Raw genomic sequence first — 72,089 nt, forward strand, 5'->3', positions numbered from 1 at the left:
CAGCCCCAGACCTAAACCTAACTCACAGCACGCTCCTCCAGTACTGCAAAGGGTTAATGCAAGCGGTGAGCTCCTTCCATTGGCAGGTGGGAGCAGCTTGGCCGAGGGAACCCACCTCTGCTGCCTGTCACACCCCTGAGCCTGGTGAGTGGGTCTGCCTGCGGCACCACCTTCGGAAGCCCGCCTTGGAACCCCGGTGGGAGGGTCCCTGCCAGGTACTGCTCACCACCCAGACAGCAGTGAAATTATCCGTCATCGCTGCATGGATCCACGCCTCACAGTGTAAGCCAGCGCCACCTCACGGGGACCAAGCACCTCTGCAAGACCACGCCGAACCAGCTTCAACCCCAGAAGACAAAGAGGAACAGCCTGCAACACCTTACAATCTGCGCTCTCGCAAGGGTTGCCAGAAGCAGAGGGTAAGCAGGCAGCAGGACCCAACAAACAAGAAGCAGCAGTGAGCCGAGCGCCTGCTGCCTGGTGGACGTAAAACCATGAGAGCGGTTCCCTCAAAAGGGGTTGTCAGAACCAGAAAGGGTCCTGCTTCCAACATGTGTCCTTTGAGAAGCTTAATCCTCAGCTCCTGTGTCCTGAGGGTCTGGGGAATCCAGAGAGACAGTGACAATTCTTTCATCCAACAACAGGTGCAGATAGCCCAGATCCTGAATATTTCTAATTGCTGGGTCTGCAGCCCATCCCAGCTCACTCACAAGCTAGTATCCCCACCATGGCAATCCCTTTGAATTCCTCAGAGCTCGCTGGAGAACCCTATCCACTTAAAAGGACATGGAAGGAAAATGACACTTGGGGGCTGGGAAAAACATATGTTCCTAAACTTATAAGTGTGGTGAAAGGAAAGGGCCACTGGTGCTGGGTGTGTAATGGGACAGGGCTGAATCTAGGGAGGAGCAGCTGTCTCCAATACATCGTGTCCCATGGTGTGTGGGACTATTCAAACAAGGTTGGAGAATGGCGAACCGGGTATGGAAAGATAAACTTCCTCTCAACCTGGGACCAAACCAAAGATTCAATCTCTTGCTCCCCCTACAGCCTCCCTGAGAAAAACAGCACCATCTACAAATGTCCTGGGAATGCTACCTCTTCTCCCAGTGAAAATCATCCTGTGCCCTTTGGGGGATACTATTCCTCCTTTGTAAATTCTTACATGTCACAGGGTTGCAGTCAAACCTTCCCAGCTTTAATGGGACATCATTGGGTTTGTGGGGAAAATGCTTACGCTGTGTTACCAGCAAATTGGTCAGGTATCTGTTATCCTGCTCAGCTTTTCCCACAATTCTGGGTGCTTCAATCCCTCCCACGAAATCGCCTCCGTAATTTCAGGCGAAAAAGGAGGGACTTGCCAGATGCTAAATGGTATGTGGATAACATAAGCCCCCTAACTTGGGAAGAAGCTGTTGGCATTTCTTTAGTCCCAGTAGGGGGGGTAATCCACCATGCAAAAAGGCTTTTAAGGTTACAAGCGGTGGTTGAGATCATGGCCAATGAAACAGGAGAGAGCTTAAAAGCTCTAGCCAAAGAAGCAGGAGCGGTCCGACAAGTGGCCCTCCAAAACCGTCGGGCATTAGATATAATACTGGCAGCCAAAGGAGGGACCTGTGCTCTAATTGGAACAGAAAGCTGTGTATACATACCTGATAATACTAATGAGGTAATAAATCGTGCTAGCCATCTGGAGCAAATTGCATACCTTCCCACGAAGAACCAAGTTCCTTGTGGAAATGGATAAGTAACTTATTCAATTTCTCTAGTCTGGGAAACTGGTTGTTTCAAGGAATCCTGACTATCCTATTTGGAATTCTAATAATCTTTGTGTGTTTTCAATTGATTTCTTGTTGTATCCAAAACTGCACAAGACATACCATCCATCAGGTTACCCCTAACCAGAGTGCAAATCTAATGTTGTTAAATATCACCAGTGAAAGTAATGAAAAAGAAAGATTGACGTATGGAATCCAGTAAGTCATTGGTCATGGGCGTAGCCTTGACCAAAAGGAGGGATTGTGGAAGTATAACATTGTATAAGTATAACGTTGTATAAGGGGACATGCTGGATACATTGTATATAAGAGGGCATGCCAAAACATGTTACAAAGTATCTGAGGGAGCACACGTAGGGACAGTTAGCTTTTGAATGGAGAAGCAATTAAGATAGAGCCAGCACGTCTAAGAAGCAGGCATCAGAATGGAAGGTGTGAAGGGCAATTAGTTAAGTTAACTGGAAGCTGTTAAAGGAGATTGTTAAGGGTGGCAGGTAATTGAAGATATGTGACTGGTCTCAGGGATCTCGAAGGGTGGTGACTAAAATCTTTTTCTTCTCTTGTCTGTAACTTCTCTGTAACTTGTTCTCCAGCAAGCTGTATAAATTAAGAGACACAAGCCCCACTCGGGGGGCTCACTTCTAAATGTATTAGCAGAGCAGCTTTGCTAATAAAACAGAGTGGTCTGATAAATTGTGAGTCTGAGTCAAACTTTGACAGTAAGAAAAGGTTCCTGATCAGCTGTGGTTATGAGGGAGAAAAGGTCCCATTTTCAGAGGCTGCTCGTTTCTCTGGTCAGGAATGGTGTCTCCTCTGCAGCTGAAGGTTGGATCCAAGAGGATGACTCCAGGTGGTGAGTGGCTTGCCTTGCTCTCATGTTTCTCTGTCTTCTCTCGTGTGTTCGCCAACTCTCTCTCTCTCTCTTCTCTCCTCTTCTCTCCTCGTGCCGTGTCCCTTCACAGGACACAGGTAGGTGTGCATTCCCACAGGTGAGGTCTCGGGAGCCATGGAGAAGTTGGAGCGGAGGAAAATCATGCCGGGCAGTGGGTGCGAGCGTGGAGCGGTGACTGTCGGGGTTAACTCTGTCTCGGTTCATCATGTGGGGCCGATGCGCGGATGAAGGCAAGATTTCCAGCACCAATGGAGCATTGTATAATGATAGCCTACGCGATGTGGCCCACTGAGATGGTAACTTCTTTGTTTTTCCTCCTTGGTCTGGGTTTAGTACAAACAGTTGACTCCCCTCATCGGATGGAAAGCGAGCGAGAGTGGTGAGCCCACGAACGCTGTTGATGCAGCCAGGAGTCGTCCGGTTGGCAGCGGAGCAGTCGCGAATGTCAGTGAGATAAGTGTCTGGTTTGGTTAAGGCTTTGCTTACGGCCGGCCTGGCTCCAGTTAGGGACTCCCCATTAGCTGGGGCTGGGTTTGTAAGAAAAGGTTCCTGACCAGCTGTGGTTAGGAGAGAGACAAGGTCCCCATTTTCAGGGGCTGCTCATTTCTCTGGCCAGGAAATCTGGTGTCTCCTTCGCAGGAGAAGGTGGCATCTAGGAGGATGACTCCAGCTGGTGAGTTGCTTGCCTTCCTCCCATATTCTTCTCTCTTCTCTTGTGTGTTGGCCAACTTTCTCAGTCTCTCTCTCCTCTGCTCTCCTGGTGCCGTTTCCCTTTGTAGGACCCGGGTAGGTGTGCATTCCCACAGGTGAGGTCTCGGGAGCCATGGAAAAGTTGGAGCGGACGAAAATCATGCAGGGCAGTAGAAAGGCTGCTGAAAGTACCTGAAGAGACAAAGGAAATGAGAAGGGGGGAGTCCAGACTAAGACAGGAGTCTAGTCTGTAAAGAGAAACAACGGGAAGTCTAAGCTACAGAAACTCTTCAAGTTGCCAAAAGACATTTAGGATGGGAAATGACTTCTTGAATCCAGTCTCTTTAAGATCTTAGGCTTAGTATGTGTGTGTATTTGTATTTGCTTAGTAATCTGCCTTCTTCTGTTTGCTATCCCTTATAATCACTGAAAATCTACCTTTGATAGTGAAACTATTTTTTGTTTATTATTATTATTATTAAACTCAGTTTGTGCAACGGGTGCTCTGGGAGGAAATGATTTGTGTGTTACTCCAAGGGGCCGCCGGTGTCACTGTTGCTCCATGAGGGAAATGATTTGAGCATGACCTGAATTGGCCACCCACTGTCACTGTTGGGCCAGGAGGGAAATGATTTGTGCATTTCACTGACTGGCCACCTGGTGTCACTGTTGCTCCGTTAGTGAAATTATTTGTGCATTACCCTGAGTGACCACCGAGTGTCACTGTTGCTCCGTGAGGGAAATGCTTTGTGCAGTACCTGGATTAGCCACCCGGTGTCACTGTTGCTCTGTGAGGGAAATGGTTTGTGCATGACCTGAGTTGGCCACACACATCACTGTTGCTCCGGGGCGGGGGGTGAGGGAGGGATTGTTTGTGTGTTACTCCTGAGTGGCCACATTGTGTCACTCTTCCTCCATGAGGGGAATGCTTTGTGCATTACCCTGTGTGGCCACCCAAGACAACACACACATCACACACAAAAGATCACACACACAAAAAACGACAGACGACACTCACAGAGAGAACACGTCACACATACAGAAACACGTCTCTCACACACACACAACACAGGACACCGACACACACAAACAACATGACACACAAATAAAATGACACACAAAACAGCACACAATACGACACACAAAAATCACACACAATACACGACACCGACACATACACACACACAAACGAGGCGAGGCACAAAACGGCAGACAACGTGACACAGAAATCACACACGACCCCGACACCCACACACAATACAACACACTACACCTCACATGACACACAAAACGGCACATGTGACACACACACAACACGATGCACAAAACATCGCACACAAAATATCACACACCCACACACAACACGACACACACACAGACAACACGACACAAGACACACAAAAAGGCACACAACACGAGACACAAAAATCTCACACAACACGACACCGAGACACACCACATGCCCACAAAACGGCACACAAACGACACACATTGTCACATGCACACAACACGGCATACAACATGGCACACACACACTCAACATGGACCACAACACGCACACATAAACACGTCTCACACACACAAAAGGACACACAAGTCACACTCACAACACGTCACACGACACATGCAACACGACACACACAACCCGTCACCCAGCAGAAGGTTTCATCGAGGAGGAGGATGTCCCGGGGTCCCCGGGCGATGCTCTGGGACTGCTCCCCAGGAAGCCAGGCAGGACTCTGGGGAAGTCTCCTCTCGGGGAGCAGCCTGTCTGCAGGACACACAGCTCCCCCGGCTCCACCTTCCTGGCTCTGACCTCGGAGCCGTCAGCCTCCTCTGCCCCTCCCTGCGCTTCCCACAGCCAGTCCGCCCAGGCGGGGTCCTGGGGGGGCAGAGGGTCCTGCCCCCCAACTCCGCAGTCAGACGGGACTCTCAGCCAGCCAGGAAAACAGAGGTTTATTAGACGACAGGGACATGGTCTAACACAGAGCTTGTAGGCGCAGAGAACAGGACCCCTCAGCCGGGTCCATTTTGGGGGGCAGTGAGCCAGACAACCCCGTCTGCCCTTCACTCCATGTCTCCAGCCAGCCCCCAACTGAAACTCCCCCCAGCCCCTCCTCCTCTGGGCTTTGTCCCTGTCCCCGGCCAGGAGGGCACCCCATTCCTTTGTTCCCTTCAGCTCTCACCTCACAGGGTGGAAGGGCCCAGGGCATCAGGTGCCAGGAAAGAGGGTGTCGGCCATTCTCTGTGTCCAGACCCCTCCACACACCTGCCCTCCAGAGCTCTGCAACGATCATACACCCTTACCCCACCCCCTAGATCCTTAAGAACTGCATAGGGGAAACTGAGGCACCCCCACACAATTCAGAGGAAACATGAAGTCCCGCTTCATCACAGATGACTCCAGGAGGTGAGTTGCTTGCTATCCTACCATGTTTTTCTCTGTCTCTCCTCTAGTATGTTGGCCATCACACACACTCTGTCTCTGTCTCTGTCTCTCTCTCCTCTCCTCTCCTCTCCTCTCCTCTCCTGGTGCCAACGATGACCAGGCCCCGGGTGCCTTGGCCCCAGTGCCCCGCCTGTGCTCCATCTCTTCCTGTATCTGCCTCGCCCCTTCTCCCAGCCCACACTGCCCACCGCTGCCTGGATGATTTCCCCCTCTCCTCCATTGCACCCCCCTCTGTGGGGTCCCTGCCACTCACCGTCTGCCTCCTCTCCTCCACCCCCTCCCCCGCTTCCCCACGGGTCACTCTGGGGCCGGTTTTCTTCACCATCTTCGTGCATGATCTGGAGGATGAGATGGATTGCACCCTCAGCAAGTTCGCAGATGACACTAAGCTGGGCGGAGAGGGAGATACGCTGGAGGGTCGGGATAGGGTTCAGAGTGACCCAGACCAATTAGAGGATTGGGCCAAAAGAAATCTGATGAGGTTCAGCAAGGACAAGTGCTGAGCCCTGCACTTAGGAGAGAAGAATCCCATGCACTGCCCCAAGTATGTGAATCCCATGCACCGCCCCGAACCGACCCTCCCGGAGCATCCTCAATTCCATGAAACAGCTGTTCTGGGGTGGGCAGGAAGTGCTGGGAAGGAGGGTGGGGAGTTGCTCAGTGGGGGTGTGTCTCTCTGGGTGGGGTCTGTGTGTGTTTATGCACAAGCTGATTGTGATGTCACGGAGGCCAACAGCAAAGAGTGTTCGGCGTCAGCATTCTTGCCCTGCCGTCAGTCTGCCAACTGGCTTGGTTGACAACGGCTGGTGACCCAAGGAGCTGCTGAGAGACGCGGACCATCCCTCTGTCAGCAACTTCTTGAATCAGCTATTTCCACAGGTGTTTGAGGAACAAAAGGATGAGTTTTTACAGAAGGTAATTCCCAGATTCTTTCCCTGCTCATTAGATCGCACACGACAGGTCGGTGCCTCCTTCTCCTCGGGACGGGTGGGGGCGGGTGTGGCAACAGGCAGGTCTCAGCGTTCCCTTTTGATTTGAAAGTGGCCATCTCTCAGGTCTCCTCCTGCTTCAGCCTGTCAGGTTCTTTGGAGGCAGATTTAGATGATTTTATCTTTCAGCAGACTAGTCGGGGGGAATTTCCAGGGATAGAACCAAAAGGGAAGAAAACAAAACTCGTGTAGAATTTAGATTGAGATCTCCATCAATCGTCTTTCCCTTGGAGTTGCCCCTAATGCACTCCTTGCCTTCAAGTTGGGAATAGAAACCCTTTGTCTCCTGTCATGACTGCCAAAGAAATGTGTATTGAGAGAATATCGATCTCAGAATTTACAGGATTGAAATGCACATAAATGAGCTGAAATAATGCAGAAGAAATTAATCTTAGAAATTGAAAGTGATACAGCTCCACTCCCATCCCCTGGCTGTCATCTTGGTAGTTCTCTCAGAAAGAATCTCATGGCGATAGATCTCAAAACTCTCTACAAATTCTACTCTACCCCCTTGGGCTAGAGAAAAGAGATGTGTCGATCCCCCCCGCCCCGCAATTCCTTTCCAGGAAAGGGGTTTCAATCAACTGTCGCCTACATTTGTCATGGGTCTCGCTGCGATTTCTTTGTCCTTGTTTTGGAGGCCTAACTTCTGACTGGATGTTGGAAATAATATGGGTCATTCTTCATTTCAAGTTGACAGATTCTTTCCCCCATGCTAATACATTCCAAATTTTCAAATAGTTGAGAAGAAGTCAACATATTTGCAGCTGCTAATTCATCCTTCCAGACCCTCAAACCCTCGAGATGACAATCTTTTCTTCCTTTTCCTGGCTTCTCTGGGAACAGAGCTTTCTTGGTTTGCAGCTTGGCCCGATCTGTTCCCAGAGTCCCAACATTCTGTGCACAAAGGAGTGGGGTTAAGAAGGAAGCATTTTTGCAACTAGGCCCAGGCAATGACCAAAGAACATAGAAACTGACCTTTTGCTCTTTCTATCCCTAGCCTCTGTTTGCCAGGTGCCAGGAATGAGCAACAGGAATGGATCGCTTGATGATTCCCTGTTCATTCCTTCTGGGGCACTCAGCACTGGCTACTGTCAGAAGACAGCGTACTGGGCTCAATGGACCTTTGGTTTGACCCAGTCTGGGTGGTCTTGTGTTGCATATCTTCTTGGTTGCAGCAACCAGTCCTGGCTATTAGAGGAGCAGATGGCTTCAAAAGACCACTCTCGTGGATCTGGGAATCCTGGGCAAACTAATTCCCTTCCTTTCGAGAAGGACAGAAAAACCCATTTCCTCCTTCTTTCTATTCCAGGCTTCGTTCCTTTTTCCAAAGACTCACCTCTCGGGAGCACAGAGAGATCCACGTGCACAAAGTGCTCGTCCAACCTGCAGCCATGGAGGCATGCTCTGGCCTCAGCCCCCAAGAACAGGCCTTGCCAGAGAACCCCCAGGGAAGAAAATGCTCATGGACCATCATGAAAAGACTCTGTGTCTGTTGCCAATCCCACAACTCGATGGCAGAGAGCAGTGAGGAGAGAACAGCTTCCTCTCCAAGAAGGTGGACGCACTTGTCCCTGAAGAAGAAAGCAGCGGAGACCCAGGTGGAGGGAGAGGAGGTGAAGCTGCAGGAGACAACACACAAAGTCAAAGCGGATCTTACAGGTGAGATGGTTCAATCCACATGGTTCGCGAGGAGCATGTGAGGAACACTCACACCAGTCACTTGACAAGCCTCGACATCAGGGCCATCTCATGGGACAGTGATGGGTACCTCCAGCTCTGGAATCCATTTAGAGGGTGGCAGAGGTCCATGGCTGAGGTGGGGAGAGCTGACAATGTCAGGTCACCCCCCTCTGGGGATCTGGCACGGTGGGGTGGGGACGACTAACATTGTTCCAGGCTGGAAGGAGAAGAGAGAGGCTGGACGTTGGAGGAAATCCTTTCTTTTCTCCTGGATTGGGTCCCTTTCCTCAAGAAAATGCTCCAGAGGTCTCAGCAGGTCACAGCTGGGAACCGTACCAGAGCTGAGTCATTCCTTCTTGGGGGGTTCAATGCAAAAGGAGGCCAGGTGCCCATCACTGACAGGAAAGGGGTGCAAGGGGAGGGGAAGAGTAGAGGACACCATTGAAAAGAAACTGGCCCCGAGGGAAGAGGAAGCCTCGTGTGGTTAAAGCCTCCAGCTAGGAGTCAGGAGAGCAGAGTTCTCTGCTGAGCTCTGCCAACAACCTTCAGTCTGACCCTGGGCAATTCGCTTCAGGGCTCTGGGCCCAACTTCCATCCTCTGTAAACCGGGGGGAAGACATGGAAAAGCAAAATGTTAAGAATGTTTCTTTCTGCTGCAGGGACGAAGAAGGAGCCGTCTGACACGAAGGGGAAGTGGGAAAAAGGAAGCCTAGAAGAGCAGGAAGAAGAGCGCACTCCCAGCCCCTCATTAACAAGCAGCTCCCATATGACGATGGTAATGGTGCTGTGTGGCCGTGCTCATGGAAAGCATCCCTTGCTGTGTGTAGGAATATCTCCCAGGGGCTGAAAAGAAACACTCGTCAAGGGTGATCAACTCCAGCCAGTCTTTATCTGGGTCGCTTGAACGAGGCCCGCTTTGACAAAGGGGTTTAGACACCTAAAGAAGTCCAGAGGTGCTTTGTGGGATTGGCAGAAGTGCCTGACTCAGGTGCCTGATTCTGATGCACTTTCCATGGCACACAGGCACGGCTGAAAACCAGACCAGGCCCATCCCTGCCCTGGTCGGGGGAACCCACATATGTCCTGGCTGTGGGGTTCTGGCCCATCTCGTGGCACCAGGACCACTTTGAGACACAGAGAAAAGGAGTCTGCTCTAGAGCCTTAGCTAACAGCCTCTTGGCTTTTCGCTCCTGTGGTCGAGGCTCCTGCACTAAGCTCCAGAGGTCCCAGGTTCCCTCCCGCCTGCCAACATCTGGGCTCTGTCCGAGTTACAAAAGCCTCTAGACACCTTTGTAACTCTTCCTCTTCGGGACAGAGCACCCTGCAGCGCATACAAAAGGCTGCAATTCTGGGAGCTTCTGACCCGCCGGGGGTCTGGAGTATGGAGGCGAGTGTGCCACTCCGCCGTGCTCTACTGCATCCTAGAATATCAGGGTTGGAAGGGACCTCAAGAGGTCATCCAGTCCACCCCCTTGCTCAAAGCAGGACCAAACCCCAATTTTTACCCGAGATCTCGAAATGGTCCCCTCAAGGATTGAACTCACAACCCTGGGTTTAGCGAATGCTCACACCACTGAGCTACCCCTCAGCTGTTGGCAACCAGGACAGACGGTGCTAATCCAGCGCCATGCAGGCCAGCTGCAATAATCCCCAGGGGTTGCCCTGAGACCCCAGGGCAAAGGCCTCCAGCACCCCAGGCCCTGGGTTGAGGTGACCCTGGAACCAGGCCCCCTGGAGTAACATTGTGCCCAGTGAGTTCTCACCCCCAGGGCTCTGGCCCCAGAGGCCCAGGCTTTGGGCTTCTCTTCAGCCAGGCAAACTTGCTTCTTCAGTCTCAGTTACTTTCTGTCCTGACGGCGATTCCTGCCTGTTTTCTGGCAGCCCCACAGGCTGCTAGGGGGGGAAGGAAGAGGGCGTTTCCGTTTGGGCCCTATTCTCAGTCCCTTCCTCGCAGACACTGTGGGCTGCCAGAGTTTCTGAGCCAATCTCCTCAGGCGCTCGGGGTGGGATGGGACATGGGGCAGGTTCTCCAGTGACCCCTCGGCGACACTCAAGGAGCAACTCGAATGGGCTTTGCAGGACATTGAGGCTTTCTCAGCAAAAGCGGGGTTTCCTGCGAGGAGGGGCTAGCGAGGGAGGAAATGGGGCGGCCCTTGGGGTCCCAGCACTGCCCGAGAGGCTCCCGTCTCTTCTCAGGAGAGGGGGCCAGAGAGGGGACAAAAGGCTGAGGAAACCTTAGCACCTGGGGAGGCTTTTGAAGAAAAGGGCTCAGCCAGAGTCTCCATGCTCCTTCGGCACTGCCAGCCTCCCCCGGGGACAGACTGTTCCAGGGCAGCTGCCCGAGGGAAATACTCAATCCCAACAGGCTTTGTCCCTGTTCTTTCCAGACCCCCAGGGAGCACCCTTCCTCAGCCCCGCTCCATGCCCTGCTGATGGCAGCCGTGAAGGGTCTGACAACACCCACCCTGCAGAGATTTAGAGCCGCAGAGGAAGAGCTGAGGGCCATCGTAGCTCTCCACGGAGACAAGATGGAGAGAGTAAGAGACTCCCGCAGTGGGGCAGGGGGATGCTGCGCAGAGAGGGGGATGGGAGAAGTTCCTCTCCTCGGAAACCATTCCTGGGACACTGGCATGGGATTGGAAGGTTGGCTCAGCCCCTTGCCATTCATCGCTTGGCCACGGGGATAGGCGACATTCAAGCCCTTCTCCAAAGACCGCCTGCACGTGGCGCGGAAGTGCAGACTTATTCCCTTCCTGGGCTTTGGCTTTCCTGGAAACTCTGAGACTAATCAATGAACAGAATCCTCAGCCTGAACTTCCTCCCCAACCTGCCTGTTCCTAGGGTTTCCTGCAGGTCATCCCTGTCTCTGCCCGAGTTCCTTCTTTCCAACAGGTCCCAGCGGGAAGTTAACAAATGGCCCCTCAATCAGCAGATTGATTTGTGCAGGGCTCTAACTCCTGCTAGCAGAACAGGTCAACAGAATCCAGCCACCCACCTTGGAGCTCCTGCTCCTTGTTCGAGAGAGGAAAGAGCAATGACCAATTCCTCACGGAAGAGTCCTAGGGGGTGGCTTGTCCCTTTAGGGTCTGTCTCCCTGTGTTGCAAACTCTGCAGCAGGAGCCTGAAAGCCTGGCCCTATGGACTTGGGCTCCCAGGGCTGGCACTGAGGGGCCACAACAGCAATGCAGACTCTTCTGGGCTGGGGCTGGAACTTGATCTCTGAAGCCTGAGGAGGACGGTGGCTTCAGAGCCTGGGCTCCAGCCCAAGTCACCTTGTCTGCACTGCTCTTCTAGCATAGCATGAATCCGAGGTTAGAGACTGGGGACTTAGGAGACTGGGGCCGGGAGCTGGCTAGCCCCACCCAACTAGCCCTGCCTCCCATCTCTGCCATGGGCTCTGGGATACATCGGTAGAACCAGCTGGGTCTGGAGCAGTGCTTCTCAACCTGTGGCCCGGTCAGCACAGAGCTGCGCCCCTTTGGGACATCCTCAGGGACAAACAGGTCGGATTGGATGTGCCCCACTGTGGAACCTAGGTTGAGAACCACTGGTCTGGAGGAACGGATTGTGCAAGAAAGAGCTAAAAGGAAGTTGCAGGGAGGGAGGAAAGGCTCCTGGAGGGAAGCCCTTGAGAGCGGGGCTGAGAGCCGTTTGCTACGGCAGGGAAGGCCCTGGGACATCAGGGGAGTTAGGACTGTGCCCACTCTAAGGTTTTGTGCGTGTTTTTGAGCTTGAAGGTGCTCACCCAGACCTCAGGAAGACTGGGGTTCCTGGACTTGTCAAAACCTCTTAGGGAGCAGCCAAGATAGGCAACCGAGGTCAGAGGAGGCTTGCAGGGCTTCCAGGAGGGCTTCCTTGGGAGGAGGCCACTCATTGAGAAATCCATCCCTCAACTTTCTGGCATACTTCCAGGTTGGAGACATCGTGGGAGGGATCTTAATCTGGCTCGACAACAGCTGTGATCCCAGAGCCAGAAGAGCAGTGCTCAGGGCCATGGCCTTGCTGGCTCGCTCCCACCCCCAGGACGTGGTTCTAACCTGTGTGGCTCACACGCTCTCATCGCACAGGTAGGGAGCTGCTTTGTTATCTCCTCAGTCCAGTTGTTCTCTTCCTGCTCCTAGTGACAGGCCACAGGCCGGGAGGGGTCCGTGGGGCTCACACAGTTGGAGGGAGTTTCCTGCTGTGCAGAGAGCTGTCCACGCTTCCTAAGAAGAGATGGCCAGGCCCAGCCACTAAGGAGCCAACCCGTCCTCCTACACTCCCCGGGATGGAGACATGCCGCTTTTCTGGAGAATTCCAGCATTGTCCTGATTTCTATGGGTCACCCCACTTCCTCTCAGATCCAGTACAGGGCCATTCAATGATTTGGGGGCTCACTCAACATCCCTGACTCATGAGGTCTGGCAGCTCCTTACTGCAGGAGAGAAGGCAGAGACGGAAAAGGCCCATGAGGCCCACCTGTCTATCCCCTGGAGACCAGTGCAGGATTCTTACCTGTCATCAGACCCCCCAGTTATTCCATGGCTGAGGAATTGGTGACAAAATGCACTCATCCTTATGGAGCTGTGGGACAGAGGTCAATCTCTTAAAACAGACATTTCCAGTCCTTATTGATGCAAAAGAAAAGAAAAGAAAATCAACAAAAAAATCCTCCCCACATGACCAGAGCCTAAATGCAGTGCAGCGAGCAGACAGCTAGCATTAATAGCTCTGAGAGGGGGGAGTGCCTCTTTCCACCTCAATAGATTGTTAACTTTCAGTCCTGCTGGTTATTGCTGATCACTTGGAAGGGTCAGCCAGCTGAGGGGTTTGTAACACAACTCCCATGTGTTCCTCGGGGCCATGAAACCCAACTGAACCCTAGCCAGAGGTCAAAAGTCCAGCTTTCCTTGGCATCTTCTGCAATGCAGTTCTGCACTGACCTGAGTGAAATTTGTGTCACACTGCAGAGCAAATTGAAGAGCAGCAGGAAAGAAATGGAACTTCTTACCCAATTCAGTTATCAGAGGAATACAGTGTTGGTTTTCAGATTTCTTTGCGTGTTTGATTTGTAAACCTTTCTGAATTAAGTCTGAATATCTTGAAACAGCCACAGTGCTTTCCAGGGGCTGTGCTCAGAAGTTACAGAAACTCGGCAGCATTGGCACAGAAGTTCAGTCAAGCTTCCGGAAGACCTTGCTTCCAGGCCATTTGCTCTTGAGTTGTCCAACCTAGTTCTCAATGTCCTAGGGCTTGACCACCACGTCAGACCTTCCTCACTAAACTTGGAAGTCAAATGACTGGAAGTCTTTTGGATCCATCTGCAGTCTTCCTCTGCAGATGCCTGTGGGGACAAGCAGGACTTAGATCCGCAAGAATGGAGGAGGGGGATTTCAGTCCTACTTTCCTTCCATCTCTGTCACATTGGGCTTTACAATCTCCTCTTCCAAGCTCTTGAATCTTCTCAGATCAGGGCATGTGCTGACTCACTCTCTGACCCTGTCCACCACACTGCAGTAGAATTGAGCTGCTAAGAGACACTTGGCCAAACGCTGGGTCTCCGTTATAGCCCCAAACAGCCAGAGGAACTCCAATGATGTCAGGCAAGTTTCTCGGGACTGACCCAAGTGTAACAGAGCAGAATTTTGCAGTCTGCGGGTCACAGTTTGGTGGTCATTCTGTGGTCAGTACATGCTCACTGTCTTGGAAAGAGTGGGTTAGCTTTAGAAACAAGAACCCATTAGGGGAAAGGAATAAATACAACTTTCTCTGAAGGGACTTGCCCTGCCTTAGCCTCCCTGCACCAGTGGCTGTCTCCTCTGGTATTCCAAGCCTCTCCCTGGGGAGGGCAAGAGATGGCCAAGCAGGAAAGCTCTGACGTGTGTTTCTGAATTTGCAGATGTGCCATTGAGTTGTGGAAGGCCTTGGGTGAAGAACCACAGCTCACCAGGGAGGTGCTGCAGCAGCTGCTGGACAAGCTCCAGCAGAGACGCCGGGAGGAGACGAGCAGCCATGTGTCTCTGGCTGTAAGTGAGATTTGAGATGTCACCTTGCGAACCCGCCACCACAGGGAAGATGGTGCATCTGTGTGTGTGTGCGAGTTTCACCTCTTCTTACCTTCAGGCCATGGCTCCACCACACATTGAAGCCGACCTAACTTAAATGGGCAGACAGCCGCCACAGCGATTCCATCCCTGGTGTGTGTCCGCACTTTGCTGCTCGTGTCGGCAGTGCCCGTCCTCCCCAGAAGGGCTTGTCTTGATTGTAGGGTCAGGGTGGGGCATTGTGGGAAGGCTCCTGAAAGCCAGTTGAGGAAAGCGACGCGGTGTCTGCACGGACGCTGCATCGACCTGACTGCATCGACCTGGACTCTCTGCCACGTGTGGAGGTGGAGTGACGAATTTGGCACCGAGGGGCAGTTCTGACGATGGGAAGGAAATTCCATCCTTAGGGGGATGCAGAGTGAGCGGCCTTGCGTTGACCTAACTCTGGAGTGTAGACCAGGCCTTAGCGTGTCCTCGCCACTTCCAATCAAACCAAAGAGGGGTCAGTAAAGTTTCCCCCAGGTCAAAGTTACACATCTGAAGTGGTTTATCTGCTGGTACCCTGGCTCAGTTGTCTTCTGCTCCAGATGGCCCTTTAGTGAACAGGTGCAGTTCAGGTGTCTCTTGGAAGTCTCCAAGTATCTGGCTCTGTAAACTGTGGCTAGAAATCTTCCCAACATGGCATCCTGAGAAGTCCAGTACTTTTGACTGGGCCAGAAACACTGGGCCTAGGAGAACGGATCTCCTCAGGATGGTTTCAGCCCTTCCAGTCATGGCTGGAAAGCCAAAGCACAGGCTCTGCACCAGAAAGAGAAATAATGGGGAATAACATCATCCAGACTCTTCTCATCTTTCCATCCTGCTTCCGTTCCAGGAATGGGGGAAGGTTCAGGAGCCTCCAAATGTCCCCACCCCTCTCAGAAGCCAATACTCTTTTGTAATACGCTGGAGAGGAAAGGAGACATGACAAAGGGACAATAGCGAATGGCAATGGGGACAGGTGGCAGATTGGGAGAGCTGAGTGAAATTCTTTCCCCCCTCCAGGCAATGAAGACCATTTATGAGCTCCTTTTCCTACGGGGATACCGAGAAGCCATCCTGCAAATGTATCCCCAGCTGCTCATTCTCTGCGTCAGGCAAGTGCAGTACGTGATGGATCAGCACTTGCCAGGGACCTACATGGCCAGGCAGACATCCAGCCCCGAGGAGGGATGCAGCTGCCTCAGTCTCCTAAGGTAATGCCTGAAAGGAAAAGGAAGAACAGATTTGTTGGGCTAAACACATGGGGGCTGTTCACGGCCATCAGTTGTTCGGGTGCTGTCGTTAGCCCAGGCTCAGTTGGGAGCAGGTCTCTCTTGAGGGAAAAGGGTTGAGAGCCGTGCATTCTTGTGAGTCACACTCGCTCATCTGATGCCGTCCACAGCCCAGCTGCTTTCCCTCCACACTCAGGCAGCAGCCATGTTTGTGCATCCATCCACGTCTGCCACCCGCCAAAGGGTCAGTGCTTTCATCAGTGCCTGCTGAGCAAATCCGTGGGCCTCTCTCCCCGAACGCGGACAGAGCCACACCGGCACCACATGGGGACAGGCCCCGCAGGACGTCAGCCTCACAGGCAGACAGGAGGAAGAGGGACCAGTTCATCTGGTTCTGTGGGCACAGTTAGGGGCTTCCATCTGCACGGGAAAGAGAGAGCGCCAGAAGACACCTCAGGTGGCGTAAACTGATGGAGCTTTGCTCGATTCCACCAACAAAGGATCTGGACCCACATGCCCGCTTGAGTCCTGTTACCTGTCACAGTAAAGAATCAAGTATTCAACCATTGGGAGTGATGACACCAACCATTTGAAGAAGCTACAGTGTCCCTAACTGGTTCCAAAGTCAGTGAAACTGCAGTGTAGACAGGGTATCACACTGGATCGATCCTTGGGGACGCTAGCTACTGCTGAGCATGCTGGGTGTCTCAGGACTTGTGCAGATTTGCCATGCTTGGGGCTGATCTCATTGCTTGACACTCTGTTTGTTTGTTTGTTTTTGTCTTTAGCACCTCAGTGGAGGCTGTGAAGACGCTTTTCTCCATGCCCGGCTACTGGAAGGAATTTGCCAGCATCCAGTTTCATCGGGGTTGGGACATGATAGCCTCCCGATATCACTACTCGCAGGGGGTTGGCCTGATTGCAAGGTAGGAGCTCAACGTTTCCTCTTCTTTGGGTCTCTCTTGGGAATGGGATTTCCGTGTGAAATAGTCCTCAGTTCCAGGCTGCCAGCTCAGCCCAGCAACTGGAGCTGAACGCTCTCTCCCCCTTGAGAATCAAAAGGGACTTTCTGTTCCATGTTCCAGAGCCATGATCGAGTTTGAGAACCCTCAGCTCCCTGCAGTTTTCAGAGAGGCAATCACCATCGTCCAGAGTGGGAAGGAGGAGGAGCAGAGAACTATCGCCCTGGCTTTCTGCACTGAGGTGAGATTCATGAGTTGACAGGCAGAAGTGGGCTTTCTGGAGAGCAGCTCAGGACAGTAAGCTCTAGGCTACATTGTCAGCAGCTTAGCAGCCCTACCGCCAGCTAGCTCCTCTCCGCACATGGATGGATGCGGGGCATGGCAAAGAGAGGGAGGGAGAGACAGGGTGAGATTGCTCCTGGCTGGATGTGCCCAGATGGGGTTATGGGACAAGAAGCCATGTTTCTCCAGTGCCCCAAGGCCATGCTTCTCTCCTCACCTTTTCCTGGGGTTCTGCTTTTCTTCTGCCCCACGGCTCTCTCCATGGCACTCAATGAGGTGTGGAGATTCCCCTTTCCCTGGGGGCTTAGTTGTGACTTGTGCATTAGTCTAAATTTGGGGAAGGAACCAACTGAAACAGCAGCAATTGGCTCCCTACTCACCAGAGACTTTGCATAGGAGGAAGTGGCCCTTTGGGAAAGACGACTGTCCAGGGAACAGACCCCACAATAAGACCTCTGCTCCTCAACCTGATCTTCATTTGGCTCTTGCCAGTTTCTCCAGAGTCCTTCCATTGACACCATCCTGACAAGATCAGCCCTACAGGCACAGCTCATGGACTGGACCAAAGATGCAAATTCCATCATACGGAGGCTCAGTCTGCGAGGCCTTGGCAGTATTGTGTTCCAGCCAGAAAAGGTGAGAGCCGGGGATTGCCCAGGGAACCCAGGAAGCCAATGTCCATCAAATAGCTCAGAAATGAGAGGGAGAGCCACACACAAGCCTTCTTGTTTAAAACACAGCCCTCAAATGGTGGAGGTGCTTTCAGAACAAATCAAGGCATGCCATGCTCCCTGCTCCCGTGAGCTGAGCCCTGATTGCAGATGGGATGCAATGGGGGAGGCGGGGTGAGCAAAGACAAAGGTGACAGTGAGCAACTGGCACAGAGTGAGAGGAGAATGACTTTCTGCCCCGTTGGGGGGCTGTGCCCTCCGTGGTTTATCATCGGTGGCAGTGGTCCATCATGTGCTCCAGGTTGTCACCTGGGATAGTAATGAGCTGCCTTCTTCATTCCGGCAGGTGCAATTCTTACGGGCCCAGCTGCCAGCAATCCTGGCCATGTTTTGTGACAGGGATGGAAGGCGTGTCATGGAGGCCATGCATAAAGCTGCAGACATCATCCACCTCCTCAACAGGGAGGGGCTTGGCTCCATCTCCCAGGACATTGCTGTCAGCCTTCGCCCCCTCATTGATGACGTAAGGCTTGGAACCCGCAGAAGAAGCCCATTCCCCCGCTCCAGCTGTCTGTGATGCCCTTGTCTCTCTCTCCCCATCCCCTTCCTCCCAGCCCTGAGGCCTGCCATGGAGCCGCCAAGGAGTGCCCCCGCCATGGGTGGGGAATCTCCTGCTGAGCCACCTCCCTGTCAGAGCTCTTCTCTCCAAAGCTCAGCCTCAGTGCCATGCTCCCAGCCCCTGCTGCAGCCTGGCCTGGGGGAGAGGGGGCCTGGCACTGGGCAGATGACCAGCTGCCTGGAGAACACAGGCCCCCAAAGAGGTGGAGATTCTCAGCAGGAAAGAGGTGGGTCGGGAATGGCCCGGCTCTCAGGGGCACCCAAGAGCCAAAGAAATGCTGTCTTTTGGAGCAGCCAGTCCCTGCCAGGCTCCAGCAGCTGCTTCTCCCCTTCCCCACACCAGTCTCCAGCAGCCTGCCTGCCCTCTCCCCTCATCTTCTCGGGTTCTAGGATTCTGTGCTCTCCAGACAGAAACTGCCTCTGGGACACCCTGGGCTGCACTGTCCCGCACAGGGTCTCAGGCCCTGCACAAGATGTCCATGGCGCTGGCCTGGTGGCCTCCCTGCTCCCGCCAGCCCAGGTAGTTCACACAGGGGGACCGGAGCAGCGTGTGCATTACCACCCAGTGGCGTTCTGCTCTGATGCTGCCTGGCTTTAACCGGGGGTCCCCACCCCCTGTGTGTCATTGCCAGGAGAAGGGCAGTGTGCGCTCAGCTGCCATTGTACTGCTTGGCAACGTGGTGAGCAGGGTGCAGGACCTCGACAAACCCTTCGTGCAGCAGGAAATCATCCACTGCTTGCTCCCCCTGCTGCTGCATCTTGAAGACCAGGAGGAGAGTGTGAAACTGGTAAGTGCCACGGTCATTTTTGCCTGAAGAGCAAAGAGCCAGTATCTCCTGGGGCCCCCACTCCATTCATCGCCAGAGCCCCTTGCCCAAGCAGAGTCTTCTCCTCCCTGCTTCACTCCATGCTGGAGCCAAGCGCCTCATCCATCCTCACAGCACACAGCACAATTGGGAAGAAAAGCCTTCTTCTGGGAAAGAGGTGGGGCATAGCGTAGCGGAGCCGGGAGTCCTCCTGCTGGCCCCGGCACGGCCCAGGGCCTGCGTCCCCCTGAAGTGCAGGGCCCCCCAAAGCACGGGGCCCTGGGCAACCACCCCAAACCATCCAAAGGACAGGACGGCTCTGGCTTTCTCCAGCCAACTCTCCCTTTCCTCTCCTCAGCACACTCCTGTGGAGAACAAATGACAGGAATCTCCACTGGCAGGAAAAGCAGGAGAACAAGGGACGGGGAAGGTTCCATGTCCCCCAGACTATCCCTCTCTCAGGGAGAACCCTCTTGGTCTCCTCTTCTCTTGCAGTCATGTAAACTGACGCTCTTCCGCTGCGCAGTGTTCCTCAGGTGGGCTCATTTGAAGACACTCTCCCGCAGCTTGGCCTGGGATGGCTCCTCACAGCTCTTGAAGTGTGTCTGGATCTGCTTGGTAGGTGAATTCCTTGTGCCTTGAGAGTGGTGAATGGGGACTTGAGGAAGACCTTTCTAACTCCACACCCTGAGTACCCATCCGCTTCGGTCGGGCTGCAGGACTCCCTTCCAGGCTCTCTGCTGGCTCATTTCAGCAGGAGTTACAATCCGTTCACATTGTTGACATTTTTCTCCACAATTCTCCGACCTTCAAACTTTGTCTTTTCAAAGGAAAGCTGAGGTTCTGGAGAACACAATAGGAACTTCAGAGGGGTGCTGCTCTGGTGTATGGGTTCATATTGGCGGTTGCCAGGGCCTGGCTATATGCATTGGCTTTCCTGGACTATTTGCTGTGGGAAGAACATGTCATTTGTATATTGTGCATTTCTTCCTTCTTTCTTCCTAGATGCAGAACAACGAGAGCCACATCCCCAAATTCCTGTTCCAGGCCTTACAGTACCTGGAAAGCTCACAGACAACAATAAGACATTCAGCAGCCCAATTCATTGGTAAGCAGAGCAAATTCACTTGATCTTTTCTCAATGCTTCCTTCAGAGCCCTTTTCTGGACGGCTGCTCTGTTCCCTCCAACAGCACCAGAATCCTAAAACGGGGTGTGTGTGTGTGTGTGTATGTGTGTGTGAATAAACATGTATTCCAAGATGAAGGGAGCAACTTAGCTGAATCGACTGCACCAACTTCCCCCGCCCACAACACTTCTTTGGCTGCGCCTAGGGGAAACCAGCAGGATGTGAATTCAATCTCCTTTGGAAGTCAGCCTCTCAGTAACTTCTGGGCATCTGATGATTTCTGGAATATGCTTTGTGAACAGATGTAAGGAATGTCTGGAATTTCCCAAAGGTGTCTTGGGAGAATGGCTGCATCATTAGCAGTTTTCAGGAAAGGATCTGAAAAGCCATGAGAGCCATTGTATTCATTGCAAAAAGAAAAGGAGTACTTGTGGCACCTTAGAGACTAACCAATTTATTTGAGCATGAGCTTCATTTCCACGGTATGCATCCGATGAAGTGAGCTGTAGCTCACGAAAGCTTATGCTCAAATGAATTGGTTAGTCGCTAAGGTGCCACAAGTCCTCCTTTTCTTTTTGCAAAGACAGACTGACACGGCTGTTACTCTGAAACCTGTCATTGTATTCATTGTTTGTCTAGGAAATACTATCCACCATTATTGTGATTTGTTGTCTGAAACAGTGAATGAAGATGGAATCTCCCGCCTGTATGAAGGTAAGGAAATACCTCTGTGTGTTTGGGCCTCTGTGGGAAGCACAGGGGTGCAGCACAGGGCCTGAACACAGCTTTGAATGTGTCCCTCTCAGTCTAAGGACAGCGTTGAAGGAAGAAGGATGGTCACGCCAGCTTTCATCGTGGTCCCACAATCTGTGTATGGGAGCAGGGGAATTCCATCCTGAGCTCCTAGTGTAGACATAGCCTTAGAGCTGTGTGGGGAGACTGTCTTCATCAAGGTCAGAAAGTCTCTAAAGGAAGGCCTGACCCAACTGAAAAGGGCTGTTGGTATTAAGGATGATGATGATGATGATGATGACGATTCCCCTCTGTAGGGAAAGATTCATCACCTGCCCTCCCTGGAATGGAGTGATTGCAGGCCAGGGACCTTCACTCCGAGATTGGTTATCAGCTCCTAGGAAATCCCATGAGGGCACATGGGTGACACTTTTCCCTGTGAGCTCTTCAGGAATGAAGGCACAGGGCCACAAAGCATTTCAGGAGACGTTAGGAGCCGAAATCCCTTTGTGGATCTCGGCCTAAATGTTGTATGGTTTAATGTGGCTGCCGCTGTCACTTTCCTGTTCCATCCAAAGAACAAGTGCCCCCAATCGTCTGTGTGTGTGGGTGTGTGGAGGAGTGTCTGCCAGCAGAGGGGGAAGCTTTGCAAGAATGGGGTCTCCTCTCTGTCCAGGGCTACTTTGGGAGGAGCGGAGTTGTTGTTCTTGTGTCCTTAGACTCTTGGGGAGCTAATAGCAGGGGGCAATGGCCATCGGAAGTGGAGGATTCCTAGGTACCAGTCACATCAGCATCATGGGGTTTTCAACCCATTTCCTCTTGGTTTCAGCTTTTCACGAAGTGCCTTTGAAATCAGACAGGACCACGTGGTACATCCTCAACAGATATTATAAATGGTTGCAGAAGCTTGGAAATCTCGTGTCGGGTTCTGCATTTGACTAGGGAACCGGGACCGACACAGACGAGCTCTTTGTCCTGCTATGGTAAATACAACAGACGCTTCTCGACTTTTTGGTGTCCCTGGCCTCTGTTTGCCAGAAGCTGGGAATGCGGGACAGGGGACTGATGACTAGATGATTGCCTGTCCCTTCATTCCCTCTGGGGCACCTGGCATTGGCCACTGTCGGAAGACAGGATACTGGGCTAGATGGACCTTTGTTGTGGCCTTTCTTATGTCCTTATGTTTGGAACCGGGGCTGAACAAGGAGGTGGATATCAGCAGATGACCCAAAATTATGTCGATTAGTCGGGCCTAGAGAAGACTTGGAAGAAGTTGAAAGGGATCTAAGAAAGCCATGTCACTGGGCAGCCCCATGGCAGATGAAAACCAGTGCTGACCAAGGCAGGGCCATACACATGGAAAGCAGTGAGGTGAACGACTCCTCCATAGCGCTGGTGTCAGAAGCCAAAGCACGGCTGGTTGGGCCCAGTGGTTGGAGCAGTGGCTCTGGGGCCTTGTGCTCAGAGTGGTGGAGGCCGAGCCGAGGGGAGCCAAGGGTTGGAGCCGGAGTCAGGAGTCAAGAGCAGGATTGGAACAGACTGGGGAATAGGGCAAGGGCCGGATTAACGATCCCCGGCCAATGGGAGCTGCAGGGAGGCAGAGCCTACAGGCAAGATCAGCCCCCGGGACAGAGGTTCCCGGTGTGGTGCTCGTCGTGGTGACGTGGCTGGCGGGGATGAGGAACGGCAGCGTGAGGAGCCTCCTCACCCCCACCCCAGCCAGGCAGAGCCGGCCCGGCCGCAACGCAGCACGCAGGGGTTTAGTGGCTGCAGCCTGGGCCCCCCTTAGCCCTACTCCTTTCCTGAGTGCACCATTGCCCCACTTCTGCCCCATTCCCACACACTGGTACAGGGCAGAACCCTGGAGCTGATCTCTGAAATCTCTCTCACTAGAAGGAAGTCACTGCAAAGGCAGGACAACCCCACCTTTGGGGACCATGGAGGACATCTCATCCCACTGCACAGAGCCCTACATTCACACAGCTTCTCGCATGTGGTTCCCTCACTCATCAGAGCCAGGTGGAGAGAGGAAAAATTCTCCCAGACTCCCTTTTACCATTGCCAGCCCACAGGGTATCAGAGGTTGCGGGGGGTTGGGTGCTCTCTTTAAGAAATGCCAGCTCTCAGGGAAGTTGCCAATGAGCATCAGCAAAGTGGGGTGGGGTTGTGCTGTGGAAAACTACCCTGCTTGAAGGTTTTGTTCTTCTCATTTGTGTTCCTGCCCTTTCTCCCTCTTCCAGACATCGAGAGGCCAACAGGAGCCAATTGAGCCCACCACTGATCCCATCTCTTGTGAGATGGCAAAGCAACTTTGCATGGGAAGGAGGAGACACAAGAGGCCGAGCAGCATGTGCCGGGCTGAACCAGCCACACAGAACCCCATAGTCTAGGTGGAGAAAGCCAAGCCCCTCCCCAGCCCTGCCGGACATGCTCCAACTGGAGAACCAGAGTGTAAGGGAGCAGCTCAGCTCACGCTAGGCAGACCGCTGAAAATGGAGGATGCACACTGTAGGCTCCAGACCAGAAACAGCTCAAGCCCCTGACTGCAGAGCTCTGACGCGCCGAGACCCAGCCACGTCCCCAGGGGCCTGCAGACATGCAAGGGAGATCGGAGACTCTGGGAGTTTCCCACGCCGGGAACCCAGAGACCTCCAGCCCATGGCCTAGAGACATCTCCAAGGAAGTAACCTGGGTGAACTAGCCATTGTCATCCGCAGTGCTGGATCCCCACTGACTCAATGGCACTGAAGGGCAGCTATACAGACTCCGGCCATTGGGCCACACAGCATTGAGGGAGAGAGTAGCCATATTGTCCCGTTGCCATCGGGCCACACGGGCGTAAGAGACAGGATAGACATATGGACTCTGGTCGCTGGGCCACACAGCCCCGACGGAGCGGGCGGCCGCACGGACTCTGGTCGCTGGGCCACACAGCCCCGACGGAGAGGGCGGCCACACGGACTCTGGTCGCTGGGCCACACAGCCCCGACGGAGCGGGCGGCCGCACGGACTCTGGTCGCTGGGCCACACAGCCCGACGGAGCGGGCGGCCGCACGGACTCTGGTCGCTGGGCCACACAGCCCCGACGGAGCGGGCGGCCGCACGGACTCTGGTCGCTGGGCCACACAGCCCGACGGAGCGGGCGGCCGCACGGACTCTGGTCGCTGGGCCACACAGCCCCGACGGAGCGGGCGGCCGCACGGACTCTGGTCGCTGGGCCACGCAGCCCAGACTGAGAGGAGGGCCGCACGGACTCTGGTCGCTGGGCCACGCAGCCCAGACTGAGAGGAGGGCCGCACGGACTCTGGTCGCTGGGCCACGCAGCCCAGACTGAGAGGAGGGCCGCACGGACTCTGGTCACTGGGCCACACAGCCCGACGGAGAGGGCGGCCGCACGGACTCTGGTCGCTGGGCCACACAGCCCCGACGGAGCGGGCGGCCGCACGGACTCTGGTCGCTGGGCCACACAGCCCCGACGGAGCGGGCGGCCGCACGGACTCTGGTCGCTGGGCCACACAGCCCCGACGGAGCGGGCGGCCGCACGGACTCTGGTCGCTGGGCCACACAGCCCCGACGGAGCGGGCGGCCGCACGGACTCTGGTCGCTGGGCCACACAGCCCCGACGGAGAGGGCGGCCGCACGGACTCTGGTCGCTGGGCCACACAGCCCCGACGGAGAGGGCGGCCGCACGGACTCTGGTCGCTGGGCCACACAGCCCCGACGGAGAGGGCGGCCGCACGGACTCTGGTCGCTGGGCCACACAGCCCCGACGGAGAGGGCGGCCGCACGGACTCTGGGTGTTGGGACACACACACTGCGTGGGAGGGCAGCTATTTTGACACTGGGCATTTGGCCAAACTACCCTAAGGCTTAGGGAAGTTATTTGATGTCAGCCATGGGACCTCGCCCCTTCACTCCTCAGACATCGCTCATCTGTCACCATGAGACCGACCCCATGACAGAAGACTTTTGGGGTCAAGATGCAAACAGGAGTCGAAGCAAGCAAGGAGTGGCATGTGACCCCTCTAAGAGATCCTCCCACTCCTTTACCAATCTGGGGGTGTTTTATTTCCATCCACCTGCCTCAGGAATGGATTTGAGCAATTGGGGAATGTTCTGGGGCAGAGTGACCCATCCGGAAGTGGGTCACGTGACCCTCCAAGAGCTCCTCCCACTTGGGGTGGCCTCAGCCCCTTAGGACCCACCAGAGAGGGGATTTCACCAAACATTGTAAGTGCCCTGGTGGGGTGACCTGCCCGCAAGAGGGGTCCATCACCCCTCCATGAAATCCCCGCACCGTCCTCTGCTAATCAGTCAGGGTTTTGCACACACGCTTTAGGCCATCCCAGAAGGGAAACGTAACGATCAGACTAGGCAGTGCCCGAAGGTCTAGGCCAGAAGCCGCCGATCTCTGGAGCTCCATGTTTGCGAGGCTGGCAGCATCGTCCTGGAAGTCGCAAGACAACACTGCGGGGAAGAGCTCGTCTCGTTCCAAGGATGTCTTTTGAAGAAACCGTGGCCTAGACCTTCGGGCTATACCTGTTCTGAATTGGTACACGTTTCCCTTCTGAGATGGCGTAAAGTGGGAGTGAAACCCTCGCCAACTGCTAGAGGGTGGTGTGGGGACGTTTTAGAGGGACCACGGGATCCTGTTGCGGGCAGGTCTCTCCACTGCAGCACTTCTCTTTTTTGGTCAAATCCCCTCTCGGGGTGGTCCTACGGGGCTGACGCCCACTTCAATTGGTAGAGGACACAGGGAGGAGTTCTCAGAGGGGATATACAACCCCCTTCTGCGTGGGTCACCCTGCCCCGCAACCTTCCCTGATTGGTCAAATCCAGTCTCCGGGTGTGTAAAATGCTGGTTGCCCCTGCCAAATTTTCCTAAAAGAAGGGAAGAAAGGCATGTACCTTTTGGGTTATCTGTCAGGTGGCCATCTTGGACTTGGGAAAAGAAGCTGGTGACCTTTAGCCATTTCCGATATTAGTTTGGGTTGGGGAGCACACTCCCACGCACGGATTGAATCCGCGTAGATAGGGTCTAACATCCAGGCAGAGACGACGCAAAGAGGGATAGGGAGGGTTTTTAGTTAGGTCTACTCACCCGTTCCTGTGTCCATCATGGAGTCCCTCCCTGACGTCCAATGTCAAGAGAGCAGCAGCCGTCCATCGCTGTCCCTGCAAGAGAAGGGAGAGAGAACATCAACCTGACCTCCTGGGTGTAATTGTTTGGGAGACTGGAGCACTTCCAGAGTTCAAGTTTTTTTAATCTACCCCTTCTCTAGCCTAGCCTAGTCCTTTTCCCTCTCGTAAATAAAATCTTGTTCGTTTGCTTGCCACTGCCTGGTGTTATTTTCTTGTGCTAAGGCAAGTTCTGACAGACTGGCTTTACAAAGGGGACCATGTGGGAAGAATTTACTGTCAGGTTCCCTGCATCTTCTGAATGGGGTTTGGGTTCTGCCCTTTTGAAAGGAAGGAAAATCCTTCCAGGTGATCCTACGGGGCTGAAACCCACTGGGATTACTTAGTAATCTGTCCTCTTCACTACCATGCTTGTGACCCTCTGTGTCATAGGGAAGTAGCCCATGGCTCATTATGCATCTTTGGATTTAAAATGGACACGTGTGGTGTACAGATGAAGAAGGACAACTTTTCAAGTCCAGTGTGCACAGAAATGGGATGGACACTTCAAGGATTGAATACAATGCTTTGATCTTCCATCTGTTCATTAAAGAAAGACAAAGGTGCAGATTTGGGAGGCTCGGCACTGACTTCCCCAGGATCATTCCTCTCCGCGTAATTCCCATGATAAATCTCCTCTCAAGGACGAGCCTGAGGAAGTGTGATCAGGGTAACTACCCAGAGCACCAGATAAATCAGGGCCCTGAGCTGAGAAAAACCAAGCCTTGGAAAGAGGCCCAAGCAGCTCAGCCGTCTTGTCCTCTGCCGTCTTGTGTGTGTGTCGCGTGTCGGTGTCGCGTGTGATTTCGGTGTCGTGTTGTCTGCCGTCTTGTGTGTCGTGTGACGTGTCCTATGTCGTGTCGTGGGCGTGTGAGACGTCGTGTGTGTGTATGTGAGACGTCATGTGTCTCGGTGTCGGTGTCGTGGGTGTGTGAGACGTCGTGTGTGTGTGAGACGTTGTGTGTCGTGTGTGTCGGTGTCGTGTATGTATGTGAGATGTGTGTCATGTGTGTGAGATGTGTGTGTGCAAGACGTGTGTGTCATGTGTGTCAGTGTCGTGCGTCGTGTGTCGTGTGTGTGCCGGCGTGTTTGAGACGTTGTGAGTCGGCGGGTGTCGGTGTGTGTGTTGTGTGTGTGTGGGCATGTGTCGTGTGTGTGCGGGCGTGTGTTGTGCGTGTGTGTGTCGGCGTGTGTGAGAGACGTGTTTCTGTGTGTGAGGCGTTGTGTGTCATGTGGTGTTGTGTGTGTGTGAGACGTGGTTGTGTGTGTGTTTTCTTGAGTGTTTTGTTGGTGTGTGATGTGTTGTGTGTCAGTGTTGTGTGTGATTTTGGTGTGTGTAACGGGTTGTGTGTCGTGTTGTGCACGTGCAACGCACACTGTGTTGTGTGTGCGACACGTGACGCGCTGTCTACAACGTGCGACAGGCTGTGTGCGATGTGTTGTGTGTATAACATGCAACGTGGGGTCTACAACCTGCGACGTGCGATGCACGAGCAACACTCGACGTGCTGTGTGCTACGTGTTGTGCATGTGACATGTAAAGTGCGACGTGTTGTGCGTGACGTGTGACGTGCTGTGTGTTCAACGTGCAACATGTCAGTGTCGTGTGTGTGTCTCAATGTCATGTGTGCCAATTTGTGTCATGTGTCGTGTTGTGTGCGTTGTATGTCTGTGACATGTAGTGTGTGCGTGCGCACGACGCGTTGTGCATGTGCATGTGCGTAGTATGACGTGTGTGATGTGATACGTGCGACAAGCGACAAACTGTGTGCAACGTGCTGTGTGTCGTTGAATGTATGTGAGACGTGCTGTAGGTCGTGTTGAGTGTGAGACGTGTTGTGGGTCGTACTGAGTGTGTGAGTGTGACATGTGGGTCGTGTTGTATTCAGTGTGACATGTTGTGGGTCATTTTGTGTTGAGTGTGTGTGTGTGTGAGATGTTGTGGGTCGTGTGTGTGATGTTTTGTGTGTGATGCTTTCCGTGTCATGTTATGTGTGTGTCTGTATCGTGTGTTATTTTTGTGTGCCGTTTTGTGTCATCGTGTGTGTGTGACGTGTGTGCGTCCGCGGGTTCGACGTATTGTGCGTGTCCGTGTGGGAAGTGCGAAGTGGGATGGGTCAACTTGCCGCCCCCTTCCCCAGCACTTTAGCCCCCTGTCGTAAACATGACCCTACCCCCTCCCCAGGGTGCTACTGACACTAAAACGACCTAAAAGACCCCCGACTTATCACTATTGGCTGCACCCATTGCCACCCGCACTTCTATGCTGCTGCTGGCCAAACCCTCCCCCCAAAATCTAAACCCCACCCCCTACCCGGAACCCAACTGGAACCCTGACCCCATAACCTGCCCCCCAACTCGAAACCCCTGAACCAAAACTGTAGCCCAACCCTCACCCCAACCCTCACCTCCAGCTCTGAACCCAGCCCCCCGAAGCCTGACACCGCTTTAAGCCAGAGCCCAGTTCCCCATTCCCACCCTGGGCAACAACAGTGCAAACCACACCCTCCTGCCCCCCGCCCAGGAATCCTGCTTCTTACCACCCCTTCTTTGGAAATGAACCTTTTCTTCACTTGCATCCCACACACCTTCATTCTCCTTTGAGGGGTTATTTAGTGACAGGGGTCCACACAAGGCAACTCTTTGCTATTACAGCGTAACAGGACACAGAGAAGTGAAAACAGTGCAAACAACATTCCACGAGTTTTCAGGAGGTTTAAACACCCAATACATTTGAACATTTAACAGTCGCTTTGATCTCTACTAACACACACATCCGTTGGCCTGAATACACTCTGACACAAGCTGCTCTTTCAGCGTCACACCTTGTACAAACATTACTGCAACAGCGTGTAGGGCAGCGTGACCCCCGGGGGTCTGTGAGCTGGTTTCAGGGCGTCCGCAGGACCCCGCAGCTTCGCCTCCCTGCCTGTTCCACCCACCGCCTGTGCTTCCCCGGAGGGATCTCCAGACTGTCAATGCTGCCCGGAGCTTCCCTTCCCTGCCAGGCCTGAGCAACCAGCGCTTCTAACCAGGCCACTCACAGCCTCCCCGCGGGGAGCGTATGGACACAAACCGGCTGGAGAGCAGTTAGGGAAGGAATCCCTGGAGACTCGGGGAGCATCTTCAGCGGATGAGGGTGACACACCCCACAGGAGCTGAATTTCCCACTCGGGTCTAAGTCGTGCCATGTGGATGGGGCAGCACGGTTGGGAGGCTCTGTTTGCTGCGGTGGATCCACTGGGGGTTGATGTCGTGGGGGTCGAGTGAAGACCCACTAAATTGACAGCAGAGCGCTCTCCGGTTGCCGTTGGGACTGCGCCGGGAACGGCAGGAGGAAGGGAAGTCGACCGAAGAGCGTCTCCCGTCAACCCAGCCCAGTGTAGACACAGTAGTAAGTCGACCAAAGCTACATCAAATCCAGTTCTGTTATTCATGGAGCAGGAGCAGCGTAACTTAGGACAACTTCCTGCGGTAGGATAGAGTCATAAATAGAAAGGGAAGGCTAACCACCTTTAAATCCCTCCTGGCCAGAGGAAAAATCCTCTCACCTGTAAAGGGTTAAGAAGCTAGGAGAACCTCGCTGGCACCTGACCAAAATGACCAATGAGGAGACAAGATACTTTCAAAAGCTGGGGGGAGGGAGAAACAAAGGGTCTGGGTCTGTCTGTGTGATGCTTTTGCCGGGGACAGAACAGGAATGGCGTCTTAGAACTTAGTAAGTAATCTAGCTAGATATGCGTTAGATTCTGATTCCTTTAAATGGATAAGAAAATAAGCTGCGCTGAATGGAATGGATATTCCTGTCTGTGTGTCTTTTTGTAACTTAAGGTTTTGCCTAGAGGGATTCTCGGTGTTTTGAATCAAACTACCCTGTAAGGTACTTACCATCCTGAGTTGACAGAGGTGATTCTTTTTACTTTTTCTTCTATTAAAATTCTTCTTTTAAGAAACTGAATGTTTTTTTTTTTATTGTTCTTAAGATCCAAGGGTCTGGGTCTGTGGTCACCTATGCAAATTGATGAGGATTTTTACCAAACCTTCCCCAGGAACGGGGGAGCAATGTTTTGGTGAGAATTTTTTGGGGAAAGACATTTCCAAACAGCTCTTTCCTAATAAAAAACCCGGTTAGACTTTTGGTGGTAGCAGCGAAAGTCCAAGGGCAAAAGGTAAAATAGTTTGTACCTTGGGGACGTTTTAACCTAAGCTGGTAAAAGTAAGCTGAGGAGGTTTTCATGCAGGTCGCCACATCTGCACCCAGCATTCAGAGTGGGGAAGGAACCTTGACAGATAGACACAGTGTGAGGCCTGAGTTTCCCCTGCAGTCTGGATGCTCAAACACCGGCTTGGCAACACAAGTCAGCAAGCCCAGGCCACATAGAGACAGGCTCAGTGTGCTGCGTGGACAGACCCTCCGACAGCCCCAGTATTGTCAAAAGAGGAAATCCTGCCTGTGTTTTGACTTGCTGGTAGAAGAGCCGAGTGACATTGGAGCTCACCGAGCTTCACTGACCAACGCAGCGCTCCAGCACCTGAGCTCTCGGGCTCCCTGCTGAAAGAAAAGCTGAAGGAGCGACCAAGGTCAAAGAGAGGTGCTCGTCTTTGGCCCAGGGCAGGGAGTCCCACCCTCAAAGCGAGAACATTTCTCTCTTTGTCCGTCTGAGTTGGGGCAGGAGTGATAACACGTCCTCCTGCATTGGCTATTTCAGAGAGTAGTTTCTGACTGTCTTCTCAAAGACAGGGTGCGAAACAGGCCTCAAACCTGACTGAGTGGAAACAAGAACGATGCAGCTCGACTGAGCCAGCTGAGAATTGAGACGTGCCCCTTTGCTCGAGTGAGGGAATGACCTGTGAGGGGACTGGAAACCTGACCGGCCAATTCTTAACTTGCATCTCTCAGCCTCTTTCCTCTGAGTGCCGTCACGGTAGCTTCAATACTCCAGCACCGGGCGCCCTGCCAGCTCTGGGCCCGACAAGCTTTCCTTGGGATTGGATTCTGGAGAGCAGGGGGGCAGGGAAGCAACAGGTGCATGTGGCTCCGTGGTGAGGTTTTCCTTGCAAGATGTGTGTGTGAGTCTGTGTGTGTCGGAAGCACTGAGTGTGGCTCTCCCTGAACCCACAGAGGGCGAGGGTGGCGGGAGCGAGACAGTAGAAGTATAAAGGGGCAAGGACGGGCAGAACGATGATGACTGTGTTGTGTTTCATTCCTTAGATGTGGGGCCACCACCTTTCTCTTTAACCTTGTCGTTTCCCAAGGGTAAAACTAGCCACCTGTCCAGCTACAAGGGCGTGTTTGTGTTCATTCCTGCAAGCCACATAGGGGTCTGAGGTTGCAGCTTCCAATCCTCTGGCTCTGCCGGGAGAAGGGGCAATTCAGGCCATAACTGAGCTGAGGGAGGGAGATGAAATAAGATGGGTCCCAAAGATTGATCCCTGAGGAACTCCACTGGTAACCTCCCTCCTGCCTGACAGTTCACCTTTCAGCAGGACCCGCTATAATCTCCCTGTTAACCATTTCCCTATCCATCTTTCAATTTTCATATTGATCCCCATCTTTGCCAGTTTAACTAATAATTCCCCATGTGGCACCATATCAAACGTCTTCCTGAAATCTTGGTCAATTAGATCCACTGCGTTTCCTTTGTCTAAAAAATCTGTTACTTTCTCAAAGAAGGAGATCAGGTTGGTTTGGCATGATCTACCTTTTGTAAAACCATCTTGTATTTTGTCCCATTTACCATTGACCTCAATGTCCTTAACTACTTTCTCCTTCAAAATTTTTTCCAAGACCTTGCATACTACAGATGTCGAACTAACAGGCCTGTAGTTACCCGGATCACTTCCCCCCCCCCCCTTAAAAATAGCAACTATGTTTGTAATTCTCCAATCAAACGGTACAACCCCTGAGTCGACAGATTCATTACAAATTCTTGCTAATTGGCTTGCAATTTCATGTGCCAGTTCCTTTAATATTCTTGGATGAAGATTATCTGGGACCCCCGATTTAGTCCCATTAAGCTGTTTGAGTTTCGCTTCTACCTCAGATATGGTAATATCTACCTCCATCTCCTCCTTCCCATTTGTCATGCTACCATTATCCCTAAGATCCTCATTAGCCTTATTAAAGACTGAGGCAAAGTATTTGTTTCGATATTGGGCCATGCCCAGATTATCCTTGACCTCCACTCCATCCTCAGTGCTGAGCGGTCCCACTTCTTCTTTCTTGGTTTTCTTCTTATTGACATGGTGATAGAACCTTTTACGATTGGTTTTAATTCTCTTTGCAAGGTCCTTCTCACTTTATCCCTTCATGTTCTGACCTCAAGAAGGTAGCTTTCCTTGCTGATCCCTCCCATTTTCCACTCCCTGTATTCTTTCTCCTTTTTCTTAATCAGCTCTCCGAGATGCTTGCTCATCCAGCTTGTTCCACAACTCCTGCCTATGAATCTTCCCCCCTTTCTTGGGATGCAGGCTTCTGATAGCTTCTGCAGCTTTGATTTAAAGTAATCCCAGGCCTCCTCTGCCTTTAGATCCCTAAAGTTCTTCAGTCCAATCCACTTGCCTAACTCATTTCCTTAATTTTTCAGTCAGCCCTTTTGAAATGAAAAACCCTAGTTGCAGATTTATTTTTTGGTGATCCTTCCGCTCAGTTTCAACTGAATTAGCTCATGATTGCTCGAACCAAGATTGTCCCCTACAACCATTTCTTCTAGGAGGTCCTCACTTCTCACCCAAACCAAATCTAGTTTGGAATGGCACCCCCTCTTGTCGGTTCAGCAACTACTTGTTGAAGGAATCCATCAGCTATCGCATCTAGGAACATCTGAGCCCGATTATTATTACTAGCACTCGTCCTCCAATCTAGATCTGGGAAGTTAACGTCTCCCATGATCACGCAGTTTCCATTCGTATTTACTTCATTAAAAACATTAAAGAGGGCTCGATCCATATCCACATTAGATCCCGGCGTTCTCTAGCAGACTCCAAGTACTATCCCAGGGGAGTCTCGAGTAGTTCTCTTCCCCAGCGTCATTTTAGCCCATACGGACTCTGTCTTATCCATTCCATCGCTTTACATTCTACCTCCTCATTGATAGACAATGCTACTCCACCACCTTTACCTTTATTTCAGTCTTTCCTAAACAGCACATACCCTTCAATACCCGTAGTCCAGTCATGACGACTATTCCACCCTGTTTCTGTTATCCTGAGAATATCTGGTTTCACTTCCTGCACCAGTACCTCTAGTTCCTCCATTTTGTTACCAAGGCTCCTCGCATTAGTGTACAAACATCTTCATTTTGGTTGGTTTGGCCTCCCTCACCTTCTTTACCCAATGAGGCATGGTCATTCTACAGCCAGTAGAACCTATTAGACTCGTATCCACACTGCCCTTCCTCCATATAGCCATTCTCCTACCCACGGCTGTATCCTTTCTTACTTTGTTTTCTTTCCTCTCAAGGCTAAAATCCGGCGTGGAGATTACCTGGACATCCCCTAACCAACCATCTCCCCCAGATTCCTAGTTTAAAGCTCTCTTAATCAGTTGTGCCAGCCTCCATCCTAGAAGTCTATTTCTTTCCCTACTCAGATGAAGTCCATCCCGAGAGAACTGTCCTCTGTCCAGGAATGCCTCCCAGTGGCCATACATCCCAAAGCCCTCCTTCTAGCACCACTGCCTGAGCCATCTGTTGGCAGTCATAATCTTGTCACACCTTTGTTGCCCTTCTCCAGGAACAGGCAAAATCCCACTACAGATCACCTGAGCCTCGATTTCCTTAAGCGTCTTCCCCAGCCTAGCACAGTCTCCCTTAATCCTTTCCAGCGAGAATCTAGCTGTATCATTTGTTCCCACATGAAGGATAATTAGGGGATTCTTTCCCGTTCCCTTTAGGATCCTTTTCAACCTCACATCTACATCCCGTATCTTAGCACCTGGAAGACAGCACACCCTTCTATTCTCTGGATCAGCTCTGGTTACAGGCCTGTCTAGTCTTCTCAGTAAAGAGTCCCCGATCACATAGCCCTGCCTTTCCCTGGTGATGATGCTGTTCTCCAGTCTATCCCCTGTTCCCTCTGGCTGCAAGTTCTTTCCATTCCTATTCTCCCTTGTAATCCTCTTCTACCCATCCTGTATCCTCCTGGGGCTCATATTTGGTGTAGTCTCCATTGACTCTTCCCCTTTTCCTATAGGACTAGCCACTATTCTCTTCCTCCTTGCCCCTCCACCTTCAGTGACTACCTGTTGAGCCCCTTCTTCATTTTCCAACTCTCAAAAACTATTCCTGAGCTCTATTTCTCCTTCACTAGCCCGTCTTTTCCTCTGCCTGGTTTTTTTTTAGACACATGCTTCCACTGACCACTTCCCTCACCCAGCAGTCTCCCCTCAGAATTCCCCAGTCCTGCTTCCATCTGCAAGTCTGAGCTTTTCCCTTCAGATACCTCATGTCTTTGCTCCATCATCTGCTCAAACCCCTTTCTAAACTCAACCAGACTTTCCACCTGCATCTCCAAACCTCAGATCTTCTCCTCCACCAGCTCGAGCAGACGGCATTTCATGCAGACAAAACTCTTACCAGGTCCCCCCTCCAGGATCATGGACATGCGGCAGCTTCCACAGCCAGTCATCTCCATTGTGTCTTCCACGACATGAGTCACTCCCACCGCTGCCTCTGTGTCTGTCATCGCCTTCCCACCTAAATCCTGTTCACCTGGGAAACACCCAAACCCCACCCCCCACAGCAACAACAAACCCCAAACAAGCACCACAAGACAAACTCCCCCTCAGACTCCCCTGTTTACAGCCCTGTTTGCTGCCTCCTGTGCCACGGCCTGACTGGCTGGCTCCCTTCATAGGACCCCGAGTCAGAGAAGCCCCGGCCCCAAATCAGGGATCAACTTCTCCCCCAGCACAAAGCCACCACAAGCCTCGACACATACACATAATCCCAACACACAACCGAATACCAACACCTTCTCCCCCACACCATTCACAGCTGTTGGTGGGTCTTGGGGAAACCCTGGTGGACCAGCGGGGGCGGGTGTCTGATGGGGTGGGTGGGGCGGCGGGGGGCGGGGAGGGGGCCCAGCTGGGAGGTGGAGGGGTCTGTGTGGTGCGAGCTGTGGGAAGGTAGGGGATGGACTGGTGCTGTGGGAGGAGGAAAGGGGGGTTGTGGACAGGGGGCAATTGGGTTGTCGGGATGGGGACTGGGTCTGGGAGGGATGTGGGGGAGGGAGAGGCTATAGGGGACCTGGATCGGGGACTTGGGTCAATGGCATGGCTGCGGCTTTTGGGTTGGGTTGGGTTGGGAGGGGAGGGGAAGGGCAGCACCATGGCAGCCCCCAGGGGGACACAGCATGGCTGTGGGGGGCTGTAGGGAGAGGAGGGGTCTGTGGGGTGGGGTGTCTCAGCTGGGTGGGGTGGCTGCGACATGTGGGGAGCGGGGGGGGCAGAAGGGGGGCCGGGGGCTCTGAGCCGTTCTGGAGAGCCCCCGGCCGTGCCCCTGCCGTCCCCCGCCCCCCGCAGCCTCCGCTCCCGTCGCCGCCGGCCCATGCTCCGGGCAGCGGGGCAACGAGCCTGGCCGACCCCGGGGCTCTGTGCGGCGCGGCCCGGCGGCCGGTCCTGGGGCTCCAGGCAGCGCGGTCAGGGGGCAGGGAGCAGGGGAGGGGTGGGATAGAGGGCAGGGGAGTTCGGGGGGGTCAGGGGCTGGGGGGTGGATGGGGTCGGGGTGGTGAGAGGGCGGAGAACAGGGGGTTGAATGGCAGCAGGAGGTCCCGGGGCGGTCAGGGAGAAGGGGTGGTTGGATGGGGCAGAAGGTCCGGGTGGCAGACAGGAAGGAGGGGGGGGTTGGATGGGGCAGTGTGGGGCTGTTAGGGGCAGGGGGATCTGGAGCCCCTCAGGGAACAGAGGGGTTGGATGGGGCCGGAGGCCCGGGGCGGCCATCCGGGGGCGAGAAGCGGGGGTCAGATGGGGGCGGGGGCCGGGCCATGTCTTGCTGTTTGAGGAGGCCCAGCCTCCCCTAACTGTCCCTCCGTACAATTTCTGAAACCCGATTTGGCATCAGGCCAAAGTTTGCCTGCCCCTGGGTTAGGGCCTGATTCATGCAAAGACCCATTGGGAGTGTGTGAACATTGCCCCATTTCTGAAACTGGAAACAACCCCCTGCACAGGGCTGGGAAAACAGAGCAGAGCACTGGAGCCTGAACCGCCTCGTCAGAGACTGCGATGAAATCCTCTCAGGCATTGGCATCCTGACAGCAGGAGTATCTGGCTGTGTCGACTCTCTCCTCCGGCCCTGAGCGACCAGCACCCCAGCCAATGCCTGAGATGACGGGGCGTCCAGGATTTCCCGGTTTATGGATCTTGGGTAGCAGATAGAAGACCCCTGGTCGGGGTTCCAGGGGCGGGTCTGTGCAGATTTGTTCTTGTGCTTTTTCAGGGAGTTTCTTGAGCAGATGGTGCAGTTTCTCTTCGTCACCCTGAGTGGGATCAGAGGGGAATGGGCTGGAGAATGTGGAGTTGGAGAGCTGCCGAGCAGCCTCTTGTTCATATTCCGACCTATTCATGATGACGACAGCACCTCCTTTGTCAGCCTTTTCCATTCGGATGTCAGAGTTGTTCCTGAGGCCGTGGACGGTGTTGTGTTCTGCACGGCTGAGGTTATGGGCCAAGTGATGCTGCTTTTCCACCACTTCAGTCCGTGCTTGTCGGGTGAAGCACTTGAGTCCAGTCTGGTGTTTCGACCTTCAGGAGGATTCCACGCAGAATCCTTCTTTTTGTCGTGTTGGTAGGAAGGTCTCTGTGGATTAGTGTGTTGTTCAGAGGTGTGTTGGAAAAATTCCTTCAGTCGGAGACGTGGAAAGTAGGATTCCAGGTCACCGCAGAACTGTATCATGTTGGTGGGGGTGGAGGGGCAGAAGGAGAGGCCACACACGATACCCACTTCCTGGACACTACAGTGTTAATAAGCGATGGTCACATAAATACCACCCTATCCTGGACCGCTATACTTACCTACATGCCTCCAGCTTTCATCGAGACCACATCACACGATCCGTTCTCTACAGCCAAGCTCTAAGATACAACCGCATTTGCTCCAATCCCTCAGACAAAGAAAAACACCTTGGGGTCAATTGGGGTCAATTGTGGCCTTGGGGTCAATTCCCTGCCCCCCACAGCATCAATTTTCTCCAGACTCCCAAGGGAAGTGGGGCTTAGTCCATCCCTTGATGAGATGCCTTTCTCGAGTCTGCTTTGGTCCAAAACTCGCGACTGCGCCATGCAGGAGGCCTGTGATATGTAGGGGGCCAGATGAGATGATCTAAGAGTCTCTTCTGGCCTTCAAGTCTCCAAATCTCTGCAAAACCGAGTGCGGCACATTGAGCATCCTCTGATGGTTCCACGTGTGGCCTGCGTGAACCCTTGCACGACCACTGAGTGTGTGGGGGTGACCCAGGGGGAGCAGCTCAAACACGCACAGGAGCCGGCTCGGGGCAGGACATGAGCCCTGCAGGGCAGGGGTGGGGGTGGCAGTGACATCACAAGGGCCTTTTGCAGCACTCAGCTGATTGGTGAAAGGCGGTTGGGAGGCGGTGACCTCACAGAGAGTCCACGACAACGGCCAGGGAGGACAGGCTGCAGGGCAGGGGGATCTCAGAGACCCCCGGGGCTTTGCTGCAGGGAGTCTCCTTCTTGAGGTGTCTCCTTGAGGACTGAGAGAGAATTCAGGGTCTCGTATGTGAGCGCGAGGTGGAGCCTCTCTGGAGTTTTCTCCTTTCCCGCTGCTCATTGAGCGAGAAGACAGACGTCCCTGTGGAGAAGGGAAGAGCCCCAGAGAGGTTTGGTACCGAGGCAGCCTGATCCGCCCGGTGCTGGCCAAATTCTCGGCACGGAAAACAGGAGGTTAAGGTGGGACAATTTTCCCCCAGCTTGGCCTTTGTCCCTTCGAGTCCTTGGGGTTGTTGGTCTGTAGCTCATTGCAGGTCCCTTTATTCTGATCATTCAGTGTGTGAAACTCCAGACTGATGGTTCGTTTGAAAGTGAGGACACCCGGGTCCTGTTCCCAACTCTATCCCGACAGGTTGTGTGATGGAAGACAAGGCCCTTCGCCTTTCTCAGCCTTTGTTTCTCCCTCTGTCAGTTGGGGAGAACAATCCTCTCACACCTGCCTCCCGGTGGGGGGCGGCTAGGGAGCTGTGGGGACCTGTTTGAGAGCGTCACTCGGAGCAGTGTATCGTAGGAGGTGTCCTGTCGGGTTGAGTCATTCCAGAGGATGATGGCGGGCAGCAGAACCCCGTTTTCCCAACCTGGTGTGACATAGCTTTGCATGGGAACCGAACCAAGGGCGCACACAGGTCCAGAAGCCGGCGATTTCTCCTTTGGCCGCTAGATGGCGCTGCAGGCTCCCACTTCCCCCTTCTCCTGGTCAGCGCAATGGGGGTTAGTCTCCCCAAAAAGAACGCCCGTCTCGCTTTGAACGTCCCTTGACGTGCCCCCTGTGGGCTGTCGGGATACGTGTCCAAAAGTTGCAGGGCTTGTTTCATGGTCTCCACAACGACAATCTTTCTTCCTTTCTAGACGTGACGACCTTTTTGGTCAAGATCCTTGATTATTCGGGGACTTATCCCGGAAGACCCAAAGTATTTGGGACATAAGACTTGTCTGGAAGGGCGCACAGGGCGAAAGTGTTTTTGCCCATAGCAGGTGCCTTGTCGCAAGAATGACGTCCATCCCCCTTCCAAACATGTTTTGTGTAATGTTGTGTGTGTGATGTGTTGTGTGTCATGTTATGTGTGTTTGTGTCTGTCTGTGTGACGTGTTGTGTGTCGTGTTGTGTGTGTTTGTGTGTGCGTGTGAGACGTGTTGTGTGTCTTGTGTGTGTGTGCATGAGACATTGTGTGTGTGATGTGTTGTGTGTGTGTTTGTATGTGTGACAGGTTTTTGTGTGTGTCGTGCGGCGTGCAATGTGCGACATGCTTACATGAGTGTGTGTGACAATGTGCAACATGTTTTGTGGGACGTGTGATGTGTTTCTGTGTGTGTCGTGTTGTGTGTGTTTCTGTGTGAGTCGTTTTCTGTGTCATGTTGTGTGTGTCGTGATATGTGTGTGTGTGTGACGGGTTGTGTGTGTGTGACGGGTTGTGTGTGTGTGTGTGATGTCTTGTGTGTGGTGTTGTGTGTCGACTAGAGTGTTGTGTGGATTGTGTGTGTGGTATTGTGTTTGTGGTGACATGTGATGTGGTGTGTGTGTGAGACGTGTGTTGTGTGTGTGACATTGTGTGTCGTGTTTGTGTCTGTCTGTGTGACATGTTGGGTCATGTTGTGTGCCATGTTGAGTGTGTGGGTGGTGTTGTGTTTTTGGTGTCATATGATGTGTTGTGCGTGACGTGGTGTGTGTCATGTGTGTGTTTGTGTCTGTCTGTGTGACGTATTCTGTGTTGTGTGTGTGACATGTGTGTAGTGTTTTGTGTCTGTGTGACATGGCGTGTGTCGTGTTGTGTGGTGTGAGATGTGTTTTTGAGTGTGACGTGCGACGTGCTGTGCGTGCGTGCAACGGGCCGCGTGTTGTGTGTGTCCGTGCTATGTGCAATGTGCATCATGCGACATGCGACGTGTTGTGTATGTGCCTGTGACATGCGATGATTTGTGTGTGATGTGCAACACGTGACATCTTGTGTGTGTTACGTGCGACATGTTGTGTGTCCGTGCTACACACGACGTGTTGTGTATGACATACGACGTGCTGTGTGTGTGCGTGTGACACGCGTGGGACATGTGTGAAGTGCGACTTGCTGGGAGTGACGTGATGTGCGACGTGTTGTGTGTGCCACGTTCAACGTTTTGTGTGTATGTGTGCAACGTGCAACGTGTTGTGTGTGTCTGATGTGCGACGTGTTGTGTGTCTATGTCCAATGTGTGACAAGCGATGTGCGACGTGTTGTGTGTGCGGCGTGTGGCATGAGGCGTACGATGTGTTGTTTCTGTACGTGCGACACACACCATGTCACACACAAAATGTCTCATGACACACAACACGACACACAACCCATCACCACACACAACACACCACTCACCAAACAGACACACACACAACATGTCACACAACACTCTAGATGACACACACATCACGTCACAAAACACCACACACACACCACACCACACACAACACGAAACACAACACATCACACACACACACGGAACACAACACTCTGGACGACACACAGCACACACACAACACGTCGCACACACACAAACGCGTCTCACACACACGTGTTGTGTGTCATGCTGTGTGTTTGTGTGATGTTGTGTGTGTGAGATGTGCGATGCGCAATGTACTGTGCGTGCGACGTGCTGTGCGTGGGAGGTGAGATGTGTTGTCTCTGTGCGTGCGACACACACCACACCAACGGCACACAACACAAAACAAACACACAACATTGCACACAACACATCACACACACAACACACCACACAGACACACGCACACAACACGTCCCACACACACTGAATACAACACTCTAGACGACAGACAACACATGCACAACACATCACACGCACACAAACACGTCTCACACACACAAGTATTGTGTGTCGTGCTGTGTGTGTGGGACGTGTTGTGTGTGTGAGATATGCGAAACGCGACGTGCTGTGTGTTTGATTTGCGATATGCGATGTGCCGTGTGGGCGTGCGACATGTGACATGTAACGAACGACATTGTGTGTGATGCACAGCACTTTGTGTGTGTGATGTGCGACGTGTTGTGTGTGTGAGACGTGTGACGTGAGCTGTGTGGTGTGCGTGACTGTGACGTGCGACATGCGACATGCTGTGTGTGCATGCGAATTGTGATGTGCGGTGCACAACATGCGTCGTGCGGCGTGTTGTGTGCGACATGTGACCTTTGTATGTGAGGTGCGACGTGTGACATGTTCTGTGTGTGTGTCTGTGTGGTGTGTTGTGTGATCTGTTGTCTGTCGTCTTGTGTGTGTTGTGTGCCATTTTGTGTGTCGTGTTAAGTGTGTGTGTGGTGTTGTGTCTGTGGTGTCATGTGACGTGTTTTGTGTGATGTGGTGTGTGTGGTGTTTTCTGTCTGTGAGACGGGTTGTGTGTCGTGTTTTGTGTGTGTGTGAGACGTGTTTGTGTGTGCGACGTGCGACGTGCTGTGTGCGCGACGTGCGATATGTTCTGTGGGTGTGGCGTGCGAGGAGTTGTGGGTGCGAGATTCGACATTTTGTGTGTGAAGTGCGACGTGCTGTGTGCCCGGGCCCGTCCCCTCAGTTGCAGTCTCAAGTCTTCAGTGTCCTTCTTGCTGGCAGTGTCGGTGGGGGGAGGAGAAAGGCCAAGCGTGGGCCCCGGGTTTGGGTTTGGGTTTTGCCCCCTCAGCCCGTGTGCTTGGGAAGCCCCAGTCCAGGCGTGTCTGGGGGGGGGGGCGGAAGCGTGGGGGGGGCATTGCTCAATCTCCCAGCACGGTGCAGCAATTCCCTTGCTGTGGCCTCAGGCAGGGGAATCACTGAGTGGGAGCTTCCTTGCTGGGCAACGGCTGTGGATGGGCTGTTTCACACCCCACCCGGGGGTTGCTGACCTTCCTTGCTGGTACCTCCTAATCTTTCCCCGGATACATGGAAACCATGCCGTGCAAGGTAACAACACAATTCAATACAAGGTGAGGAATATGGGGGTTACAGGGCACCTAGAGGAGTAGGGTTTTATGTTTCCATTTTGCATAATGAAAGACAAGGGATAACCATGTATTAAATGGATTGATGTAGGATAGGATTTGACCATGTTCTGCCCGCCACACTTTCTGAGAGCAGGAAGGAACGGCCTCGTGGGTCATTGGTAAAGGTGCATCAGCCAGATTCTGATGTCTGTGAAAAGGCCTCACAAATGTCCAGATGGTCAAGAAGACGTGAGAGACTTGGAAACAGCAGGAGACAATCAGAAAACATCCACCGTATCCGACGCTAAACATGTTAGCAGCATTGATGACCTCAACGGCGAGGCAGGCACCCTGAATGCACGACAAAGAAGATCTAAGGATGGGAAGCCAACAAAACCATCAAACAATAACAGCGGAAAACCCGGAGATTAATCCCACTTGAGGACTAACGATTACAGAATGACATTGCAAAATCCATAGACGAAAGTGGGAATTGACAAGTCTAAAGCTGGGGTGTTTTGCCATCAGACTCTGGGTTCAGTCCTGCAAAGCCTCAGAGCATGGGTTTGCGATCGACGGAGCTCAGCTCCTCGCTTGTGTTCAGTCTAACTGGCCATTAAATTGACAAGAGCTACAGCAAACTGGTAACTGTAAGACCATCTGCAGGACGTGTGAGTGTGTGTGTGTGTGTGTGTGTGTGTGTGATTAAATGCGTATGCTAAGAGTTGTATTTTCAAGAAATGTGGTGTATTGCCTTTTCCCCTGAAAAGATCCCGTGTGCTTCTTCTAAGCATAAGACGCTCCCCCAAGGTGTAGAGTGTCACAAACACATCTCATGACTCTGCCCCCAACAACTGGAACTAAGACAAGAATGTGGAAGAAACAAGAAGAATTGTGTTAATGGTTTATTTACAGTAACTGGAAAGCAGGAAAGTAAAAGGAGCTGAGAAGGAGCTTTCATAACCACAGCGTAGGGCAAGGGGACCCAGAGATTTTGAGAACAGTTTTCATAATGGCACTAAAGTCACAGAAGTGGCCAGGAAGTAACCCAGGGAATTAAGGAATTACCATCTCACTTGAAGAAAAGGAGTACTTGTGGCACCTTAGAGACTAGGAAATTTCTTTGAGCATAAGCTTTCGTGAGCTACAGCTCACTTCATTGGATGCATTCAGTGGAAAATACAGTAGGGAGATTTATATACAGAGAGAACATGAAACAATGGGTGTTACCATACACACGGTAACGAGAGTGATCACTTAAGGTGAGCTATTACCAGCAGGAGAACGGAGGGGGGGGGGGGGGAACCTTTTGTAGTGATAATCAAGGTGGGCCATTTCCAGCAGCTGACAAGAAAGTCTGAGGAACAGTGGGGGGTGGGGGTGAGGAGAAATAAACATGGGGAAATAATTTTACTTTGTGAAATGACCCTTCCACTCCCAGCCTCTATTCAAGCCTCAGTTAATTGTATCCAGTTTGCAAATTAATTCCAATTCAGCAGTCTGGTTGGAGTCTGTTTTTGAAGTTTTTTAGTTAAAGATTTGCAACTTTTAGGTCTGTAATCGAGTGACCAAAGAGATTGAAGTGTTCTCCGACTGGTTTTTGAATGTTATAATTCTTGACGTCTGATTTGTGTCCATTGATTCTTTTACGTAGAGACTGTCCAGTTTGACCAATGTACATGTCAGAGGGGCGTTGCTGGCACATGATGGCATCGATCACATTGGTGGATGTGCAGGTGAAGGAGCCTCTGATAGTGTGGCTGATGTTATTAGGCCCTGTGATGGTGTCCCCTGAATAGATATGTGGATACAGTTGGCAACGGGCTTTGTTGCAAGGATAGGTTCCTGGGTTAGTGGTTCTGTTGTGTGGTGTGTGGTTGCTGGTGAGTATTTGCTTCAGGTTGGGGGGCTGTCTGTAAGCAAGGGCTGGCTTGTCTCGCAAGATCTGTGAGAGTGATGGGCCGTCGTTCAGGATAGGTTGTAGATCCTTGATGATGTGTTGGAGAGGTTTTAGTTGGGGGCTGAAGGTGATGGCTAGTGGCATTCTGTTATTTTCTTTGTTGGGCCTGTCCTGTAGTAGGTGACTTCTGGGTACTCTTCTGGCTTTGTCAATCTGTTTCTTCACTTCCGCAGGTGGGTATTGTAGTTGTAAGAATGCTTGATAGAGATCCTGTCGGTGTTTGTCTGTGTCTGAGGGGTTGGAGCAAATGCGGTTGTATCGTAGAGCTCGGCTGTAGACGATGGATCGTGTGGTGTGCCTCCAGCTTTCATCCAGACCACACCACACAATCCATTGTCTGCAGCCGAGCTCTAGGGTACAACCTCATTTGCTCCAACCCCTCGGACAGAGACAAACACCGACAGGATCTCTATCAAGTGATCTTAAAACTACCTGCTGAAGGGAAGAAAACCCAGAGGTCACCTACTCCAGGACAGGCCCAACAAAGAAAGGAACAGAACGCCACCAGCCGTCACCTTCAGCCCCCAACTGAAACCTCTCCAGCGCAGCATCAAGGATCTGCAACCTATTCTGAAGGACGACCCATCACTCTCACAGATCTTGGGAGACAGGCCAGACCTCGCTTACAGACAGCCTCCCCAACCTGAAGCAAATACTCACCAGCAACCACACAACAAAAACACTAACCCACGAACCGATGCTTCCAACAAACCCATTGCCAACTCTGTCCACATATCTACTCTGGAGATCTGGAGTACTGTGTCCAGTTTGGAGCCCCACACTACAAGAAGAAGGTGGAAAAATTGGAAAGAGTCCAGTGGAGGGCAACAAAAATGAGTAGGGGACAGGAACACATGACTTATGAGGAGAGGCTGAGGGAACTGGGATTGTTTAGCCTGCAGAAGAGAAGACTGAGGGGGGATTTGATAGCTGCTTTCAACTACCTGAAAGGGGGTTCCAAAGAGGATGGATCTAGACTGTTCTCAGTGATAGCAGATGACAGGACAAGGAGTAATGATCTCATATTGCAGTGGGGGAGGTTTAGGTTGGATATTAGGAAAAACTTTTTCACTAGGAGGATGGTGAAACACTAGAATGCGTTCCCTAGGGAGGTGGTGAAATCTCCTTCCTTAGAAGTTTTTAAGGTCAGGCTTGACAAAGCCCTGGCTGGGATGATTTAGTTGGGGATTGGTCCTGCTTTGAGCAGGGGAGTTGTTGGGGACACTGGGGCATGGCCACTAGGTAACTCGAGGGGATGGAAGACCACGAGTGTCGATGAAGCCCCCTCGCACTAGGCCCAGGTGTCCTTGGCCCCCCCTCCTGCCTGGAGGCACTCGCAGCAGCTCTGCGTACTAGGCCCAAGTGTCCTTGGCCCCCCCGCCTGGAGGCACTCGCAGCAGTTATGTTGAGGATCTGCAACAATATGTTGCAGAGTCAGACCGCCTGAAACTAAACAAAGCCAAACAGGGCAGATATGGAAGAACAATGCTGAATAAAGCAGCTTTATGTATAGTTTAACAAATGATACAGAGAACAAGGGAACTAGCTGGGAACTGGATTGGCTGGCTATATGGATACTTAGGGCAGCTTCCTATTGGATAGGTATGCTGGGAAAAAGGATGTATAAAAGCCTGTGTAACTTCCTGCTCTGTGTGCAGGATCTGAGATCTTATTCTCCCTGGACCTTTTTGCAGCTGCAAATAAACTTTTCTCCTTCTCCACCCCGTTGTGATTATTGGGTGAAGCACACCGGGTAACGAACCAACCCCAGCTGTTGTTTAACCTCTCGGCACTGGGTGCTGGCAACAGCTTTTGGCATCCCTGGGTGGGCGATGAGGCTGCTATTTAGCCTTGCCCGGACCCCTCCTGGAGGTCGAGGATTGCGGCGAGAACCGACGCCCAGCGTGCACTGGTGAGTTCATCGGGGGCCTCGGAGGAGACGCAATTTGATCGACCCCAGAGGGCACGACGGTGCAACGCACTCATATAGTGGAGAAGTAGTTGTGGATGATGGTGAGGAACTGGTCCCTTGGACATGGGGGAGGAGCAGCTGCGGACGACGGTGAGGAACCGGTCCCTTGGATAAGGTAGGAACCTTTTGAAATCCGGATTCTATGCTCTGTTGGATCCTGGGGATGCCCAGAGTTACCCTGTAGGTATGGGACAGGGACAGAGCTCGGGGGTTAGGGCACGGTGTACGCTCCTAGAATACATTCTAGCAATCTGGAAGGTATTTGGTGCGGATCCGATGACTAAGAGCCAATTAAAACGATTCTGTACAGTTGACTGGCCTCAATATCAACTGGAGGACCAGGAGTGGTGGCCACCAGGAGGGTCAATTAATTACAACATGATCCTCCAATTAGTTTTGTTTTGTCAGTGAATGGGTAAATGGAATGAACATTTGTATGCACAAATGTTTATGGCTTGAAGAAACAGAACAGAGCTGTAATTCTGCAGAGCTGTAATTTGACTCCGACTGGTTCGGTAGTAGCTAATGTTAGTCCCCAGACCCCCACCCCCACTGTAATGGCAGAGCCGATGTCCCCTTCGGCCCCCAACCCCCACCTTATAATGGTAGGATGCCTCAGGTTACAGAGATTGCCCCCTCAGTGGGACTCTATCCTTTGCTTACCAAGACTGTTGTGGCTTGCCCAGGGGCAGACGGACGTCAGGCTACCACTATGCAAGTTTACACCCATGTGCCATTCAATCCAATAGACCTAGCAGCTTTTAAAACACAGGCTGGGGAATTCTCCATGAACCCAAGCTGGTTTATTTCAGTCTTTGAGGGGTGCCTCGGTAGTCACAAGCCGGATTGAGATGACTGTAATATCCTCCTGAGAACCCTGTTGTCTGAGGTGAAGAGGAATCAGGTTACAGCTAAGGCAAGGGGAGCGACAGCTTTCAAGCGAAAAAAAAAGAAAAAAAAGAAAGGAAGCTATCTGTCAAGTTCCTACCCCAAGTAATCGTAAGTGGCTCAGGGCATTTCTGGGTATGGCAGGCTTTTGCAGGATATGGATCCCAGAGTTTGGACTGTGGGCTAAACCCCTGTACGACAGTGTAAAAGGAGCAGATCATGACCCCTTCTATTGGACCCCAGAGGCTGACAGGGCATTTAAAATCCTGAAAAGAAAATTGATGGAAGCTCTGGTACTGGGCCTGCCGGATCTCTCGAAGCCGTTTCAGTTGTATGTACATGAACGAAAGGGGGTGGCCCTAGGAGTGCTCACACAGCTGTTAGGAGCATGGAGACGTCCCGTGGCTTATTTTTCTAAGCAACTGGATCAGGTTGCAAAGGATTGGCCGGCATGTTTACGGGCGGTCGCAGCTACTGCCCTAGTGCTTGAGGAAGCGGAGAAGCTAACATTGGGAGGGGTTATGCAAATCTATACTCCCCATATGGTCCGAGCCTTATTGGCTGCAAAGGCAGGGCTTTGGCTCACCCAGGCTCGGATTGCTCGGTACCAGACTAAGCTGTTAGAGAACTCTGAAGTCACCTTACAGCCTTGCCCCTCCCTTAACCCAGCCACCCTCTTGCCAGAAACAGAGGAACAGGAACATGACTGTTTAGAGATCATAGATGCCCAGTACTCCAGCCGTCCGGATTTAAAGGATGCACCCGTCCCAAATGCAGATTATGAGTGGTACACTGATGGTAGCAGTACTGTAATAGATGGGCAAAGGAGGGCGGGTTATGCTGTTGTGACCCTCCATGACACTGTGGAAGCTGAAGGTTTGCCTGCTGGGACCTCTGCCCAGCTGGCCGAACTAATAGCCCTGACCCGTGCACTTGAACTGTCAAAAGGAAAGCGGGTCAACATTTTTACTGATTCAAAGTATGCTTTTGGTGTGCTGCATGCTCATGCTGGCCTATGGAAGCAAAGGGGAATGCTGACAGCCCAAGGCTCCCCAGTCAAGTATGGGCCCCAAATCCTCCGGCTCCTAGAAGCCGTACAACTTCCCTCGGAAGTGGCGGTGGTACACTGTAAAGCCCATCAAAGGGAGGATCAAGATGTGGCCAGAGGTAACGCCCGGGCAGATAGAGAGGCTAAGCATGCTGCCACCCTGCCATCCCCTCAGGCTGAGAACGCCCATATGCATGCCCTTATCCCATCAGGAGGGGAGCTTCCAACCCCTCAGTACTCTGGGGAGGAGAGACAGCTAACTGACAAACTCGGTCTCCGGGAAAAGGAGGGATGGCTCCATTCCCCAGAAGGGAAGGTCCTCTTACCAAAGGGCCTGATCCGGCCGGTGCTGCAGAAACTACATCAAACCACTCATGCTGGCAGGGAAGCACTTATCCAGCTAATGGGAAAATACTTTATCACTTCCGGACTCCAACCCCTGGCTGCCCAGGTACAAGCGGACTGCTTAGTCTGCCAAAAGAATAATCCCCGACCGGGACATCCTGTGCCACCAGCTGCCCTGGAACCCACTCCGGGCCCCGGACAAGTGTGGCAAATAGACTTTACTGAGTTTCCCCGGACCCCAGGGTTCAAATATCTCCTTGTCATAGTGGATCGGTTCAGCGGATGGCCAGAAGCCTTCCCATGCCGTAATTGCACTGCCAGAACAGTGGCCCTCAAGTTTGTTAAGGAGATCATTCCTCGCTTTGGACTCCCCCAGTGGATGGAATCTGACAACGGGACACGTTTCACGTCAAAAATCATTCAAAGCATCTCACATGCTTTACAGATCCCCTGGAAACTCCATACGCCCTGGAGACCGCAAGCCAGTGGGGTAGTGGAGCTTATCAATCAGACCCTTAAACGGCATCTCTCAAAAGTGTGCCAAGAAGCCTCACTGCGATGGCCTGATGCTTTGCCCCTCGTCCTGCTCCGTGTCAGCGCTCTCCCAAAGGGTAGATTAGGGCTTAGTCCCTTTGAAATTATGTTTGGAAGGGCATGGCCTATGAATGGCACCCCGGTTCTGTCAGGGGAATGGGAGCTGGGTAATGTTTTTTTGTCTCAGTATATGTGTTCCCTGTCTGCTGTTCTCTTGTCTCTTCACAGGTATACCAAGGATTCCCAGCCTCTCCCCTTGGACTCTCCCGTCCACTCCTTACAGCCGGTGACTCCGTTCTTGTTCGTACCTGGAAAGACGAGCCTCTCCAGGAAAAGTGGAAAGGACTCTATACCGTCCTGCTGGTCTCCCATACAGCGGCAAAGACCGAGGGACACAAGAACTGGATCCATTACTCTCGTCTGAAGGCAGTACCCGCCCCCTCGTCAGCGGAACAGTGGACTGTCCAACCTGCTGACTCTTCATCTAGTGACGATCTCGGGCTAAAGCTAGTGTTTAAGAGACACAAATAGCGGACACCTTAATGCTAAATGGGCCCACCCAGGTACTGGAGACCCTGGGTTGGGAAGACTCGGGTGATAATTAATTGGGTAACATTGTTATTCTCTCTATTGGTATTTCCAAACTGTGCATATCGGGAGCATAACTCCTTTGTTTTGCTTGCGCACCATGTTGCTACTTTAACAAACCAGACTGATTGCTGGGTATGTGCTCCGACTCCACTGTCCCCCAACACGGGAATGCCCCTTGACATGCTGCCCCTGACCCTAGCAGAATAAGCCACCCCCAAAGAGCAGGAAAGAATGGACTTGCCGATCTGGAACAAGACCCCTTTACAGCCACCTCTCAGGACCAGGAGTATTCGGTTGCAGTACTCACTGAGGGAGTGTTATGTTTTACCCAAAGCCAATCTGATCACTATGGGCGTCCTGTGGGAAAAAGCTCCTGTGTTATTTACACAGTGGGCTGAAGGGTATTGGATAAAGACCAACAGGGGAGGCCAGCAGTGTGGGTGTAATGGTTCCTCTCCTTTTGGGGAAACTCTTACAAATAATCTTACCACAAAAAAAGGGTTTGGAAATATAACTTGCCGTCCAGTTAATATCTCCAACGTAGCAAGCCAATGGTGGGTTTGTAGTGGTCCCTATGGCGAGTGTAATTTGAACGGCACAGTTAGAAATGCCCCCACTTGTACCCAATCAGGAGGATGGGATGCCCCCCTAGGGGCATATGAACTGGAAAAGCAGCCTTAAATAGCCCAGGAATCCTCTTAAGAAACAGTCCTTATTGGGCCCTACAGGGTCACTATTTTGTATGTGGCCGAAAGGCTTACAAGGTGCTGCCAGCCAACTGGACAGGTAGCTGTTATATAGCTCGTGGAGTTCCTCATCTTTCCATAACTGCCTCGCTGCCCAAAGGAAAGATTAGAAATGCCCGAGACACCTCTGTTGAGTCACGAGAAAAGACCCTGCGGCGACTGACTACGGCATTGGAGGGCAAGATGAAGAATCCCCTCACAACCGAGAAGCTTGTAGGGTGCTCTGTACTGGGAACAGCACCACTGTTTACCGGGCCAGCCATGGCAGGCATAGGCCGCTATACTGTAAGCCTGCAAATGGTACTTGAGAAGGTGGCCTTAGAGTTAGAAGGCTCGGTTAGTGATTTAGGGTCAGCAGTAAAAACATTAAATAAAGAGGTTCAGCAGCTCAGGACGTTTTCCCTCCCAAACAGGCTCGCTTTGGACTATCTCTTGGCATCCCAAGGAGGGGTTTGTGCCCTCGTCGGGCCCCGCTGTTGTGTATATGTCAATGATAGCAGTTATGAGATCTATGAAAAGGTGGTACAGGCTGAGGCCCATGCCCGAGCCGGAGCACAGGTTGCCTACACTGCCCCAGAGAGCGATTGGTTGCAAACCTTGTTTTCAGGCTGGGGTTTGTCGTCTTGGCTTGGTGGTTTATTTAGCCTGTTATTGAAACTTTTCTTTCCTGTATTGCTTGTATTACTGGTATTATGCTGTGCAGTCTCATGTGTTAGGGCCCTTTTGCAAAAGTTAATAAGTCATTCTCTTCAGGGCTATCACAGAGTGCTTATGCAAAGTCCTATTGTAAAGAAATAAGTAGCCCAAGTGAGAAAACTCAGAGCCAAGGCTGTTGAGTGTTCTCAAAGGGGGGAGTTGTTGGGTACACTGGGGCATGGCCACTAGGTAACTCGAGGGGATGGAAGACCACGAGAGTCAATGAAGCCCCCTCGCACTAGGCCCAGGTGTCCTTGGGACCTTTTTGCAGCTGCAAATAAACTTCTGTTCTCCACCCCGTTGTGATTATTGGGTGACGCACACCGGGTAGCGAACCAACCCCAGCTGTTGTTTTGCCTCTCGGCACTGGGTGCCGGCAACACTGTCCAACATTAAAGAGGTGAAACAAGGCTGGCAGTTTGGGCTGCTGGACAGAACAAGCCTTCAGGCTGAAAAGCCAACAACCTTTCTCTCCATTTCAGCAAAAAACAACATTCAACAAACCCCCACAAAAACAGGCACCTGAAAAGTCCTGCCCCCGACTTCACCTTTCCAAGGTCTTCTCCGCACTCTCTCCCGCCCCGAGTGAGAATCCGACCCCTTGACCAACGCACCACAGTGAGACCCGAATGCAGCTCTCCCTCTGCAGGCAGGATGGTGGAGAAAAACACAGGTGAAAAAACCCTCCCGGCTCAGCTGCGCAGGGAGCCTTGGCAAGGACGTGGTGGAAAGGTGACGCCGGGATCTCTCGCACGGGAAAGGAGACTCGTGCCCGAGTCCAACCAACCCTTTGGGAACTCGAAGGAAGCCGCATCCCACAGGCGTTTCCACAGACCAGCCACCAGCCCCACACCCAGGCCGGAGGGGCCGGGACACGGGAAGGGGCAGCAGCCAACGCCCCCGGGGGGAAGGCTGGGGCGGGAGCTGCAGCCAGGCCCCTGGACCCGCAGGGAGACGCAGACCCTGACGGCAACCAGCCACGTTTGCCCACGTGTGTGTGTGAGACACGTCTGTGTGTGTGCGATGTCTTGTGTGTGTGCTGTGTGTCGGCCAGAGTGTTGTGTTCAGTGTGTGTGTGCTGTGTTGTGTTTCGTGTTGTGTGTGTGTGGTGTGTGTAGTGTTGTGTGACATGTTGTGTGTTGTGTTGTGTGTGTTGAGTTGTGTGCCGTTTTGTGTGTCATGTTGAGTGTGTGTTGAGTTGTGTGCCGTTTTGTGTGTCATGTTGAGTGTGTGTTGTGTGGTTGTGGTGTCATGAGACGTGTTGTGTGATGTGGTGTGTGTCGCACGCACAGACACAACACATTGTACGCCGCACGCACAACATGTCACGTGTAGCACGTCACACACACACGTTGCACGTCACACGCACAGCATGCTGCATGTAGCACGCACACACACAAAACATTGCACGTTGCACGCACACACACACAACGCGTCGCCTGTTGCATGATGCACATCGCACACAGCACGGTCACACACAACACCTTGCGCGTCGCACGCACAGCACCTCGCACCTCACACTCACAAACGCGTCTCACACACGCACAACACGACACACACCACATCACCCAGACAGAAAAAACTACACACATGTCACACATACAGAAAGACACGCAACACGACACACAGCACGTCACACACACAGAACACGTCACACAACGCGTCTCACACACACAACACGTCACACACACAGCAACACACGCAAGATGACACACGCTTCACACAAAACACGTAACATGACACCACACACACAACACCATACACACACTGAACATGACACAAAATGGCCCACAATACAACACAAACACACATCACACACAACACATCACACACACACCACACCACAAAGACACACACACAGTACGTCACACACACACACACAACACTACACAACACACGTCTCACACACCCACACCCACACACCACGTCACATGTCACCACGAACACACAACCACACACAATCCATACAACACTCTAGACCACACATGACACACACATGACACACAACCCGTCACACACACACATATAACACAACATGACACACACACAATATGACACACAAAGAAACAAATCGTGTGTCCCACACAACACGTCGCACGTTGCACGGATACACAGAACACATCGCATGCACACATGTATGCAAGTCGCACGACACACACACAGAAACACGTCACACACAAACACACACGTGACACACAACATGACACACAACACATCACAAACACAAACACTTCTCTCACACACACACAAGATGACACAGAACCCGTCTCACACAGACACACACAACACAACATGTAACACACAACATGACACACAACACGTCACACATACAACACATCGCACGTCGCACATCGTAGGGACACACACAACACATCACACGCCACATGTTGCACGTCACACCTGCACACACAACACATCGCACATCGCACGTCACACACACAACACGTTGAATGTCGGACACACAACGCGTCACACGTCGCATGCACAGTCAGCACGGCACACGTCGCACGCACACTCAGCACGGCACACGTCGCACATTGCACGCCATACTTCAAACACACAACACGTCGCGTGTCGCACGTTACACACAAAAATGTTGCATGTCGCACACAGATGTTGCACGTCGCACATCGCACACACAACACGTCGCACTTCGCACAAACACACAATGCGTCACAAACACAACACATCACACACACAAAAACAGGTCTCTCACACGCACAACATGAAACACAACACATCACACACACAACACAACACACAACACGTCACACAGACACAAACACACACAACATGACATACAACATGTCAGACACACACCCCCACACGCCACATGACACCACAAACACACCACACACACACACCACGTCACACACATACAAACACACAACACGACACACAACACATCACACAGATAGGCACAAACACATACAACATGATACACAACACGACACACCCAAGACTACACAAAACACATCACACACACACACACACTCAACACGGCAAACAAGAAGACGCACATGTGAAGTGTGGGGTGCGATGTCTTCTGTTTGCGTGTGCAACATGCAACGTGCAACGTGAGGTGTGTTGTGTGTGCGTGACGTGCAATGTTTTGTGTGTGTGATGTGCGATGCAGGACGTGTTGTGTGTGTGACGTGCGATGTGCTCCGGGTGGGGTCTGTGTGTGTTTTTGCACAAGCTGATTGCAATGTCCCGGAGGCCAACAGCAAAGAGGGTTCGGCGTCCGCTTTCTTGCCCTGCCGTCAGTCTGCCACCGGGCTGGGGGGACAGCGGCTGGGGACCCCAGGAGCTGCTGAGAGACGCGGAGGATCCCTGGGAAGGGAGAAGACGACGGGAGAATCAGACTCTTCCAGCAACGAGCCACATTTGCCCAGTGCTGACGCTGTCAGGCCTCCGCATTTTGGGCCAGAAACCAACAGCCAAATCGAGCTGGAAAATTGAACCACTTGCAAATGGCCCTTCTAGCGTCTCACCAGACCCTCGGCGACCATCTGGGGGTGAGCTGTGGGCTCCCGAGAGGTAGAATCCAGGGCCTGCCTCTTCGCTTCCCACGGCCAGGTATTTTCAGCCCCCAACAATTAGGGGAAGAACAGGGAGATGAAAAGCCAAAGAAAGTTTCAAGAGTTCTCCTTCCTGGCTGAGCTGGGGGCGCTGTCCAGGTCACGGATGGTCATTCTGGGGAGGGATGTGGGTCTGGTCCACTTTGCAGGCGGTTGATCTGGGGAAGGATGTGGGTCTCAGATATCTGGAGGATTGGCCCAGAGCCCAGTCTTGTGGGGGCACAGCTGGTGGTCCTCATCCGCGTCTGTCTGCCTCTCTTCTGCCAGAGAAGGCAAGCCAGGCTAGTACGAATAATGATGCTGTAAATAAAATGGAATCCAGTTGTGGATGTTTTTTCTTTGAAAAAATATTTTCACACTTTTCAATCGGCCCCTGGTAGTTCCTAGGAGAAATGTGAAGGATGAGATCTTGGAACAGTTCCCTCTTCGTGGGAGCAACAGCTGGCTGGGGTTTTGGCTGCTCAGGCTTTTGTTCCCTGGTTTTACCCACTGTGGTTTCTTTTGCATGGATTTCATGTACCTGTGTGTAAGTTTTTGCCCAAAGGCACACAGCTGTACAGGTTTTATCTACAACCTTTACAAGTTGAAGCTGCAGATGGAGGGAGCTCCCAGCTATGGCAGCCTTAAGGGGGTGGGCGGCTAGAAGCTGGGGGACTGGATTGGGACCCCCCAACACTTACTGCTCTCTCTGCCCTGCAGTTTTAGTCCCCCCAGATTAGCCTGATTATCACAACAAAATTTTGTTTCTCCTGCTGCTAACAGCCCACCTTCATCGATTGGTCTCGTTAAGGGTTGTTATGGCAACCCCCATTTTCTCGTCTTCTCTGTATCGCTATATCTATATCTTCCTGATGTATTTTCCCCTGCATGCATCTGATGAAGTGGGCTTTAGCCCATGAAAGCTTATGCTGAGATAAATATGTTCGTCTCTAAGGTGCCACAAGTCCTCCTCATTCGCTTTTCCTGACTGATTGTGCTGGGGGCTCTGCCTGGCTCCAGCGCTCCAGTCCCTCCGCTACCAAGGCCACCTGGGAACCCTGATCGATTCCAGCTTCAAGGAGTGCTGAGATCCATCTGTCTCTTTCTGTGCCTCTGTCTCTCTCTAGGAATAGCTTCCTGACCCTGCCTCCTGTGATCAGTTATAGTTTGCTAGCGTCCCACCCCACCTCCATGGGTGTTTTTGGCTTCTCCATTCACTCTGCAGCAACGCTCCTTGTACCCAAGCTAAAGATCCCTGCAGCCCCAAAAATCCTCGGGGATTTGCTCAGCAAGTGGGTTACTAGCAGAATGGTTGTGGGGTGAAGGTAGGGATAGGGAGGTGCTGAACCTGGGGGCAGAGGAGGGTGGCAGATTAAGGTGTTGCTCAGCCCAGCCCGCTGAGTCCAAGGACATGTGAGGGGACCAGCATTAAATTGCTGTTCGATCCAGCCCACTGAGTCCCGGGACACATCAGGGGTCAGCTTGCGAGTGCTGATGACCCAGTCCTCTCTGACATGCTATGTTCATGTGTGTGTGCCTGTGTGTCTGTTCATGTTCATCACATTTGGGGGCTGGAAGACCCCAGCCCTGGGGAACCGAGGTCCTGCAGGGTCGCTCCATTGGGAGGGAACTTGCAGAAGGAAGGAGTAGCGATCCATAGGAAAACTCAAGTGACAAAAGCAGCACATTGACAGAATTGCAGAATCTCCCCCCACCAGAAGAGGAATCCTCACAAATGGGCGTACCCCAAGGTAAAGGGCAATTCTGGTAACAGCTCATTTGGGGCTTCTTTGGAAGGAGGATGGACGTCATTCTTGGGACAAGGCACCTGCTATGGCCAAAAACAATTTAGCCCTGTGCGCCCTTCCAGACAAGTCTTATGCCCCAAATACTTTGGGTCTTCCGGGATAAGTCCCTGAATAATCAAGGATCTTGACCAAAAAGGTCGTCACGTCTAAAAAGGAAGAAAGATTGTCGTTGTGGAGACCATGAAACAAGCCCTGCAACTTCTGGACACGTATCCCGACAGCCCACAGGGTGCACATCAAGGAACGTTCAAAGCGAGACGGGCGTTCTTTTTGGGGAGACTAACCCCCATTGCGCTGACCAGGAGAAGGGGGAAGTGGGAGCCTGCAGCGCCATCTAGTGGCCAAAGGAGAAATCGCCGGCTTCTGGACCTGTGTGCGCCCTTGGTTCGGTTCACATGCAAAGCTGTGTCACGCCAGGTTGGGAAAACGGGGTTCTGCTGCCCGCCATCATCCTCTGGAATGACTCAACCCGATAGGACACCTCCTACGATACACTGCTCCGAGTGACACTCTCAAATAGGTCCCAACAGCTCCCCAGTCTCCCCCCTCCGGGAGGCAGGGGTGAGAGGATTGTTCTCTCCAACTGACAGAGGGAGAAACGAAGGCTGAGAAAGGCGAAGGGTCTCGTCTTCCATCATACAACTTGTCGGGATAGAGTTGGGAACAGGACCCGGGTGTCCTGACTTTCAAATGAACCATCAGTCTGGAGTTTCACACACTGAAGGATCAGAATAAAGGGACCTGCAATAAGCTACAGACCAACAACCATTCACACTGATTCTTCAGCGAGTGTTTTAGAAGCACGAGAGCACCAGCGAGAACCAGAAATGGCTCAGAGGCAATCAGCAGCAAGGGGGAGAACAATTCACCAAACAGATGGTTGGTTCTGGCTTATTTCCTGGGCCTTAAAGGAGAACAACAAAGTCCTGAATCTCCTCCCTGCCACTAGACCCCCTGCTCAGCCAATCAGCATGGAGACTCTGGCGGTGGGCTGAGGGTTCCCCAGATGGCCCAGGGATGGCTCAGGTCACTGGTGAGGATCACTCTCAGAGCACGCTCCCTGTCCCATCTCTTTGGGAGGCCTCCCACCATGAGGGCTACAGAGCAGCCCCCTCCTCGCCAGTGGACGGAGGGAAGCAGGAAAAGGAAAACCAAAAAAGACAAACCCCAAGGACTCCAAGGGACAAAGGCCTAGCTGGGGGAAAATTGTCCCACCTTAACCTTCTGTTTTCCCTGCCGAGAATTTGGCCAGCACCGGGTGGATCAGGCTGCCTCGGTACCAAACCTCTCCGGGACTCTTCCCTTCTCCACAGGGACGTCTGTCTTCTCACTCAATGAGCAGTGGGAAGGGAGAAAACTCCAGAGAGGCTCCACCTCGCGCTCACATACGAGACCCTGAATTCTCTCTCAGTCCTCAAGGAGACACCTCCAGAAGGAGACTCCCTGCAGCAAAGCCCCGGGGGTCTCTGAGATCCCCCTGCCCTGCAGCCTGTCCTCCCTGGCCGTTGTCGTGGACTCTCTGTGAGGTCACCGCCTCCCAACCGCCTTTCACCAATCAGCTGAGTGCTGCAAAAGGCCCTTGTGATGTCACTGCCACCCCCACCCCTGCCCTGCAGGGCTCATGTCCTGCCCCGAGCCGGCTCCTGTGCGTGTTTGAGCTGCTCCCCCTGGGTCACCCCCACACACTCAGTGGTCGTGCAAGGGTTCACGCAGGCCACACGTGGAACCATCAGAGGATGCTCAATGTGCCGCACTCGGTTTTGCAGAGATTTGGAGACTTGAAGGCCAGAAGAGACTCTTAGATCATCTCATCTGGCTCCCTACACATCACAGGCCTCCTGCATGGCGCAGTCGCGAGCTTTGGACCAAAGCAGACTCCAGAAAGGCATCTCATCAAGGGATGGAGGAAGCACCACTTCCCTTGGGAGTCTGGAGGAAATTGATGCTGTGGGGGGCAGGGAATTGACCTCAAGGCCACATTTGTGAGTCTGTATCATAACACACATGCACAACAGCACTGCGCGAAATATGTACACGTCACCTTAACTCTGATGTTTCCTAACGTTTACAGGCCTGGCCTCCAGGGTGTTCTTTGTGCTTATAGATTGATTTTGGGGAGAGATGCAATCATTGAGTTCAGAGTGGGAGCCGTGTTAGTCTGTATCAGCAAAAAAACAAAAACAAAACGAGGAGCAGTTCTCGCACCTTAGAGACTAACAAATGTATTTGGGCACATTTGATGGTGTGGCTGATGTGATTAGGTCCGAGGATGGTGTCCCTAGACTAGATATGTGGACAGAGTTGGCAATGGGTTTGTTGCAAGGATCGGTTCCTGGGTTAGTGTTTTTGTTGTGTGGTTGCTGGTGAGTATTTGCTTCAGGTTGGGGGGCTGTCTGTAAGCGAGGACTGGCCTGTCTCCCAAGATCTGTGAGATTGAGGGATCGTCCTTCAGAATAGATTGTAGATCCTTGATCCTGCCCTGGAGATCTTTTAGTTGGGGGCTGAAGCTGATGGCTGGTGGCGTTCTGTTCCTTTCTTTGTTGGGCCTGTCCTGGAGTAGGTGACTTCTGGGTATTCTTCCTTTCAGCAGGTGGGGATTGTAGTTTGAAGAATGCTGTCATAAATATAAAGGGAAGGGTAAACCCCTTTAAAATCCCTCCTGGCCAGAGGAAAAATCCTCTCACCTGTAAAGGGTTAAGAAGCTAAAGGTAACCTCGCTGGCACCTGACCAAAATGACCAATGAGGAGACAAGATACTTTCAAAAGCTGGGAGGAGGGAGAAAAACAAAGGGTCTGTGTCTGTCTGTGTGATGCTTTTGCCGGAGACAGAACAGGAATGGAGTCTTAGAACTTTTAGTAAGTAATCTAGCTAGGTAGGTGTTAGATTATGATTTCTTTAAATGGCTGAGAAAGGAACTGTGCTGAATGGAATGACTATTCCTGTCCGTGTGTCCTTTTTGTAACTTAAGGTTTTGCCTAGAGGGATTCTCTATGTTTTGAATCTCATTACCCTGTAAGGTATCTACCATCCTGATTTTACAGAGGGGATTTCTTTACTTCTATTAAAAGTCTTCTTGTAAGAAAACTGAATGCTTTTTCATCATTCTCAGATCCAAGGGTTTGGGTCTGTGGTCACCTATGCAAATTGGTGAGGATTTTTACCAAACCTTTCCCAGGAAGTGGGGTGCAAGGGTTGGCAGGATTTTGGGGGGAAAGACGTGTCCAAACTACGTTTCCCAGTAAACCCAGTTAGAGTTTGGTGGTGGCAGTGGAGATCCAGGGACAAAGGATAAAATTTATTTGTACCTTGGGGAAGTTTTAACCTAAGTTGGTGAAAGTAAGCTTAGGAGGTTTTCATGCAGGTCCCCACATCTGTACCCTAGAGTTCAGAGTGGGGGAGGAACCTTGACAAATGCTTGATAGAGATCCTGTCGGTGTTTGTCTCTGTCTGAGGGATTGGAGCAAATGCGGTTGTATCTTAGAACTTGGCTGTAGACAACGGATCGTGTGATGTGGTCTGTATGAAAGCTGGAGGCATGTAGGTAAGCATAGCGGTCCAGGATAGGGTGGTGTTTATGTGACCATCACTTATTAGCACTCTAGTGTCCAGGAAGTGAGTGTCTTTTGTGGCCTCTCCTTCTGCCCCTCCACCCCCACCAACATGATACAGTTCTGCGGTGACTTGGAATCCGACTTTCCACGTCTCCAACGGAAGGAATATTTCCAACACACCTCTGAACAACACACTAATCCACAGAGACCTTCCGACCAACACGACAAAAAGAAGGATTCTGCCTGAAGGTCGAAACAGCCAGACTGGACTTCAACTTGAGTGCCTCAGCCGACAAGCACGGACTGAAGTGGTGGAAAAGCAGCATCACTTGGCCCATAACCTCAGCCGTGCAGAACACAACACTGTCTACAGCCTCAGGAACAAATCTGACATCAGAATCAAAAAGGCTGACAAAGGAGGTGCTGTCGTCATCATGAATAGGTTGGAATATGAACAAGAGGCTGCTCGGCAGCTCTCCAACTCCACATTCTCCAGCCCATTCCCCTCTGATCCCACTCAGGGTGACCAAGAGAAACTGCACCATCTGCTCAAGAAACGCCCTGAAAAAGCACAAGAACAAATCTGCACAGACCCGCCCCTGGAACCCCGACCAGGGGTCTTCTATCTGCTACCCAAGATCCATAAACCGGGAAATCCTGGACGCCCCGTCATCTCAGGCATTGGCTCGGGGTGCTGGTCGCTCAGGGCCTGAGGAGAGAGTCGACACAGCCAGATACTCCTGCTGTCTGGATGCCAATGCCTGAGAGGATTTCATCGCAGTCTCTGACGAGGGGGTTCAGGCTCCAGCGCTCTGCTCTGTTTTCCCAGCCCTGTGCAGGGGGTTGTTTCCAGTTTCAGAAATGGGGCAATGTTCACACACTCCCAATGGGTCTTTGCATAAATCAGGCCCTAAGCCAGGGGCAGGCAAACTTTTGGCCTGATGCCAGATCGGGTTTCAGAAATTGTACGGAGGGACAGTTAGGGGAGGCTGGGCCTCCTCAAACAGCAAGGCATGGCCCGGCCCCCGCCCCCATCTGACCCCCGCTTCTCGCCCCCTCACGGCCGCCCCGGGCCTCCGGCCCCATCCAACCCCTCTGTTCCCTGAGGGGCTCCAGATCCCCCTGCCCCTAACAGCCCCACACTGCCCCATCCAACCCCCCCCTCCTTCCTGTCTGTCCCTCGGACCTTCTGCCCCATCCAACCACCCCTTCTCCCTGATCGCCCCGGGACCTCCTGCTGCCATTCAACCCCCTGTTCCCCGCCCTCTCACCACCCCGATCCCATCTACCCCCCAGCCCCTGACCCCCCCCCGAACTCCCCTGCCCTCTACCCCACCCCTCCCCTGCTCCCTGCCCCCTGACCGCGCTGCCTGGAGCCCCAGGATCAGCCGCCGGGCCGCACCGCACAGAGCCCCGGGGTCAGCCAGGCTTGTTGCCCCGCTGCCCGGAGCATGGGCCAGCGGCGCCGGGAGCGGAGGCTGCGGGGGGGGGGAACGGCAGGGGCACGGCCGGGGGCTCTCCAGAACGGCTCAGAGCCCCCGGCCCCCCTTCTGCCCCCCCCCCCGCTCCCCATATGTTGCAGCCACCCCACCCAGCTGAGACACCCCACCCCACAGACCCCTCCCCTCCCTACAGCACCCCACAGCCATGCTGTGTCCCCCTGGGGGCTGCCATGGTGCTGCCCCTCCCAAACCAAACCAACCCAACAGCCGCAGCCATGCCATTGACCCAAGTCCCCGATCCAAGTCCCCTATTGCCTCTCCCTCCCCCACATCCCTCCCAGACCCAGTCCCCATCCCGACAACCCAATCGCCCCCTGTCCACAACCCCCCTCTCCTCCTCCCACAGCACCAGTCCATCCCCTACCCTCCCACAGCTCCCACCACACAGACCCCTCCACCTCCCAGCTGGGCCCCCTCCCCGCCCCCCTGCCACCCCACCCACCCCATCAGACACCCGCCCCCGCTGGTCCACCAGGGTTTCCCCAAGACCCACCAACAGCTGTGAATGGTGTGGGGGAGAAGGTGTTGGTATTCGGTTGTGTATTGGGATTTTGTGTACGTGTCGAGGCTTGTGGGGGCTTTGTGCTGGGGGAGAAGCTGAGCCCTGATTTGGGGCCGGGGCTTCTCTGACTCGGGGTCCTATGAAGGGAGCCAGCCAGTCAGGCCGTGGCACAGGAGCCAGCAAACAGGGCTGTAAACAGGGGAGTCTGAGGGGGAGTTTGTCTTGTGGTGCTTGTTTGGGGTTTGTTGTTGCTGTGGGGGGTGGGGTTTGGGTGTTTCCCAGGTGAACAGGATTTAGGTGGGAAGGTGATGACAGACACAGAGGCAGCGGTGGGAGTGACTCATGTCGTGGAAGACACAATGGAGATGACTGGCTGTGGAAGCTGCCGTATGTCCATGATCCTGGAGGGGGGACCTGGTAAGAGTTTTGTCTGCATGAAATGCCGTCTGCTTGAGCTGATGGAGGAGAAGATCTGAGGTTTGGAGATGCAGGTGGAAAGTCTGGTTGAGTTTAGAAAGAGGTTTGAGCAGATGATGGAGCAAAGACATGAGGTATCTGAAGGGAAAAGCTCTGACTTGCAGATGGAAGCAGGACTGAGAAATTCTGAGGGGAGACTGCTGGGTGAGGGAAGTGGTCAGTGGAAGCATGTGACTACAGGAACCAGGCAGAGGAAAAGACGGGCTCGTGAAGGAGAAATAGAGCTCAGGAATAGGTTTTCAGAGTTGGAAAATGAAGAAGGGGCTCAACAGGTAGTCACTGAAGGTGGAGGGGCAAGGAGGAAGAGAAGAGTGGCTAGTCCTATAGGAAAAGGGGAAGAGTCAATGGAGACTACACCAAATATGAGCCCCAGGAGGATACAGGATGGGTAGAAGAGGATTACAAGGGAGAATAGGAATGGAAAGCACTTGCAGCCAGAGGGAACAGGGGATAGACTGGAGAACAGCATCGTCACCAGGGAAAGGCAGGGCTATGTGATCGGGGACTCTTTACTGAGAAGACAAGACAGGCCTGTAACCAGAGCTGATCCAGAGAATAGAAGGGTGTGCTGTCTTCCAGGTGCTAAGATACGGGATGTAGATGTGAGGTTGAAAAGGATCCTAAAGGGAACGGGAAAGAATCCCCTAATTATCCTTCATGTGGGAACAAATGATACAGCTAGATTCTCGCTGGAAAGGATTAAGGGAGACTGTGCTAGGCTGGGGAAGACGCTTAAGGAAATGGAGGCTCACGTGATCTGTGGTGGGATTTTGCCTATTCCTGGAGAAGGTCAACAAAGGCGTGACAAGATTATGACTATCAACAGATGGCTCAGGCAGTGGTGCTAGAAGGAGGGCTTTGGGATGAATGGCCACTGGGAGGCATTCCTGGACAGAGGACAGTTCTCTCGGGATGGACTTCATCTGAGTAGGGAAGGAAACAGACTTCTAGGATGGAGGCTGGCACAACTGATTCAGAGAGCTTTAATCTAGGAATCTGGGGGAGATGATTGGTTGGGGAATGTCCAGGTAATCTCCATGCCGGATTTTAGCCTTGAGAGGGAAGAAAAGAAAGTAAGAAAGGATACAGTCGTGGGTAGGGGAATGGCTATAAGGAGGAAGGTCAGTGTGGACACCAGTCTAGTAGGTTCTGCTGGCTGTAGAATGACCCTGCCTCATTGGGTAAAGAAGGTGAGGGAGGCCAAACAGCAAAAATGAAGATGTTTGTACACTAATGCGAGGAGCCTTGGTAACAAAATGGAGGAACTAGAGGTACTGGTGCAGGAAGTGAAACCAGATATTCTAGGGATAACAGAAACAGGGTGGAATAGTCGTCATGACTGGACTATGGGTATTGAAGGGTATGTGCTGTTTAGGAAAGACTGAAATAAAGGTAAAGGTGGTGGAGTAGCATTGTCTATCAATGAGGAGGTAGAATGTAAAGATGGTATCAATGAGGAGGTAGAATGTAAAGCGATGGAATGGATAAGACAGAGTCCGTCTGGGCAAAAATGACGCTGGGGAAGAGAACTACTCGAGACTCCCCTGGGATAGTACTTGGAGTCTGCTAGAGAATGCCGGGATCTAATGTGGATATGGATCGAGCCCTCTTTAATGTTTTTAATGAAGTAAATACGAATGGAAACTGCGTGATCATGGGAGACGTTAACTTCCCAGATCTAGATTGGAGGACGAGTGCTAGTAATAATAATCGGGCTCAGATGTTCCTAGATGCGATAGCTGATGGATTCCTTCAACAAGTAGTTGCTGAACCGACAAGAGGGGGTGCCATTCTAGATTTGGTTTGGGTGAGAAGTGAGGACCTCCTAGAAGAAATGGTTGTAGGGGACAATCTTGGTTCGAGCAATCATGAGCTAATTCAGTTCAAACTGAACGGAAGGATCACCAAAAAATAAATCTGCAACTAGGGTTTTTCATTTCAAAAGGGCTGACTGAAAAATTAAGGAAATGAGTTAGGCAAGTGGATTGGACTGAAGAACTTTAGGGATCTAAAGGCAGAGGAGGCCTGGGATTACTTTAAATCAAAGCTGCAGAAGCTATCAGAAGCCTGCATCCCAAGAAAGGGGGGGAAGATTCATAGGCAGGAGTTGTAGACCAAGCTGGATGAGCAAGCATCTCGGAGAGCTGATTAAGAAAAAGGAGAAAGAATACAGGGAGTGGAAGATGGGAGGGATCAGCAAGGAAAGCAACCTTCTTGAGGTCAGAACATGAAGGGATAAAGTGAGAAGGACCTTGCAAAGAGAATTAAAACCAATCGTAAAAGTTTCTATCACCATGTCAATAAGAAGAAAACCAAGAAAGAAGAAGTGGGACCGCTCAGCACTGAGGATGGAGTGGAGGTCAAGGATAATCTGGGCATGGCCCAATATCGAAACAAATACTTTGCCTCAGTCTTTAATAAGGCTAATGAGGATCTTAGGGATAAGGGTAGCATGACAAATGGGAAGGAGGAGATGGAGGTAGATATTACCATATCTGAGGTAGAAGCGAAACTCAAACAGCTCAATGGGACTAAATCGGGGGGCCCAGATAATCTTCATCCAAGAATATTAAAGGAACTGGCACATGAAATTGCAAGCCCATTAGCAAGAATTTTTAATGAATCTGTAAACTCAGGGGTTGTACCGTTTGATTGGAGAATTGCAAACATAGTTGCTATTTTTAAGGGGGGGGGGGGAAGTGATCCGGGTAACTACAGGCCTGTTAGTTTGACATCTGTAGTATGCAAGGTCTTGGAAAAAATTTTGAAGGAGAAAGTAGTTAAGGACATTGAGGTCAATGGTAAATGGGACAAAATACAAGATGGTTTTACAAAAGGTAGATCATGCCAAACCAACCTGATCTCCTTCTTAGAGAAAGTAACAGATTTTTTAGACAAAGGAAACGCAGTGAATCTAATTGACCAAGATTTCAGGAAGACTTTTGATATGGTGCCACATGGGGAATTATTAGTTAAACTGGCAAAGATGGGGATCAATATGAAAATTGAAAGATGGATAGGGAAATGGTTAACAGGGAGATTATAGCGGGTCCCGCTGAAAGGTGAACTGTCAGGCAGGAGGGAGGTTACCAATGGAGTTCCTCAGGGATCAATCTTTGGGACCCATCTTATTTCATCTCCCTCCCTCAGCTCAGTTATGGCCTGAATTGCCCCTTCTCCCGGCAGAGCCAGAGGATTGGAAGCAGCAACCTCAGACCCCTGTGTGGCTCGCAGGAATGAACACAAACACGCCCTTGTAGCTGGACAGATGGCGAGTTTTACCCCTGGGATACGACAAGGCTCAAGAGAAAGGTGGTGGCCCCACATCTAAGGAATGAAACACAACACAGTCATCATCATTACGCCCGTCCTTGCCCCTTTATACTTCAACTGTCTCGCTCCCGCCACCCTCGCCCTCTGTGGGTTCAGGGAGAGCCACACTCAGTGCTTCCAACACACACAGACTCACACACACATCTTGCAAGGAAAACCTCACCGCGGAGCCACATGCACCTGTTGCTTCCCTGCCCCCCCTGCTCTTCAGAATCCAATCCCAAGGAAAGCTTGTCGGGCCCAGAGCTGGCAGGGCACCCGGTGCTGGAGTATTGAAGCTACCGTGACGGCACTCAGAGGAAAGATGCGGAGAGAGTGCAAGTTAAGAATTGGCCGGTCAGGTTTCCAGTCCCCTCACAGGTCATTCCCTCACTCGAGCAGAGGGGCACATCTCAAGTCCCAGCTGGCTCAGTCGAGCTGCATTGTTCTTGTTTCCGCTCAGTCAGGTTTGAGGCCTGTTTCGCACCCTGTCTTTGAGAAGACAGTCAGAAACTACTCTCTGAAATAGCCAATGCAGGAGGACGTGTTATCACTCCTGCCCCAACACAGACAGACAAAGAGAGAAATGTTCTCGCTTTGAGGGTGGGACTCCCTGCCCTGGGCCAAAGACGAGCACCTCTCTTTGACCTTGGTCGCTCCTTCAGCTTTTCTTTCAACAGGGAGCCCGAGAGCTCAGGTGCTGGAGCGCTGCGTTGGTCAGTGAAGCTCGGTGAGCTCCAATGTCACTCGGCTTTTCTACCAGCAAGTCAAAACACAGGCAGGATTTCCTCATTTGACAATACTGGGGCTGCCTGCGGGTCTGTCCACGCTGCACACTGAGCCTGTCTCTATGTGGCCTGGGCTTGCTGACTTGTGTTGCCAAGCCGGTGTTTGAGCATCCAGACTGCAGGGGAAACTCAGGCCACACACTGTGTCTATCTGTCAAGGCTCCTTCCCCACTCTGAACGCCAGGGTACAGATGTGGGGACCTGCATGAAAACCTTCTCAGCTTACTTTTACCCGCTTAGGTTAAAATTTCCCCAAGGTACAAACTATTTTACCTTTTGCCCTTGGACTTTCGCTGCTACCACCAAAAGTCTAACCGGGTTTTTTTATTAGGAAAGAGCCGTTTGGAAATGTCTTTCCCCCAAAAATTCTCACCAAAACATCGCACCCCCCTTCCTGGGGAAGGTTTGGTAAAAATCCTCATCAATTTGCATAGGTGACCACAGACCCACACCCTTGGATCTTAAGAACAATAAAAAACATTCAGTTTCTTAAAAGAAGAATTTTAATAGAAGAAAAAGTAAAAAGAATCACCTGTGTAAAATCAGGATGGTAGATACCTTACAGGGTACCTTACAGGGTAATTAGATTCAAAACACCGAGAATCCCTCTCGGCAAAACCTTAAGTTACAAAAAGACACACAGACAGAAATAGTCATTCCATTCAGCGCAGCTTATTTTCTCATCCATTTAAAGGAATCAGAATCTAACGCATATCTAGCTTGATTACTTACTAAGTTCTAAGACGCCATTCCTGTTCTGTCCCCGGCAAAAGCATCACACAGACAGACCCAGACCCTTTGTTTCTCCCTCCCCCCCACAACTTTTGAAAGTATCTTATCTCCTCATTGGTCATTTTGGTCAGGTGCCAGCGAGGTTATCCGAGCTTCTTAACCCTTTACAGGTGAGAGGATTTTTTCCTCTGGCCAGGAGGGATTTAAAGGTGGTTAGCCTTCCCTTTCTATTTATGACTCTATCCTACCGCAGGAAGTCGTCCTAAGTTACGCTGCTCCTGCTGCATGAATATCAGAACTGGATTTGATGTACCTTTGGTTGACTTCCTGCTGTGTCTACACTGGGCTGGGTCGACGGGAGATGCTCTTCGGTCGACTTCCCTTCCTCCTGCCGTTCCCGGCGCAGTCCCAATGGTGACCGGAGAGCGCTCTGCTGTCAATTTAGTGGGTCTTCACTCGACCCCCACGACATCAACCCCCAGTGGATCCACCGCAGCAAACAGAGCCTCCCAACCGTGCTGCCCCATCCACATGGCACGACTTAGACCCGAGTGGGAAATTCAGCTCCTGTGGGGTGTGTCACCCTCATCCGCTGAAGGTGCTCCCCAAGTCTCCAGGGATTCCTGCCCTAACTGCTCTCCAGCCGGTTTGTGTCCATACGCTCCCCGCGGGGAGGCTGTGAGTGGCCTGGTTACAAGCGCTGGTTGCTCAGGCCTGGCAGGGAAGGGAAGCTCCGGGCAGCATTGACAGTCTGGAGATCCCTCCGGGGAAGCACAGGCGGTGGGTGGAACAGGCGGGGAGGCGAAGCTGCGGGGTCCTGCGGACGCCCTGAAACCAGCTCACAGACCCCCGGGGGTCACGCTGCCCTACACGCTGTTGCAGTAATGTTTGTACAAGGCGTGACGCTGAAATAGCAGCTTGTGTCAGAGTGTATTCAGGCCAATGGATGTGTGTGTTAGTAGAGATCAAAGCGACTGTTAAATGTTCAAATGTATTGGGTGTTTAAACCTCCTGAAAACTCGTGGAATGTTGTTTGCACTGTTTTCACTTCTCTGTGTCCTGTTACGCTGTGATAGCAAAGAGTTGCCTTGTGTAGACCCCTGTCACTAAATAAGCCCTCAAAGGAGAATGAAGGTGTGTGGGATGCAAGTGAAGAAAAGGTTCATTTCCAAAGAAGGGGTGGTAAGAAGCAGGATTCCTGGGCGGGGGGCAGGAGGGTGTGGTTTGCACTGTTGTTGCCCAGGGTGGGAATGGGGAACTGGGCTCTGGCTTAAAGCGGTGTCAGGCTTCGGGGGGCTGGGTTCAGAGCTGGAGGTGAGGGTTGGGGTGAGGGTTGGGCTACAGTTTTGGTTCAGGGGTTTCGAGTTGGGGGGCAGGTTATGGGGTCAGGGTTCCAGTTGGGTTCCGGGTAGGGGGTGGGGTTTAGATTTTGGGGGGAGGGTTTGGCCAGCAGCAGCATAGAAGTGCGGGTGGCAATGGGGTGCAGCCAATAGTGATAAGTCGGGGGTCTTTTAGGTCGTTTTAGTGTCAGTAGCACCCTGGGGAGGGGGTAGGGTCATGTTTACGACAGGGGGCTAAAGTGTTGGGGAAGGGGGCGGCAAGTTGACCCATCCCACTTCGCACTTCCCACACGGACACGCACAATACGGCGAACGCATGGACGCACACACGTCACACACACACGATGACACAAAACGGCACACAACACGACACACAAAAATAACACACCACACAGACACACACACAAGACATGGAAAGCGTCACACACAAAACATCACACACACGACGCACAACATGTCATACACACTCAACACAACACGACCCGCAACATGTCACACTCACACACTCAACATGACACACAACACGTCTCACACTCAACACGACCCACAACACGTCTCACCCACACTGAATGACACACAGCACGTTGCACGTACGTCACACACACACAAAGTCGCACACAGTTTGTTGCATGTCTCACGTATCATGTCACGCAGATGTCACACAACGCACATGCACTCGCACAACACGTCACACACACGCACACACTACATGTCACACACACATGACGCACACCACATGACACATGATACAAAATGGCACATGACACAAAATGGCACACATGACATTGAGAGACACACACACGACACTGACACGTTGCACGTGGAACACACAGCACGTCGCACACACACACAAGACGGCAGAGGACAAGACGGCTGAGCTGCTTGGGCCTCTTTCCAAGGCTTGGTTTTTCTCAGCTCAGGGCCCTGATTTATCTGGTGCTCTGGGTAGTTCCCCTGATCACACTTCCTCAGGCTCTTCCTTGAGAGGAGATTTATCATGGGAATTACGCGGAGAGGAATGATCCTGGGGAAGTCAGTGCCGAGCCTCCCAAATCTGCACCTTTGTCTTTCTTTAATGAACAGATGGAAGATCAAAGCATTGTATTCAATCCTTGAAGTGTCCATGCCATTTCTGTGCACAGTGGACTTGAAAAGTTGTCCTTCTTCGTCTGTACACCACACGTGTCCATTTTAAATCCAAAGATGCATAATGAGCCATGGGCTACTTCCCTATGACACAGAGGGTCACAAACATGGTAGTGAAGAGGACAGATTACTAAGTAATCCCAGTGGGTTTCAGCCCCCTAGGATCACCTGGAAAGATTTTTCCTTCCTTTCAAAAGGGCAAAACCCAAACCCCATTCAGAAGATGCAGGGAATCTTACAGTAAGTTCTTCCCACATGGTCCCCTTTGTAAAGCCAGTCTGTCAGAGCTTGCCTTAGCACAAGAAAATAACGCCAGGCAGTGGTAAGCACACAAACAAGACTTTATTTACGAGAGGGAAAAGGACTAGGCTAGGCTAGAGAAGGGGTGGATTAACAAAACTTGAACTCTGGAAGTGCTCCAGTCTCCCAAACAATTACACCCAGGAGGTCAGGTTGATGTTCTCTCTCCCTTCTCTTGCAGGGACAGCGATGGACGGCTGCTGCTCTCTTGACATTGGACGTCAGGGAGGGACTCCATGATGGACACAGGAACGGGTGAGTAGACCTAACTAAAAACCCTCCCTATCCCTCTTTGCGTCGTCTCTGCCTGGATGTTAGACCCTATCTACGCGGATTCAATCCGTGCGTGGGAGTGTGCTCCCCAACCCAAACTAATAGAGGAAATGGCTAAAGGTCACCAGCTTCTTTTCCCAAGTCCAAGATGGCCACCTGACAGATAACCCAAAAGGTACATGCCTTTGTTCCCTTCTTTTAGGAAAATTTGGCAGGGGCAACCAGCATTTTACACACCCGGAGACTGGATTTGACCAATCAGGGAACGTTGCGGGGCAGGGAGACCCACGCAGAAGGGGGTTGTATATCCCCTCTGAGAACTCCTCCCTGTGTCCTCTACCAATTGAAGTGGGCGTCAGCCCCGTAGGACCACCCCGAGAGGGGATTTGACCAAATAAGGGAAGTGCTGCAGTGGAGTGACCTGCCCGCAACAGGATCCTGTGGTCCCTCTAAAATGTCCCCACACCACCCTCTAGCAGTTGGCGAGGGTTTCACTCCCACCTTAGGCCATCTCAGAAGGGAAATGTGTACCAATCCAGAACAGGTATAGCCCGAAGGTCTAGGCCACGGTTTCTTCAAAAGACATCCTTGGAACGAGACGGGCTCTTCCCCGCAGTGTTGTGTTGCGACTTCCCGGACGATGCTGCCAGCCTCGCAAACATGGAGCTCCAGAGATCGGCGCCTTGTGGCCTAGACCTTTGGGCACTGCCTAGTCTGATTGTTACGTTTCCCTTCTGGGATGGCCTAAAGCGTGTGTGCGAAACCCTGACTGATTAGCAGAGGACGGTGCAGGGATTTCATGGAGGGGTGATGGACCCCTCTTGCGGGCAGGTCACCCCACCATGGCAGTTACCCTGTTTGGTGAAATCCCCTCTCTGGTGGGTCCTAAGGGGCTGAGGCCCACCCCAAGTGGGAGGAGCTCTTGGAGGGTCACGTGACCCACTTCCGAATGGGTCACTCTGCCCCAGAACATTCCCCAATTGCTCAAATCCATTCCTGAGGCAGGTGCATGGAGATAAAACACCCCCAGATTGGTAAAGGAGTGGGAGGATCTCTTAGAGGTGTCACATGCAACTCCTTGTTTCAACTCCCGTTTGCATCTTGACCCCAAAAGTCTTTTGTCATGGGGTCGGTCTCATGGTGACAGATGAGCGATGTCTGAGGAGTGAAGGGGCAAGGTCCCATGGCTGACATCAAATAACTTCCCTAAGCCTCAGGGTAGTTTGGCCAAATGCCCATTGTCAAAATGGCTGCCGTCCCACGCAGTGTGTGTGTCCCAACACCCAGAGCCCGTGCGGCCGCCCTCTCCGTCGGGGCTGTGTGTCCCAGCGACCAGAGTCCGTGCGGCCGCCCGCTCCGTCGGGGCTGTGTGGCCCAGCGACCAGAGTCCGTGCGGCCGCCCGCTCCGTCGGGGCTGTGTGTCCCAGCGACCAGAGTCCGTGCGGCCGCCCGCTCCGTCGGGGCTGTGTGGCCCAGCGACCAGAGTCCGTGCGGCCGCCCGCTCCGTCGGGGCTGTGTGGCCCAGCGACCAGAGTCCGTGTGGCCGCCTGCTCCATCGGGGCTGTGTGGCCCAGCGACCAGAGTCCGTGCGGCCGCCCTCTCCGTCGGGGCTGTGTGGCCAAGCGACCAAAGTCTGTGCGGCCGCCCGCTCCGTCGGGGCTGTGTGGCCCAGCGACCAGAGTCCGTGTGGCCGCCCGCTCCATCGGGGCTGTGTGGCCCAGCGACCAGAGTCCGTGCGGCCGCCCGCTCTGTCAGGGCTGTGTGGCCCAGCGACCAGAGTCCGTGCGGCCGCCTGCTCCATCGGGGCTGTGTGGCCCAGCGACCAGAGTCCGTGCGGCCGCCCGCTCCGTCGGGGCTGTGTGGCCCAGCGACCAGAGTCCGTGCGGCCGCCCTCTCCGTCGGGGCTGTGTGGCCAAGCGACCAAAGTCTGTGCGGCCGCCCGCTCCGTCGGGGCTGTGTGTCCCAGCGACCAGAGTCCGTGCGGCCGCCCGCTCCGTCGGGGCTGTGTGGCCCAGCGACCAGAGTCCGTGCAGCTGCCAGCTCCGTTGGGGCTGTGTGGCCCAGCGACCAGGGTCCGTGCAGCTGCCCTCTCCGTCGGGGCTGTGTGGCTCAACGCTTAGAGTCCATATGTCTATCCTGTCTCTTATGCCCGTGTGGCCCGATAGCAACGGACAATATGGTTACTCTCTCCCTCAATGCTGTGTGGCCCAACGGCTGGAGTCA

Source organism: Caretta caretta, chromosome 4 (genome assembly GCF_965140235.1).
Source record: "Caretta caretta isolate rCarCar2 chromosome 4, rCarCar1.hap1, whole genome shotgun sequence".
Taxonomy (NCBI): Eukaryota; Metazoa; Chordata; order Testudines; family Cheloniidae; genus Caretta; species Caretta caretta.